The sequence below is a fragment of the Petaurus breviceps genome, unplaced genomic scaffold (assembly GCF_028583685.1).
Source record: "Petaurus breviceps papuanus isolate PSGF00001 unplaced genomic scaffold, PetGlider_PUasm1.0 90897, whole genome shotgun sequence".
Lineage (NCBI taxonomy): Eukaryota > Metazoa > Chordata > Mammalia > Diprotodontia > Petauridae > Petaurus > Petaurus breviceps.
Genome location: NW_027187374.1, coordinates 5,276,728 through 5,348,816, shown reverse-complemented (window position 1 = coordinate 5,348,816; position 72,089 = coordinate 5,276,728). Strand labels below are relative to the sequence as shown.

At 36.2% G+C, this 72,089-nt stretch overlaps 1 protein-coding gene and 2 long non-coding RNA genes across 7 annotated transcripts in view; 1 reads left to right on the top strand and 2 right to left on the bottom strand.

Annotated features, from left to right (window-relative positions):
* Positions 1-1,746, top strand: part of LOC138151327 (kxDL motif-containing protein 1-like) — a 2,695-nt gene extending 949 nt beyond the window's left edge. The window contains exon 1 of one of the 2 annotated variants that reach the window (XM_069074796.1): positions 1-1,746. This exon is cut by the window's left edge and continues 949 nt beyond it. Coding sequence is in view for 1 of the 2 variants with exons in the window: in XM_069074795.1 (XP_068930896.1) it covers positions 421-431 (11 nt within the window). In the remaining variant the exon portion in view is untranslated. The other variant, XM_069074795.1, reaches the window with a different exon arrangement.
* The window catches only part of LOC138151428 (uncharacterized), a 160,524-nt gene extending 129,010 nt beyond the window's left edge, over positions 1-31,514 (bottom strand). For all 4 annotated transcript variants that reach the window (XR_011165819.1, XR_011165818.1, XR_011165816.1 and 1 more), the window contains exon 1: positions 31,328-31,514. This is a non-coding gene — a long non-coding RNA (uncharacterized lncRNA). The remainder of the gene's footprint in view (positions 1-31,327) is intronic.
* A 15,713-nt stretch (positions 31,515-47,227) lies between these two features.
* LOC138151431 (uncharacterized) lies at positions 47,228-69,144 on the bottom strand. The gene is made up of 3 exons (XR_011165824.1): positions 69,027-69,144; positions 52,603-52,632; positions 47,228-49,052 (listed from the first exon to the last, which is right to left on the bottom strand). It is a non-coding gene; the product is annotated as an uncharacterized lncRNA (long non-coding RNA).
* Positions 69,145-72,089: the final 2,945 nt, after the last annotated feature.

Genomic DNA, 72,089 nt, shown 5'->3' with positions numbered 1-72,089 from the left:
CATATAAGTCAAGCCTGGGCTTTTCCAGACCTATGTCTTGGGGTTTTGGCATCCCCATAGGTTTGTTCCAGATCCTGTGTGAGGAAGGAGGCTCATGGACTTGAATGGGCAATGTCCCATGCCCCTTTCCAGCCCTGGCCTGCAACCTGGTTCTCAGTAATTCTGTGAAGTAGGAAACCCAGAGCCAGTCCTGACTCTGAGAGGCCCAGTAACTGTGCTTACACGAAACCTCCCTCAGCAGCACATCCACACATATGTGCACATACCCATCTATCCATACACACATAGTCACCCCCATGCACATAGAACACATTTTATTGGGCACATGCATAGATGCCTATATGTGTATTCATGCTCACACAGGCACAAACACTTAACAAAGATTAAGCAGCAAGTATTTTCTTCTGTTGGTACCCTTAGGGCTTTTTTGAAACAAGTAACATTTCTGAGATGAAAATTGGAAGGAAGTTGTTTACTCTCATGGACAGTGTTTGAGCATAGAGCAGCCACTATAGAGTTCCCTGTTGAGAGAGGAGAAGGTACCACCAAGCTGCTGCTTCCTTCGCCTTCACCCCCCATTCAGGGCCCTCAGCCCAGTGGGTAGGGACATCTTTGGAAATAAAAGTTGAATTGACTATTTTTTGTACCCCAAGTTTACACATACTATGGGGGAAATAAATAAAATTCTCTGTTGCTATGAGAAAAAAAAAAGACCAATAATACCAGCACACAGGAGGGCTGCTAGCTCAGGTTCTTTGATCTGTTTTTCTAAAGGAAAGCAACTCAAAAGGGGCTAACAATCTTACTTTAATCAAACAAATATATCATTACTTAGTTCAAGGGAAAAAGTCAACACCCTAAACTTCAGAGAAAACACAAATAGCAATTACAAGCAGAAATAACAGCATAAATACCAACAGACAAAGCTTCTAACCGACTGACCAAATAATGCATACATCACAGATCAACAGACAGATTCAATGGTCTGACCATTACACACATATATAGTTACCAGAGAGAGAAGCACCAACACCTGGGTTTTCAAAACCAGGAGTCTCCTTAATAGCTACCCAGAGTCTCATCTGGTTACATCACTCAAACACTCTTCCCATGAGTAAGCCCCAAAGCAAAATCCTAACTTCAGAGTACATATACACTTCTTCAGTTTCAGAGGGCATCACAATCCTCAAGACCCACTGCCTAATTACAAAGTGACAGAAAGTGAGAGTCTTCCTGAAAAACAAGCCTCCCCTAATCAAGCTTCTCTTGTTGGGCTCCAGGTGAGGCCTATTAATGGGCAGGGAAGATCTTCAACTCCCATTAACATTACAAATGAATAAAGATCAAGAAGAAAATATTGTTAAGTGCTTGTTATGTGCTGAGCACTGTGCCTTAAAAACAATTTTCCTTTTCACATGTTTGGTAGATGCCCAGTAACCTAGGCTCAGACAGCATGTATAGAGAAAAATGAAGGGCCATAGTCACCCCAGGAAAATGTAACAAGAGTGTAGAAGTTAAAGAGAGATGACTTGGAATAATAAGGGGTCAAGAAAGAGAAAAGATTGTTGCCATCACAGGGTTAATGGCCTGGGAAAGGACATTGTATCCAAGAAAATGGAGTTAATGGTGAGGATCAAGAATAGGGTCAAAAGCTGTAAAGTATAGAGAAATGTGGAATTTTAAAAGATTAATATCTGATAAAAAAAGTTTCAAAGTTTGCGAACAAGGAAGTAGAATACTTATGTATAATGATATGTCCATCTCTGTGTTGTTGAGGCAAATGGAGGAGTGGGTCATGGGAAGTAAGTACATTGGAGAACTAGAATTTTTGAGTTGAAATCCCCTAATGGGAGAGTAGGGGAAGGCAGGAAAATGTCATTAAGGTCAATAAATAACAGCTGCCAAGATCCAAATTGAATAATAAATTTTGTCATGTGAACCTCAGAGGAGAAGAAGTTGTTTATTCAAGGCAATAGAGAGTCTGGAAATGGTAATGGGGAGCCAGGGATATTCTGTCTCTGTAGTAAAGAGGTGTGCTGGTAAATGTTTAAAAGAATCAGCTCTCAAAAGAACGTAGCCACAACATACTTTTAAGTTTAATTTGCATTAACATTTTCTCTTTCTTTTTTTTTTAATTTTTCTTTTTGCTTTTCTTTGGAGGGAGGAAGGCAGGGCAATTGGGGTTAAGTGACTTGCCCAAGGTCACACAGCTAGTAAGTGTTAAGTGCCTGAGGCCAGATTTGAATTCAGGTCCTCCTGACTCCTCGGCTGGTTCTCCATTCACTGTGCCACCTAGCCAGTCTCCATCACTTTCTTAATTCTTGACAATCAACAAAACAACAAATCAGTCTATGATTTGTAACATGAATTTCTGAGGTATAGAAAATAGAAAATTTGAGCCAGTGTGAGTCAGCTCCAAAACAGTTCTTAGAGAAAGTTTAGCCACTCTAATTACTTTATTTGTTTTATGGTTCATTTGAAATTCTTCCTTACTTTGTTCTTTTTTTTTTGCTTTTTTTTTTTTGGAGGAGGGAGGGCAGGGCAATTGGGGTTAAGTGACTTGCCCAAAATCACACAGCTAGTAAGTGTTAAGAATCTGAGGTTGGATTTGAACTCAGGTCCTCTTGATTCCAGGGCTGGTACTCTATTCACTGAACCACCTATCCGCCCCTACTTTGTTCTTTTAAAAATTATTTTTCTTAACTTCTTCATCTTCCCTTTAATAACACATGATGTCTAACATTGTTGTTATTTATATGAGCATTTAAAAATATGTTTATATGATATGCATATGTGTGCATATATTGACATATATGTATTAGTTTGGGGTTTCTTCTCTTTTTCCATTTTCTCTTAGTACTTTCTTTTTATTTATGGAGTAAAGCAAGCATTTCCATAGTATACTAAAAAGATGATTTCACATGAAACTTCACATTCACTATGTATAATTTGCTATTGCTTTTAAAAGCACAGCAAAGTTATCGTGTAAATTTCCTTCCCCCTGCCCCTTTTTTTCTTCCCTTTCCCCCACTTCAGAGATGGCTACCATTAGACACAAATAGGTGAGTGTGTGTATACATATGCATATATAGTAAGATTATTCTATACATACTTCTATTTATCAGTTCTTTCTCTGGATGCAGGTAGAGTCCTTCTTCAGGTGTCCTTTATAGTTAATCTGAGTATTTATAATATTCAAAATTACTTATTCACTCAAAGTCATTCTTAAAACAGTGTTGCTGTTCTTATATATGATGTTCTCTTGGTTTTGCTCATTTCGCTCTTCATTATTTTATGCAGGTCCTTCCATTTTTTTCTAAAATCATCATTTCTTATAGCACAGTAGCATTCTATTACAATCATATACCACAATTTGTTCAGCCATTCCCCAACTGATAAGCATCCCCACAATTTCCAGTTCAAAAAGATCTGCTATAAACATTTTAGAACATATAGATTCTTTTTTCATTTTCCCTAATCATCTTTGGATATAAACCTAGTACTGGTTTTGTTGGGTCAAAGGGTATAGGCAGTTTAATAACTGTTAGGGTGTAATTCCAGATTGCTCTCCAAAACAGCTGTATAAACTCACAATTTCTCCAGCAACAAATTAGTGTCCCAATTTCTCCACATCCCCTCCAATATTTGTCATTTTTACCTTCAGTCATTTAGCCAATCTGATAGGATAAAATGATATCTCAAGGTTGTTTTAATTTGTATTTTTCCAACCAACAATGATTTAAAGAAATTCATTAAGAAATTATAAATAAATATAATAATCTTGTATTTGACAAGCATAAAGACTTACAATTTTGAGATAAGAATTCATTATTTGGTAAAAAAAAAAAGTTGTTGGGAAAATGGGAAAGCAGTATGGCAGAAACTGGGAACAGACCAGTATCTTACACCACTTACCAAGATATGATCAAAATGGATACATGATCTAGATATAAAGAGTAATTTTATAAGAAAATTAGAAGAACATGGAACATAATACTTATATAGATATCTATACTACAAGTAAATTGGACAGTCACATTAAAGAAAGATCATTGAATTTGGAGTTCAAAGGGTTTAAGTCACAATTTTCTCACTAAATGTATGACATTGGGCAAGTCACTTTATCTCTGTTGTTCAAGTCCATTGATCCTGGGGCCATTCTATAAATTCAATGTTCACTTTCCTGTCCATGAGCCTTTGTTAATGCTGTTACGTTTTCTTGAATGCCCTTCTGCAATCTCTCCATCTCTGCCTGTCAAAATGCTGCCCAGAAATTGTCACATCTCAGTTAACACTTCCCTCAGGAAGTCTTTCTTTATCTCCTTGAAATGTATAATTTTCCTTCTTTGACATGACATTTCATTCCTATCTTCATGCCAACCTTACATACCATATGCCACTGTTATTTATGTATTTGAAATATCTGTCCTATTAGATACTCTGAGTGCAGTCTTACCAATACTTATATTTGATGTAGCACTTAACATGGTGCTTAAAATATAGTCAAAACTCAAATAAATATTTGTTCAATCAGACTAAATAAACTGCCCCATTTTCTTGTTCATCAATATCGGTGTTGCTGACCTATTTTTATCACCTTCTATTGCCTCTTGAAGCAAGTTACAATAAATATCATCTAAAATTTCTTCTTGGGATAGCTAGATGGAGCAGAGAATGGAGCACCAGCCCTGAAGTCTGGAAGACCTGAGTTCAAATGTGACCTCAGACATTTGACACACTTACTAGTTGTGTGACCTTGGGTGAGTCACTTAACCCCAAATTTCCTTGCCTTCTCCCCTCCAAAAAAAAGTGTACATAAAATTTCTTCCTTTTGTGATGAACTAAAACATTGTTAAATAAGAATATTTTAGTGTACAAAGAAAAATAGGAATGAATATGAAACTATGAACGCTTTTATATAGTGGCTGTTGTAGTCCAGGACCCAAGAGGTCTGAATTTACACTCCACCCCACCGCCACCTTTACTCTCACACCTCTGACAGGATTGTTGCAAGCAAGGCAGATATGGTACAAACCTGGGAGAACTGGGGTTAACTCTGCAGTTAGGTGGGTAGACTTGGGACCAAGTTGTGAGCTCTTTGTCAAGAGGAGGGAGCAAGTAGTTTTTGAGTCTTTCAGTGAGAGCTCCCGATACCCAGAAACCTTACTGACTGACTGTATTTTTTAAAGTATTTTTGCAAGCAGCTTTAATTTGTTTTTATTCACTGGACTGTTTTCAAAATGCCTTGAGAATTGCTTCTTGCTGAGGGTATTGGAATATTATTTTATAAAAGAACTGTTTGTTTAAACTCCCTAGCTCTGAGTAATCCATTGTAGCAGATGAAGTATAATGACTTTAACATTGTTGACAACTTGTGTTTCTTCTTTTAAAAATAGCCTGTAAATATCTTTTTATCATTTATCTTTAGAGAAAGCATCTCTTTTTCTTATATATTTGTACCTACTCCATATGTATTCTGAATATCAGAGCTTTAGGAGAAAAATTTGCTGCAGAGATTTTTTCAAGTTCCCTTTCTAATTCTTACTTTTATGTGTGCAAATTTATTTCATCAAAATTATCAAGATGATCTCATATAATCCTCTCGATTCCTTCTTCATTTAAGAATCCCCCCCCCCACCATAGTTATGAGCGGTATGTTCTCCCCTTTTCTTCTGATTTGTTTATAATATGATATTTTATATTTAGTCACAATAATTGGGAACTTAATGTTATACATGCTAGGAAGTTGTGGTCTACATCTAATTTTTACCAGGTTGCTTTCTACTTATTCCAATAACCAACCCAAAATTTTCAGATAGGAAATTTTACCCAAGTAGCTGGTGTCCTTCAACTTAATAAATGCTGTACTACTCTACTGAACTGCTTCTGGATCTTATTTTCCTTATTGGTTCTATTGATAAGATTTTTGATTTTTTTAACCAATATGAAATAGAAAAATCAATACAAATGATTTCTTTAACCAAAATGAAATGATTGTTGCTTTGTATCATTGTTTGACAATACTATGCTACCTTCCCATCGGTTTTTGTTGTTTTCCTAGAGACCCTTGAACACTTGTTTTTCTTGACTTTTTCCCCTCTTCTCTTTTGTAATTGTTGTGTTTATTTCTATAGAGTAATCCCCGGGTAGTTTGGCATCATATCTATAAATTAATTTAAATACCATTTGTATTAGCATGTCCCAGTTATGAGCAATTTTTCTCTCTCCAATGTTTTGTCTTTATTTCTGTAAAGAATTTTGTAGTTATTACATAATTCATTTTTGTGACTTAATAGGTAGACTCCCATATATTTTATATATCCTATGGTTACTTTGACTTTAATTTGTTTTCTCTCTCTTCTTGGTAGGTTGTTTTGTTGGTAAAATATAGAAAAGTTTTTCCTGTGAGTCTATTTTATACCTTGTTACTTTGTTAAGTTTTTATTTCAATTTTAGTTGAATATCTAAGGTTCTTTTAAAAATATAATTTTAAAGAGTGAAAAATGTTTTTATTCTTTGCCTATATTTATTCCCTCTATTCATTTCTCTTGTCTTGTTGCAATTGGTAGCATTTCTAGAACTATGTGAAATAATAATGGTGATAATGAATGCCTTTTGGTTTTAGATAGAAAATATTGACCATATTAGGAAAAATTGATTTATTCCTATTCTTTTAAAAGTGATTTTAGCATAAGAAGCATGTTTTGTCAAAAGCTTTTTTCTGCAATTTTAATTATTAAATGTATTATATGTAAATATTAACTGCATTAATACATTTTTTCATTATTACTGTCAATACCAACTTTGTTTATAGTTTTCCTAATATTGAACCAAACCTGCACATTTGATATGAATAAAATCTGATCATAATGTTAATATTCTAAATTACTGCTATTGAATCTTTGCTAATATTTTGTTCAATATTTCATATTATTGTCTGTAAAAGATAATGGTCTTTTTCTTTCTATGCTTTATCTCTCAGGAACATATTTGTTTCACAGTAGGAGTTTGACTTGATATATTTTTCTTTATTTTTGTAAGCAATTTACTTAGCAATAGACTAAATTGTTCTTTGTTGTATGGAACTCACTTATGAACCAATCTGGGACTGAGGGTGGGTAATTTATTTAGGAATTCATTTATTTCATTTAATGTCTTTTTTTGAGATTGGGCTATTTAAATATCTATTTCTTCTATTCCTCTGATTATGTTTTTGTGAATATTGTTATCAGTTTTATTGGCAAATTATTGGGTAAAAGAATTTCTAATTTTCTTTATTTGTTCTTCATCTGTTATGAATTCTCTTTTCTTTCGTTTTTGATAATCACAACTTGGTTTTCTATCTTTATCACATTAGGTAATTTTGGCTATTTTTATTAGTTTTTTTAAACTTTAACACTTATTAATCCCTTGTATTTTTTGTTCATTTCTTTAGTACAATAATATTCTATCAAAATCATAGACCACAGCTTGCTTAGCCATTCCCTCATTGGCAAGCATCCCTTTGATTTCCAATTCATAGTCACCACGAAAAGAGCTGCTATAAACATTTTTATACAAATAGGCCCATCTCCCCCCTATTTCTCCCTGATTTCTTTGGAATCTAGACCTAGTGGAGGTATTGCTGGAACAAATGATGCCCACAGTTTTATAGTTCTTTGGGAATAGTTCCAAATTGTTCTCCAGAATGTTTGTATAAATTCATGGCTCCAACAACAGTGCATGTGTCCCAGTTTTCCCACATCCTTTCCAACATTTATAATTTTCCTTTTTTGTCATATGAGCCAATCTAATAGGAGTTAGGTGGTACCTCAGAGTTAGTTTAATATGCATTTCTGTAATCAAAGTGATTTAGAGCATTTTTTCATATGACTACTCATAGCTTTGATTCCTTTGTCTGAAAACTACCTGTTTATATCCTTTGATCATTTATCAATTGGAGAACGACTTGTATTCTTAAAAATTTGACTCAGTTCTCTATATAGTTAAGAAATGAGGCCTTTATCAGAGGTTCTTGTAAAAAAATTACCAGTTTTCTACCTTTTAACTTTGGTTACATTGGTTTTCTTTGTGCAAAAACTTTTTAATTTTATATAATCAAATTATCTATTTTACATATTGTAACATTCTCTATATATTTTTTTGGTCCTAAATTCTTCCCTTATTCATAGATTTGACAAATAAACTATTCCATGCTCTCCTTATTTGCTTATGGTATCACCCTTTATGTCTAAACCACATACCCATTTTGGCTTTAACTTGATGTAGAGCATAAGATGTTAGTCTATAACTAGCTTCTGCCATACTTTTTTCTGGTTTTCCCAGCACTTTTTGTCAAATAATGAGTTTTTGTTCCAAAAGCTTGAATCTTTGGGCTTATCATATACTAGATTACTATGGTCATTTGCTATGATGTAATGTGTACTTAATCTATTCCACTGATCCACCACTCTGTTTCTTAGTCAGTACCAGATTGTTTTAATAATTACTATTTTATAATACAGTCTGAGATCTGGTAAAGCTAGACCACCTTCCTTCACATTTTTTTTTTGATTCCCTTTATATCCTTAGAATCATTAGTTTCTACTGCACATTCACTTCAAGAGGTCTTTAAGGCAGTTGGAGATGTGATGTTGATGGTCAGCAGAGAGACTGAGGCAGGAAAGGAAAGTTTGAAAATCATCAGCATAGAGATAGTAATTAAATCCATGGAAACCGACATCAGCAAGTAAAGTAGTATAGAGGGATAAGAGTACCCAAGACTTAACCCTGTGGGGCATTTGCAATTTGAGAGTATAATCTGGAGGTAGATCCAGCAAAGGAGACAGAGAAGGAGTGGACAAATAGGTGGGAGGAAAACCAGGAGAGAGTAGTGTCCTGAAACCCTAGGAAGGAGAAAGCATCAAGGAAGAAAGAATGATCACTAATGTCAAAGGTTGCAGAGACATCAATAAGGATTGAGAAAAGACTGTTGGGTTTGGCAACTAAGAAGTCATTAGTAATTTTTGAGGTAGCAGTTTTGGTGGAATGATAAGGTCAAAAGCCAGTTTGCAAGGGGTAAAAGAAGAGAATGAGAGGAGGAAAAGTGGAGATGCCTATTGTAGATAGAATTTTTGAGGAGTTTAACTTCAAAGGGCAGAAGAGAAATAGGATGATAACAGGCAAAAAAGCATCAAGTGAGGGTTTTTTTTTCCAGGAAAGGGGAGATATGGTCCTATTTCTAGTCAGTAGGACCCGTTTTTTGTTTTATTTGTTAGTTTCTTTTTTTCTTGGCTTTTATCTGGTTGTATAACTCTTATTCTCTTCTTTTTTCCTTTCAGTAAGTCAAGTAGATTCCCCCTTCCTATACTTCCCTTCAGCTAGTACTATTGATTTTTGTGCCCCTTTCCAAGAACTTCTCTCACTCCCTTCAATATCTGTCCTTTCTTTCTATCTACTCCAGACTCTCTTTCTGATTATGATGCCTACAATTATGTGGTCTCTCTATTTTCTCTGTATTTTTTGTGCGATCAAAGCTTCAAAGATATCCATTAAAGGCTCTACCCTTTAGGTGCTTTCTGCCACTGCTTTGCAGAACTTGCCCCATGGAATGTCCTTTTCCACTATTCCTCACTCCCAGAGCAATGTCAATTATTGCAGGTGTCAGAGAGGACACTGCCTAATGGTAGGGCCTGTGCCCACTTATGTCCATGACTGTGCAAGCTATACCCTTTCCTGGGTACTATTCTTCCCACATTTACCTCAAAATGTCCTCCCTGTGTCCATGCTCTCCCCATGCCTATTATCCCATGGAGGTCCAACTACTCCCTTCTCAAAATAAGATGAGTGGCTTCTAATCTCCCATGCTACACCCAGTTTAGACAGACCCCCATCTTTTTTTTCACAAGCCATTCCTCTTCATCCATTGGACCATTCATTGCTGCAACCCCTTCCTACCATCATAGTAAGGCTTCATTTCTTTCATCCCACCCCTTTCAATGCTCCTCTTTTACTTTCCATACACTCCACAATAGTTTTTCTTTTTCTGAGACTGCAGAGGTCACCTTCCAATTGTTGTTAGCCCTTCTTTTGACCCAAGCATGGGTCACTCATGCTTGCTTCTCCCCTTTCTATTTTAATATGCCTTCGTATTTTGTAATGTAGTCCCACACACAAAAAAGAGAAAAGCATTGATTCACCTGTATGCAAAAATAGGTTTTAAATTTTTTTTTCATTTTTCAAATGCTTTATTAACTTCTGATTTACATCATTCATTTCCACCAGATTTTGAGTTACACATTTTCTCCCCGTTTTTCCCCTACCCACCACCCCAACATAGCAGTTCCACAGGATATCCAGTCCTCCAATCTGCTCTCTCCCATATTTTCTCCCATGCCCCTTTCAACTTTTCCAGTAGATCTCTATGCCCCAGTGCCTGTATATCTTATTTCCCAATTACATGTCAATAGTATTAATAATAGTATATATACATACATACATACATATATATGTATATATACATACAAATACATATACATATACATAAACGTTTGATTTTAAAACTTTGAATTTCAGATTCATTCCCTTCCTCCCTTGTCACCCACCCTTACTGGGAAGATAAGCAGTTCAGTATAGGTTGTACATGTGTGGCTAATACAAAACATTATCATAGTAGATATATTGTAAAAGACTGACTACATTTCCTTCCCTCCTATCCCACATCCCACTTGTTCTATTCTCTACTTTTATCCTGTCCCTTTTCAAAAGTGGGTGCTTCCAACTTCCCTCAGCCTGCCCTCCATTCCATCATCCTGTCTTTCATCCCCTTCCCCCCCTACTCTCCTGCAGGGTGAGATACCCTATTTAGTGTGTATTTCATTCCCTCCTCAAGACAAATTCAATGGGAATAAGGTTGACCAATTCCCGTTTGCCTTCCTATTCTTGCCCTCCATTGTAACCATTTTCCCTTGCCTCTTCTATATGAGATAGTTTACCCCATTCTGTCTCTCCCCATATCCTCTCATTATATTCCTCTCTCACCTCTTAATTTCAACTTGTATCATCCCTTCCTGTTAAATTGGTGTTGTGCCCTCTATCTATGTATACCATGTATACACACATTCACATATGTATTCATATGCCCATATACCCTCATATATAAACATATATATATATTTCTATTCCCTTCAGCTACTGAGAAAAGTTTCATAAGTTACAATTATTGTTTTTCCATGTAGGAATGTAATATTTCAACTTTGATAAGTTTCTTATGATTTCTTTTCCCTATTTACCTTCTCATGCTTCTTGTATCTGAATGTCAAATTTTCTATTCAACTCTGGTTTTATCAACAAGAATGCTTGAATGTCCTCTATTCCAACTGAATGACCATATTTTCCCTGGAACATGATACTCAGTTTTACTGGGTAGGTGACTCTTGGTTTTAATCCCAGCTCTTTTGCCCTCTGGAATATCATATTCAAAGTCCTTTGATCCCTTAGTGTAGAAGATGCCAGATCCTGGGTTATCCTGATTGTGTTTCCACAATATTCAAATTGTTCCTTCCTGGCTGCTCATAATATTCTCTCCTTAATCTGGGAATTCTGGAACCTGGCTATAATATTCCTAGGAGTTTTCTTTTTGGGATCTTTTTCAGGAGGTTATTGGTGGATTCTTTCAACCTCTATTTTGCCCTCTGGTTCTAAAACATCATGGCAGTCTTCTTTGAGAACTTCCTGGAGGATGATTTCTAGGTTCTTACTTTGATCATGGCTTTCAGGTAGTCCAATAATTTTTAAATTATCTCTCCTGGATCTATTTTCCAGGTCAGTGGTTTTTCCCATGAGATATGTCACATTGCCTTCTATTCTTTCATTTGTTTGGATCTGTTTAACAGCATCATGATTTCTCATAAAGTCATTAGCTTCTGTTTGCTCCAATCTAATTCTGAAGGAATGATTCTTCTCAGTAATCTTTTGAGATTCTTTTTCCATCTGGCAAATTCAGCTTTTTAAGGCATTTTTCTCCTCATTGCCTTTTTGAGCCTCTTTTGCCATTTGAGTTAGTCTATTTTTTTAAGGTTTGATTTTCCTCAGTCAGGCTGTTGACTCTCATTTCATAATTTTCTTGCATTGTTCTCATTCTCTTCCCAATTTTTCCTCCACTTCTCTTATCTGCTTCTTAAGGTCCTCTATGGCCTGTAATCAGCTCGTATTTTCCTTTGAAGCTTTTGTTGCAGGAGTTCTGACTTCACTGTCTTCCTCCTGTTCCATGCTTTGCTCCTTTTTGTCTCTAAAATAGGAGTCTAATGTTGGAATCTTCTGTCTGCTTTGTTTCCTTTGCCTGGTCATGTCAACCATAAGTCACTTGACCCCTGTACTTTTTGCCACAGAAGGACTCTGCCACCAGACAGGGGGGATTTCATCCCCAAACCCTGGGGTTTTCTTAGCTGCCAGAGGTATTAGATGGGTGCCCTCTCAAGCTGGACACACACCCCAGGACCTCCACTCTAGACTGTAAACCAGATCTAAGCAGGTTAAAGCAAGAGCAAATACCCCTCAGACTGGTTGCTTGGTCCCCCTATACTATGCAGGCCAGAAGCTGAAGCTGCCACGTAGTGCTGGCTGGCTGTGCCAAAGTCTCAGCTGCTTCTCGCCCTGGGGGCAAAAGCCAAGCACTCCCATGCACTCCACTGGGTCCCAAAGTCCAGACTGCATTGACCTCTCATTTCGTCCTTCACATCTATGTGTTGATAAATCTGGAAAGGGCCACAGCTGCTGCTGATCTGGATTCCCTCTGGTCTGCAGCTGGTCAGATCTGCCCTGGGGCTAAAACCTGGATGTGGGGCTGGGCTCGGCTCCCAGAGCACTGGGCTGGCCTATTCCTGCTGTCCTGCTGGGCTGTCCTCAGTGGGAGGTTAGCTTGTCTGTGTCATTTTGTGGGTTCTGCAGCTCCAAAGTTTGTTTAGAGTCCCCTTTTTACATGGATTGGGGAAGGTGGAAGCTGGAGCTGTGGGGAGGTCCTGCTTCTATTCCACCATCTTGACTCTGCTCCCCTGCAAAAATATTTTTTACCTGTGTGTTGAGCTCAAATTTTCAGGGTAGATCACTCTGGGCTCAAACATACTTTTTATCAAGTGTAGAAGCTTCGACCTGCTTTATTTCCAGTCTGGAACTATATATCCCTCAGGTATCATAGTGTTCTTCCCCTTCCCCACTTGTGGGGCTCACCATTTTGGTGCCAGACTTAGTGTGTACACCCAATCAACTTTAGCCTTTCTGAAGCTCAGAATTCCCTAATTCAAGTGATCTACAAGCCTCAGCTTTCCTAGGACTAGGGACTACAGGTAAATGCCAGAATGCCTGGCTTACCTTCCCATTTTTTTAATGAATATTAAATTGTTTTGATGATTACTGCTCTACAACATGATTTGCTATGTAGAAGTTTTATTCCCCCTTCATGCCTGCTTTTACTTTTCATTATTCCCTCTGAGATTCTAGGCATTTTGTTTTCACAAATGGCCTTTTTTATTATTTTGTTTACCTCTTTGCAGCGTATGTCCCTTTGGTAGTTTAGCATGGCACTTTAAATGTGTAAATTTAAATAATCATTTTTATTACATTGGCATTTCCATGAATACCACATATATCTCTAGTTCTTTAAGCCATTATTTTTCCACAGAGAATTTTGTAATTGAATCTATACAGGTACTGAGTGTTCTTTGATAGACTGAATTCCAAATATTTTATGAATTGTATAATTTGATTGAATGAGACTTCCCTTTCTGTTATCCCCTCCTGGATTTTATTAAAACTACAGAGAAATACTATTGATTTTTGTGAATTTACTTTGCACCATGCTAGTTTACTAGGGTAACACGCTTAATCATTATTATCTTTTTTGTTGTCGCTGATTCCCCAGGACTTTCAAAGTAAATTTCCATGTCAGTAGCAAACAGAGATAGTTTTGACTCTTTTTTTCTTGTCTTTGTGTCACTCATTCCTTTCTCTTGTATAATTTCTATGACTAATATTACACTCTCTCTGGTCTATCCCTTTTATTTTTATTCACATCCATCATTTGCATATCCACTGGGTTCTTGCTACCTCAGGTTCTAGGTGTAACATTAGGATTTCACTCCTAACAAGAATCCTTACCATTTCACTTCCCATGAATTATTTAGCAGTAAACAGAATTAGCTCTTAGCAAAGCATTTACTCAAATGGCATCATAAAAACAGTAGTCACTGGGACAGCTAGGTGGCACCATGAATAGAGCACCTGCCCTGGAGTCAGGAGGACCTGAGTTCAAATGCAGCCTCAAACATTTAAAACAAAAACTAGCCATGTGACCTTGGGTGAGTCACTTAACCCCAATTGCCCTCCAAAAAGCAAAAACAAAAACAAAAAAAACAGTAGTTACAAAATATTCCTACCATAAACCTACGGAACATTATCCTCTAGAATTCATGTGGAGTAGGGTCAAACTTAGGGTATGTGAAACACAAGTATGGGATGTGTACTCAAAGGGAATTCAACTCCTGATACTGTAGGGTCTGGAAGTTCTTTTTCTCTTCATAGAGTACTCATACTGTGTTTCCAAAGTCAACCTCTTTTCACAACCTCACTTTCACTGGCCTGATCATGCTTCTTAAAGCTGTTTCCTCCATTGGATGTCTGACTTAACCATGGTGTGTATCTCTGCTCTCCATTGAATACAGTGGTCCAGTATCTTCCTGTGGCTGATGGGGAGGAAGAAAAGAAAGAAATGCTTTCTGTTCCCCCCTGAAAGAGTCTCACTCCAGAATTACCTTCTATATTGACTGACTCATGTTGCTTTTCTTGAATTACTCAAGGTTTAGCTATTTAAAGACTCTAGATGCACAACTAATTTGTTTTCTCAGGTAATTGTACATGCTCCTTTTTTAAATTTAATCAGAGAGGTATCCATACCTGATAATAATATCAAGCCAATGATATATGTCTATAATACATACATATGCATATGTATGTGTATATGTATGTGTACATGCACACAAACATATTGGGAGTTTAAGACTTCATTAACACTTTATGATTACATTCTGGGACTAAATAAACTTAGGTAGAAGGTGGGAGGTAAAGTTGTCTCAATGTCACTAGAAATTCCAAACATTTCTCAGACAACAGAGGAGAAAGGAGGTATACTTATTTTACTTCTGCATTTATTAGGGAGAATTTATAAGATTTGTCCATTACAGGCATACCTTGAAAATATTGTGAGTTTAATTCCAGACCACTGCAATAAAGCAAATATCACAATAAAGTGAGTCACACAAATTTTTTGGTTTCCCAGTACATAAAAGGTTATGTGTACACTATACTGCAGTCTCTTAAGTACTATATCTAAAAAACTAAATTTGTATATTTAATTAAAATACTTTATTGGGGCAACCAGGTGGCACAGTGAATAGAGTACTGGCCCTGGAGTCATGAGGACCTGAGTTCAAATAACACTTACAAGCTGTATGACCTTGGGCAAGTCACTTAACCCCAATTGCCCTACCTTTCCTCCTCCAAAAAAGCAGTAAAAAAAATAAAAATACTTTATTGTTTAAAAAGTGATAAGCAAATTTAATTTTTTGGAATTTTATTTTGTGCTTATCATTTCTAGTACCTTCTGACTTTCTTCATGAAGAAAGTATTCATGATATATATTTATATATTATATATCATATATGTTATATATACATGGATACCTGTATGCACCTATTTTCTGTATTCCTTTTGCCTCCCTAATTTCTTGCTCCTCAACCATGTTTTCCAATGTAATTTTCAGTGTCCCAAATTACACCAGCCTTCCCATCAAAATATAGTGTATGTTAATTTAATTCAGAGGGTCTCATTGTGTTCTACTTTTTCTACTTCCTCATCCTCTGCCATAGATATTGGTGCACAAGCAACAATTTTTTTCTTCACAGTCTTTTTGAAAATATTTATAAGAACTGGAATATAAACAGAACAAATAACCCATCAGATAGTGTTCATTGCTGCCTTTACTTTTACAGTAAAATGACTGCTGCCAAAACTTTTATTGGTTTCTCAAAGTAGAACCTGTGAGCAACTTTTCTATTTAGATACACTTTTTATTATCTTCTGGTTTCATGCCAAGATGACTCTAACTCAAATCCTCCAGTAGTATATGAATTCATTAGCCACTAAGCAAGGATTCCACATACAGAGTAATATAACCTAAATGAATGTTTACAGAGATACATACTGGACCTGAGATTTCATTGGTATAGGGAATTTGTGGATGAGGAAATTCCCTATAGCAATGTAGGTCAACACGTTTTCTACTAATTATAGTCTTAAAGAGTTCTCTAAAGCACTGAGAGGTTATGTGACCTGCTTAGGTTTATATGCACCCCATTGTGCAGCTTCTCTATTGATCTGTTTTTAACAGGTGTAAAAACTTCTGATTCTTAGCAATCTCCTCCTTTTCTGCTAATCTTCCACCATCACTACAGAAATTTAAAAAAAGAGCTTGGGCAATCATGGTGGGAAAACATGACCAAATGACCAACTCTTTGGATGATGAGCTCTTCCATATTTAGCTAAAGTGGATTTCAATGAACATAGTCTGTCATTGGAACCATACTCAAAGTCGTTCTAACATGGTAGAACTTGCTAGAGATTGCATAGTCCTGGCAGAGCTTTTGAGAATCTAGTAGCCATACCCCAGTGAGGCATCAGAATAGAATTGGGTGGAGGTTCCCACAATCAAAGCAAAGGAAAAATTCCTTTGTCCTTTGAAAATATATGACAAGCTAATAAGAAAAAAATACATTTTCAAAATATGCCATTTTTATTCACACTATTCTAGGTTCTAGAGTGTGTGGTACTGTACTAGTTTTATGAGTTTTAAACTTCTCCAGAAAGAAAATGAAACTGTTTTCAGAAATCTGAAAATGATTTTTTTAAAATAAAGAACAGAGTAGAACTGTTATTGTTAGACTATTTAGAATTTGGCAGTCATCTGTTGGCAGTTTCAGGGAGAAAGCAAACTTCTAAAGTGAGACTATTCTTTACTGAGGATTTCTTCAGTATTTAAGGTGGGGATGAGATTAGTTTTGTGTTCCTAGAGATCAACATGTTAGTCATGAAATTTTGATACTTCTAACAAGTTGTTGGTCCTACATGATACATTAATGTATGAGCTTCACTGTCCTAAAATCATAGGCATCTCACAAATTTTAACCTCCAAAAAATGTCATTGGAAAATGTCATCATGAATGCAAAAGAAGGAAAGAAATGCTTAATGGATTCAGAAGGTGAAAGTAAATGTTTTGATTACTGTTTAAAATATAATGTTATATTATGACATATAAAATAGCCAATATTAATTAGCCACATTCAACACTCTTCTAAGCACTATAGGATATATAGATAAAATATTTCATAGTCCCTGCCTTTAAGGAACTGAAATTAACACATATGGAAAATAGTGCATAAAATAGAACAGACATTAATGCCACTGTAAACTATGTATTACAAACTCTAAATGTTATAGTGATTGATTGTAGAGAGAGAGAATGATGATGGAAAGCTTTGTGGAGAAGATGGGACTTGAGATGCTTTGAAAGACACGTAGGCTTCATATAAGCTAATATAAAAGGAGAAGGCATTCGATATGAGAAGAGTAATAAAAAGAAAGCAATATCTGACTATAGTAGTTAACACATGCTAAATGAAAGTACATTATGGAGAGGCATTTAAAAGCCATGTGAAGTCCAGATTTGACACAACTGAAACACAGAGTCATTAAAGCATTTTGATTGAGGGAGTGTTCTCTCTGTCTCTGTCTGCCTTTTACTCTCCTTGTGTGTGTGTTTGTGTGTATGTGTAAGTATGGATGTAGGTTATGATGACTGTAGTGTGCTTAAGGGATTTGGAGTCAAGGAGACCAGCCAAGAATTTGTTACAGTAAATTATCTAGCACTTTGAATACCCAGCTCTCAAAATGGGACCTCCAGAATAGGTGTACCACTTACAAGGTACACAGAGGGATGATATCCACTCAAAATAACAGTTATTAAATAATGTTGATATATAATGAACAACATTAATAAATACTGTTAATATAATAAATAATAATTTAAAGTAATATTTACATAATAATATTAAATAAAACTTCTTTTTCTTTTTCTTTTTTTTTTGCTTTTTGGAGGGGGGAAGGTAAGACAATTGGGGTTAAGGGCCCAAGGTCACATGGCTAGTTTTTTGTGTTAAGTGTCTGAGGCCGGATTTGAACTCAGGTCATCCTGACTCCAGGGCCAGTGCTCTATTCACTGTGCTACCTAGTAGCCCCTCAAGATAGCTGCTTAGGTGGTCCATCCATATGTTTTTCTTTACTTTTTTTTTTGAAAACTTCTTTTTCTTATCAACCAGAATATGTAGTTAGTGCAAAGTGAAATAATTTAATAAAATAGCAGAGCAGAAGATATGCAATATGAAATTCTCACAGTAAACTTAGGGCTTGCACACACACACACACACACACACATCTTTTGGGGAAAGGAATATTTATTGGGATCAGACATTAGACACCTACACATGGGGAAGTCCTGTGGAGAAAGGTAACTCCTACCTCTAATAGGATAGATCACCAGTGTCTTCTTGTGGTGTCATCATGCTGGTCCTGTGGTCTCTGATAAGTTGTTCCAGTGGTAACTACTGTGCAGGTCATTTCTCTGGTCATTATTCTGCTGGTTTCCTCCTGTCTTAGATACATTGTTTTGTATTTCTCAGTCTCAGATGAGTACTGCTCTGGTAGCAGTTAGGAGTATGATCTATAATGAGCATTGATTACTACTACGGTCTTCTGGACTCATCTCTTTATAGGACCACTCAAGCCATCTAAGGCAGAACTGGAACTGAGGACTTCCTAACTTCAAGAATGGTTCAATAACCAATAGAGTACTTAACTTAATCACTCATCAGGGCCCCAGGGCCCACAGCCCAATTTGTAAAAGGATCCTTACACAGCCACAAGGTGATCTTGAGGGCAAGAGATGGATATACTGGGCACAGAATTTTCCAATAACGCCTGTTCAGTTGCTACCAGGGTCATAGTTAAGTTATAACTGGGACCCAATGCCAGACACAGAAAGCAAAATGTTGGACACTTATAGAGTGAGTTGAGGGTTTACAGTAGGGAAATTGTGGACTTTAATGGTTGAAAGGTAGATCCAGTTGCATTGGAGACAAAGCATAGGATAGATTATGGGGAAAGTAGAATGTGATCACCTTCCTATCCTATGATTGATTGATCACACATTCCCTGGGGTGAGTCTACAAACCTTCAGGAATTTGTAACCCAGGTATAGATACACTGGGAGCTCTAGTCACAATCCTGCATACAATTGGCCCAGAGCATAGGTTGGTCTTCTCAATGGACTGAAGTAGTAGAGGGATTTGGCAACCTCCTGGTGTCTGAGCATTCTTTTAAAAAAAAAATATTTTTAGTTTACATCATTCAGTTCCACAAGCCTTTGAGTTTTAAATTTTCTCTGCCTCCCTCCTTTCCACCCAGAATGGAATCTGATGTAAGTTCTACATGTACATTCATATGAAATATATTGTTTACATTAGACATGTTGTAAAGGAGAATTATAACCAATGGAATTAACCGTGAGCAAGAAGAAACAAAACACAACAAAGAAGAGAGAGCAAATACTATGCTTTGATCTGCTTTCTGATTCTGTAATTCTTTCTCAGGATGTGGATAGCATTTTCCATAATGAGCCTTTTGGAGGTTTCTTAGAACTTTGTATTGGTGAGAAAAGGCAAATATATCAAAGTTAGTCATCACACAATGTATCTGTAACTGTGTACAATGTTCTCATGGTTTTGCTTCCCTCACTCAGCATCACTTCATATAAGTTTTTCCAGGATTTTCTGAAGTCTGCCTGTTGAGCATCCTTTTTGAAGGACTGCTTTGCTCACCTCCTGGTGCAGGAGTGGGGAACCTGTGGCCTTGAGGCCACATGTAGCCTTCTACATCCTCAAGTGTGGCCTTTTGACTGAATCAAAACTTCACAGAATAAATCCTCTTAATAAAAGGATTTATTCTGTAAAACTTCTGCACGATAAAAAAGCTGCACCCAAGGACCTAGAAGACCACATGTGGCCTCAAGGCCTCAGGTCCCTACCCCTTCCCTGTTGTGAGGAAGTTCCTAGAAAATGTGTACTGAAAATTGTCTGCTTCACCCAACCTTCACCCACTGATCCTACATGATGCATTAGTGTATGAGTCTTATTCCACAGGCAAAATGCAAAAAAAAAGTGTAAAAATTTTTGCAAAGATGATTCCACTAACTATTGGTACATGGAATGTGTGTACACTTGTGGATGACATGAAATACAGTAGACCTAAACAATTAACAGTTCTTGTTGCAAGAGAACTCAGCACATATCACATCCAAATAGTAGCCCCGAATGAAGCAAGGCTATCAAATAAAGGCCAGCTTACCAAAGTTGAAACTTGATATACAATTTTCTGGAATGGCCACAGTAAAAGGGAACACCTTGAAGCTGGCATAGGTTTTGCAATCAAAATTAATTTAGTCAAAACAAGTTTTTATCCTTACTAAAAGGAGTGAATGACAAGCTCATAACAATGCAATTGCCACTTGGAGGAAAGCACCTTTCCACCATCATCAGTGTACATGCTCTCAACATAATGAACTCTAATAGATCAAAGAAAAAAATTATGAAGACCTTAAGATTCTCATCATCAAGGTACTGACAGAGGACAAGCTTGTAATACTGAATGACTTTAATGAAAGAGTAGGCACCGACTACCAGACATGGTGGGGAGTTCTTGGGAGGAATAGAGTTGGAAACAGCAACAGTGATGGTCACTTGTTACTGAAGACTTGTGTATCTCATGACCTTCTCATCACCACTGTCTTCCATTTACCTTAATGGAATAAAACTTCACCCTCTCAACAAACATTAACATTTAATAGATTTTGTCATTGTAAGGAGAAGAGGCCGACAGGATGTGAGAGTGATGATGGCAATATGTGGTGCAGAGTGCTAGACATATATAGACATGCTAGATCATAGACATATCTTCTCTGAGTTAAACATTGCATTTAACAAAAGCAGTAGCCCCAAGTCAAGATGCCTATCAGAGGACTTAGAGCCAACAGATTAGAGCAATTCTCTGAACTGGAACAGTTTGTTGTTGACTTGGAGGGAAAACTGAGCCAAAACATGCTTGGCAACAGTGGAGCAGAACAGGAATGACCACCTTTCAGAGAATTGGTATACAACACTGCATTTACTTATCTGGGTCAGAACACTCACAAACATCAATACTGGTTTGGCAAAAATGATGGGGAAATTCATAAACTGCTAAGTAAAAAATGAGAACCCCTGGTTCACCAACAGGGTAGTCTATAAGAAGATAGCATTTAACTACATCAGAAGTAATATATAAGCAAAGCTTAGTGAGACTCTTGGCTTAGTAAGAAGGCAGATGAAATTTAGTTTTACACTTATAGTGACAATCCAAAGGGCTACTATGATACCCTGAAGGCTATTTATGGGCCAAAGACCTATGGTACACCTCAGCTTCTTAGTGCTGATGGAGTCACATTGATTAGTGATGTAGATATGAATCTGAAGAGATGGGCTGAACATTTTCACAGTTTTATCAACAGACCTTCTCCAACCAATGTTGAAGCCTTTGACTGTAAACTTCGGATTGAAGTCAATCCCTCTCTAGTTGAACTTCTAACTTAAGAAGAGGTTTTAAATGTCATTTTAGTTCCTCTCATGTAGCAAAGTGCTTGTTGCTGATTCTATTACAACTGAGATTTACAAGGCAAGAGGTCTACTGTTCATACAAAAGCTGACTGAAATTCCAGTCTGGGAATATGGCCCAAGCAGCTATGCTACACTTTCTTTCAAGTTCTCACCCTTGAATTCCTTTTCAGGGGAAGGATTTCATTGAACTTTCCTGGGGTGAAGAAAAGGACAGAAGGTGCCTTAGATCTGGGAAAGTCACTCTGGCTCTATCTTTGCTTTCTCAACGTGAACTGCTTTAGGCACTGGTTGTGCCTAGTTTTACTTGGTTCTAATTCATAAGATCTTTTCTTCTACTCTTGGAGAGTTACAAAATATGGATATAAAATACATCTTTTCATTTACCCATGAGACTGGTTCCATATTTCTTCTAGGAAGCATCATTCAGCTTCAACCACATCTAATCTCTCTCTAGGTACCCACTGCACACTTGCCTACCTCTCCCCACGGCATTTAATCCCATGGGCACACACACAAGCTATCAGTGTATTAAACAGACACATTACATTGGAGAAACTTATTTCTTTCACAGAACATGGCAAAAAACAAGAAAACAAATCAGCCATATTCTCTAAGAGCAAAGGCTAGAAATAGAGTTCAGTGCTCTCCCAAAGAAAAATTTTAGATGTCACTAGTGTGGTTGTTGGAAAATGGGGAAGTCTGCAGCTGCTTAACAGTTACACCATAGTCTAGCTACTATCTCATCTCATCACTCTGTGCTTCAAGGTCACTGGGGTGGGGAGTACAGGATTTGGGGAGAAGGTAGTAGCACCAGTTAACCAAATTTTTCAGAGCCTCTCAGAGGAGCTCTTTACCTTTCAATCTCTTAAGAATGAGGAAGTTGTAAGCCCTCTCATGTTCAGCAGATAAGCATAAGACCCTCATCTCCAGTGTCCTATTACATATATATATATACATATAAATCTTACATTTACTTTTTTGTACATCAAATCAAATCAATAAATATCTATTAAGCATCTAACACATGCTATCCATTGTGCTAAACACTGGAGATTACAGAGAAAGGAAAAAAAAATCCCTGCTCTCAAGAGACTCACGGGCTAAAACTGGGAGACAACATGCAAACAACTATATACAAACAAGATATATTCAAGACAAATTGGAGATAATCTCAGAGACAAGGCTCTAAGATTAAAGAATATTGGGAAAGGCTTCCTGCCAAAAGTGGGACTTTAGTTGACACTTGAAGGAAGCCAAGGAATCCAGGAGACAAAGATAAGGAGGCAGAGTCTTCTGGGCATGGATGATACCCAATGAAAATACTCAAGTCAGGGGGAAATGTCTTGTTCAAGGAATAGCAAAGAGGCCAGTTTCATTGGATCACAGAGTAAGAAGTAGAAAGTAAGGTAGGAAAGGTTCAGGTCATGAAGGCTTACAAAGGTCAAACAGGATTTTTATATTTGAACATAGAGGTAATAGGGAGTCATTGGAATTGATAAAATGGAGTAGGGGGTGATATGTCAAACTTTTGCTTTAGGAAGATCAATTTGAGAGCTGAGTAGAGGGTGGAGTAATTAGAGACAACAACCAGCAGGTTATTGCCATAATCTATAGATAGGAGGTTATTAGGGCCTGCACCAGGGTGGTGGCAGTGTCAGAGGAGAGGAGAGAGAATATCTGAGACATGGTGAGATGATAGAACGGGAGTTGACAGTTGAATGGATATAGGATGGGATGAGAGACAGTGAGGAATCAAGAAGCAAAAAGTTTCTCCCAAAGCTTCCATTCAAAGAGGTCTCCCAAGTTAGCCAAGTCTTCCTTTCCCCCTCAGTTGCTCTCCTTGACCCCATCATACCCCATGCCAGGTGCTTTTTGTACCCCTCTCCCCTTTACAGCTTTGGTGAGAGCAAAGACTGTGTTTCTTTTTCATATCTGTATCTCCAATGATTAGTATGGTGCTTGGGACATAGTAGATGCTTGAAAAATGTTTATTGATTAAATGACTGAAGATGACAACTAGGCTGTGAGCCTATGTGACTGGGAGGAAGGTGGTGCCCAGGATAATAAGTAGGAAGTTATGAAAAGGGGATTTTTTTTGGAGGGGGAGATAATTCCATTTTGGACATGTTGAATTTGAGATATCTATGGTATTTCTAGTTCAAGACGTCGAATATACACTTTGAGATGCACGACTGGAAATCAGGAAAGAGATTAGGGCTAGATATATAACTCATAGCTATGATAAAAGAAGAATAGTGGTATAAATACCCAGAAGTTCATGGGAGACAACATCCAAGAAGAAATGCAATAGTAGAAGCAGTGGTCTCAAGTGTCTATCAACAAAGCAGAGAGAGCTAAGTGGTACAGTGGACATAGGATTGGACCTGGAGTCAAGAAGACCTGAGTTCAAATGTGATGTCAGCCACTTACTAGATATATGACTCAGGATAAATCAGTTAACCTCTGTTTGCCTCAGTTTTCTCAGCTGCAAAATAGGGATAATAATAACACCTACCTCCCAGAGTTATTCTAAAGATCAAAAATAACATTTTTAAAACAGTGCAATGCCTAGCAAATAGTAGGGGCTTAACAAATGCTCTTTTGTTTCCTTTCTTCCCAAAATTTAGGAAAGAAGAAAGTTGAACCATTGGTTCTAAGCCAAGTAAGTAATTTTGATTTCACAAGTATCACTGAGACGCATATTGGGCTAAAATCTATGACTGGAATATGATTCAAAATGGTTATACATTATTCAAAAAATGTGAGATGGGCAAGTGTGACCCTGGGCAAATCCTTTAACCACTCAGCCCTTTTAGGAAATGATAAAATTGTAAGTTGCAGAACAGTTTTCACTTTGTTTTGGTGAAGGGGGTTTCCTCAATTGCAGTCCCTTCTAGCAATGAAATAAAAGATCCAGGTCCTGTGGAGAAGATGAGAGCAAAGGAAGGTAACAAAGGATTACTTATAAAAGGATGGCATGGAATAGAGCATCGGCCCTGGAGTCAGGAGGACCTGAGTTCAAATCCGGCCTCAGACACTTAACACAAAAACTAGCCATGCGACCTTGGGCAAGTCACTTAACCCCAATTGCCCTCCAAAAAACAACAAAAAAAAAGGACTGCATGGGCTTTAAAGAAAAATGTCTGTAGGGCTAAGACTCAGAATTAATTGAGACTAGCAAGTAAAAATAGCAAGTTGGAGGTGGGAAAGAGAGTTTGTTTTGTTTTGTTTCAGTTATGTTTGGGAAAGGGAAGCTAAGTGGCACAGTGGATAGAGTGCCCGGCTTGGAGTCAGGAAAGCCTGCATTCAAATTTGGCCTCAGACACTCACTAGTTGTGTCACCCCAGGCAAGTCATTTAACTGTGTTTGTCTTACTCATCGGTAAAATGAGCTGAAGAAGACAATGGCAAACCACTCCAGTATCTTTGCCAAGAAACCCCCCCCCCCCTCCAAAAGGTCACAAAGAGTTGGGCATGAATGAAAACAACTAAATAACAGCAATACTTGGGAAAGAGGAAGGATCAAAAAAGAGATAGGACTCCTTGTGTTGGATGAGATGGTAGTAAGTCATCAGAGAAATACGAGACTGCTCAGTTATTTTACATCTGTTTTCTCTACCAAGGAAAGTGGACTTTGGGCTAGAAATAACAAATAAAAAGACTGCTAGGGAAGTAATACCCAATAAAAATAAAAAGATAGTAGGAGTGCACCCAATTGCCCTTGGTGAATTCTAGCCACTTGACCTAAAACCCTTAAGTACTGCAAGAACTGATGGATATGATTGCTGACCACTGTTAGGGATATTTTGAAAGCTTTGGGAGGACAGAAGAAGTAATACAAGACAGGAGTGGGATAAAAATTTTACCAATTTTCAAAAAACAAAGAGGAGATAATATTCACATTCTATGCCAATGATCTTGAATTCAAAATGTTGAAAAATTTTAGAAGGTATAATTTAAGAGATGATTATTGGACATTTGGAAGAGAAATCAGTGCTTTTTTTAAACAATCCAGTATGGCTTCAATAAGAACGGATGACTTCCAACTTAGTCTACTTCTTACTTTGATGGGGTTACCAAACTGTCAAATAGAGCAGTGCCATATATATAATTTATCTATATTTTGGTAAAACATTTGATAAAGTATGTCATTTTATTCTTGCAAAAAAAGTTGAAAAAATATAAGCTAGTTGATAGGTGGATTTCTAACTGGTTACATGTCTAGATTAGAATCATTGTCAGTGATTCAAAACTAAAGTTTTAAAAGGGAAAATTTGGAATAAATTTTAAAATTTAGAGGTCTAAATAACTGCAGATAAAAAAATTGAGTAAAATTTTGAGAAAGCAGCAATATCAGATGAATATATATAATTTTAAAAGTTTTAAGAAATCTGCTTTCTGTGGAATTTTTAAATATTTAGCTCTGGATTTTTCAACTGGTATTTAAATTTCTTACATATATCAATGTAACAGTTTACTAACTAGCATCATAGAAAGCTAAATCATACTGGAATCAATGCAAACTTAGAAAGGTACTCAGCCCAACTTACACATCTACTTTGGTAAATACAAGATCTTTAACAAGGAGGGATTTTTTGAGTCAATTTCTTATAGATCCTTTCTTAAGATTCTTCATTTAGCTTGTTGTTAGTTGTGTTTATGTCAGGCACAGAGTTTGGATAAAGCTAGAAACAACAAGGGGTATTTAAGAACTGAAATTCTCTGAAATTTTAAGTGAAGTATGGGTTCCTAGTTCAATGTTATCAGAACCATAAGGTTAAGATAGTTTTTTACTACATGAACTGGTTATTAGGTGAGTAAAATTTTAAGAGGTTTTACTAAATTGGATTGAGAACTGTTTTGTAAAGAATGTAATAAGACAGGGCAGCTAGGTGATGCAGTGAATAAAGTACCAACGCTGGAGTCAGGAGGACCCAAGTTCAAATGTGGCCTCAGGCACTTGACACACTTACTAGCTGTGTGACCTTGGGCAAGTCTCTTACTCCTAATTGCCCTGCCTTCCACCCTCCAAAAAAAAAAAAAAGAATGTAGTAAGAACATTCAAGTTATATGGAACCAAAGAAGCAAACCTGCTGAAGAAGAGTGAATGAGATCACCTATTCCAGAATGTCCAAGAGAAGATACTTACTCCCAGATCAGATGGCTATGTAGGATATCTGAGATTCAAGGTGATTAAATGGATGTGGGGGGGGAGGGGGCAGGTCACTCCCAACCAATGACCCTTGGTGAAAGATCTGTCTTTTGGTATTTCTGTCTTAGAGGTTTCTTTCCCTGGCAAAGTTGAATCTGATCTTTCCCATCCTTGGGGGATTGATGACCTTTTTAGTTGGTTCCTTTGGGGTATTGGCAATGTTACCCACCCTCTCTTCAGGGACTCCTCGCTCTTCTTGTATTTGCCTTGTTCCTCTTTCGGGGACTCACATATTGCCTTCAGGTGTGTCTTCTCATATTGAGATCCACATGACTAACACTGTGTTGGTTCAGCTGTACCTGGAAGTAACCTAAAACCTCATTGGTCTAGGGTGAAATCCTCGTCCACTCTGACAAAAAGGGTGGAATGTTAACCCCCAGGAAACTTTAGGCCAATACCCTGCTCTGACCAGTAGTTTCTGACTGACCCTGTTCCCCGACAGGGATAGTTACAAGGACATTTCAGCCACCTTGTTCTTGTAATCCCTCAACACCTTCAACACCCCCTTCCTACAGTTCAGCTGTTCTGTGTGTTTGGACTAGAAATCCTCCTGCTGCTTCCCACAACTATGCCCTATAAGAAGCCCCGTTTCCCCTCCTCACCTGCATCCTTGTCTAAATAAGACTGTGCATCGTCCTGAATTGCAGTTCCTTGAAGCTGAATACATGCCTTATTTATTTACTGGTCACCTAGTTGACCTGCGGTTTTTTTTCAGACAGACAATAGCAACACTGAAATTCATCATAAGGCATTTGAGGTGTCTTCTGCAATAAAGGAATATATTTGAGGAGGGAGAAGTAGGACAGCGTTATAACAATAACTTATGTTAAGTCTAGGTCTGTAAGTTCTAAGTCAGGAAGGACAGATATATCCTTCCCTCATGTATCTTCTGCCCCTTCCCCTGAGGACCCCTTCACCAGTGATGAGGTCCTTCCAGAAGCTCCATTTTGAGGAGGGGAACCAGCCATCTTTCATTCTTTGGACTATACCATCATGCTTCCATACAAGTACCTGATTCCTTTTATTTGTCTTCCTCTATTAGAATGTAAGTTCCTGGCTGGCAGACTCTTTTTCTTTTTTACTTGTATGTCTAACACTCAGCACAGTGTCTGGCATACTGAAAGTGCTTAGTAAAGTGTTTGTTGATTTGACTTGACTTAAAAGTTTGAGATAAGCTGTAGATATGCAGAGATAAATTTTCCTTAAACTCTGACCCAAGATAACAGATCAGCAATACTTTTAGATAGCCAGTTTATGACTTCACATTATTCAAGGGGTATAATACCTAACATATCATATGACAGGTGGAAAATTGTACCATTAAAAAGGGATAAGCAAGTAGGGGAGGCTAGGTGGGTGCAGTGAATAGAGCAATGGCCCTGGAGCCAGGAGGACCTGAGTTCAAATCCGACGTTGGACACTTAACACACAAGAAAAACTAGCTGTGTGACCTTGGGCAAGTCACTTAACCCTAATTGCCCTACTTTCTTCCCTCCAAAAAAGCAAAAAAAAAAAGGGGGGGGGGATAAACAAAACAACTGGATTAATAGGTCAGAGTGATACTGTCACTGCAATTGTAAGGTTGTCACTTCAATTTTCCCATCAATCTGCATCTACTTTGAATAGATTCTTAACATGTACAATTTATATTTTTATAGACACATGTTTAAAATGATAAAGTGAACTTTTTGTCAAACAGAAAACATGCCTTTTTCTCATTAAAACTAATTCAAAGAAGAATGTATACATAATTACTTGGTAAAAAAATTTTTTTTAATGGATTGACTAAATTGAACAACAGAATTAAGGAGTTAACCAACTTCTTTGAGAGCAAGAACAATGAAAGTCAACAAAAGGCAACAAAAATAGATGCATTTTTCTCCTATTCTGAGACTAGCTGCAAATATGAAAATTCTTTATGCCTGTTTTGAAAATCTAAAATTAGATCAACATGAAATTTCATATGTAAACCAACTAAATGCTTTCCAGGTTTTGGGTTTTTTTTTTTTTTTTTGCAAATTCATTTTCAGAAGATCATTTCTAGTTTGTGGGTTAAATAAATATGGGTTTAAATAAGTAAATATGGGTTTATTTGATGGGTCATATTTTTACTCAGTTTAACTTCTTTAAAACAAGAAACTCAGAAGTGGGAGGGATTTTCCCTTTTGATTATCTCTTTTTTTTTCCTTTACTTGCTCTGGTATGGCCTGGATGGCTTTTTCTGAGAGGAGGAAAAAAAAAAGTGCTGACAACTGACCTCAATTCCTTTTTCATGAACACTCTCATTCCTTCTAAAATTAACTATAGCCAAATTAAAAGCTTTTTACGTTCTCACTGAACTAAGCTTATTATACATGACTAGACACAGGTAAACAATGGAAGAAAACTTCTATGAGCATACACAATCACACAGAAACATAGCTTTGTTGAGATTCATGCCATATTTATAGATAGACTATCCCTTTTCTACCATCCCCGAATTCTGGAAAGCACTTTGGCCTACATTAGGATTGTTTGGAGTTTTCTCTTGGGTGGATAGGAGGGAGAGTTAGAATCCATTTCAAAGTGCCTAGAAAGTGTTTTCTTTTTTTCTTCAGTGATGCAGCTGACATTTAAGTCTAACTTCCTCTGGCGTGTTAGAAAGAAAGGTATTTGCATTAATTTGATGGAATGGTCAATTTCATACATTCATTTTTCAACTGCATTTTTTTCCCCTTTGCAAGAAGAGAGTTTCTCTGCTAAGATGTGCGGACTACAGAAAGTTTCTATTTCTATCTGTTGCTAATAAGGACATAGTACTGTCCATGAAAAAGAGTTCTGTCAATGTGAAAGTCTCTCTCAGACTATATAGTTATTCTTTTCAGAAATCAACCAGTATAAAACAAAAGAAAAAACATAAAGATTCTCTCTGCCAAATCAGAAACACAAGCAAGATTGTCAATGATCTTGGCAGGCAAGATCCATATTTTATCCTTACTGAATGTTTTGGCATTGCCCACCTAGTATACCATAAATCATCATGGTAAAAGGACCACAGTTTGTATTTAATTTAGACAATAGAGAAGCTTTATTGTTATTCTGAGATGTGTCAGAAAGAGATCAAATGATTGACAATATTCCTATGCTGTCAGAGTTCAGCTTAATGAAATCTAATATAAATAATGGAGAGAGAGAGAGAGAGAGAGAGAGAGAGAGAGAGAGAGAGAGAGAGAGAGAGAGATTCACATATCTGTAAACAACAATAAAAAAGTCTGAATATAAGCTGACTTTAGAGGTGAAGCAGAGGCTTACCTAATAATTGAGGAATAGATTAACTTTGTTTTGCTTTATATTCTTAATATGTCCAATTTATATTTTTATAGATACATCATTAAAATGATAAAGTGAACATTTTTCCAAACAAAAACCATGGCCTTTCCCCATTAAAGCTACTTCAAAGAAGAATGTGTAGATGATTACTCTGTAAATTTTTTTAATGGATTGACTCAGTTGGACAACAGAATTAAGGAGTTAGCTTAGTAGGTTTGAGATCATAGGAGCTGGGAAAAGGAAAGAATTACCAGAGGTTAGATGTTAGATTCATAGCTTAAAAATGATGTCACTCATTCTTCTCTTTTTGCCTCCCCAACAGAAAAACGGAGTTTAGAGAAGGAGTAGGTGGGTGGGTAGGATAAGAAAGAGTTCTGTTTTGGACATGGTGAGTTTGAGTTGCTGTGAGACACCAGTTTAAAATTCCCAAAGGCCAATTGGTGTTAAGGGACTGGAGCTCAAGACAGAACATAAAGTGGTATTTGTTGATATGTAGATATTATTCCTAACTTTCAAGAGAACAGTTTCTGATGAACAATGAAGCTGCAAAACTGATTGGAAAGGGTTGAGAAGTGAGTGAGGGGTAAAGAAATGGAGATTGAGCATGAACAACTACATCTCAGAATTTGGTTATGAAAAGGAAAAGAGGTGTGGGATAATGACTTAAGAGGATAGTTGTATCAAGAGAGGATCTTTTTTTAGTCTGAGGAGCCTCAATACTTTAGTATTCATCAAAGAAATAATCAGGAGGGAGATAAAAAATCAGAGAAATAAATGGTTGTGGTGGCTATATGCCAGAGAAGACAGGAAAGAATGGAATAAAGGGCAAATTTAGAGAAGTTGGTGAACAGGATTCCTTCTATTTTATTTCAAATTGGTTGTTTTATGTTGAGCAAAAAATCAATTTTCTCTCCCTTCCACTCCATTATTGGGAAAAGGGGGGGAAACCCATTATTTTAAAATATACAAATCAAGCAAAACAAATTCCCAAACTGATTATGTTCAAAAAACATACCTGGTATCCTGCACTCTGAGTTCATTGAAGCTTTGTAAAGAGGTGAAAACATGCTTCATCAGTTCTCTGGAATCCTAGCTGGTCATTGGATTGATCAGAGTTCTTAAGTTTTTTGGAGTTGTTTTTTACAGGGATCCTGCTACTGTATAAGTTGTTCTTCTACTTACTTCACTCTGTACTAGTTTATGCAAGTTTTTCTAGTTTTCATTAAAACAGTATCATTCATCATTTCTTAAGACACACTAGCATTCCATTCCATTAATGTGCATGATTTGCTCAACTGTTAACAACTTGATGGTTACCCATTAGTTTTCAGTTTTTCACTATAACAAAAAGAGCTGCCATAAATATATTTATACTTTTGACTCCTTTTCCTTTTTATTTGATGTTGTGTTTGGTATAGATCTAGAAATGGAATTGCTGGGTCAAATTTAATGATTCTTTGATCATAGTTCCAAATTGCTTTCCAGAATAACTACACCAATACACAGTTCTACCAAAAATACATTAATGATCCAGTTTTCCTGTAACCACTCTAATGTTTGTTATTTTCCTTTTTTTAGTCAAGTCTGACAATCTGACAGGTATCCAGTTACACATTTTGTTAAGTGTAGTGGGTTGGGGAGGAGAGTGGGGGTTTGGGTGGGAGAAGATATAAAGACATAAAAAGAAAGATAATCCCTGACCTCAAAAAGCCTACAATCTAATGGAGGAAAACCTCAAAAGAAAGCTAAAAAGTGGGGGGGGGAGGGGTGAAGGGGGCAATGAGGGGAGGAAGGCTGTGGAAGGCACCTAATTGGAAAACTCAGAGAAGTCCCAAAGTAGTGCAGCCAGATGAGAAATGAGGAGAGATTCTGAACCAAGCTCCCTCCTTAAATGGAAATTTTAGAGTTTGTGGCACCACCCATCAATCAAAGGTGGTAAAGACTTGGAGTACCAAAGCTGATGAGATCTTCCTGGGTGGGGAGGTTTCTGAATAATGAGCTTCCTGGGGTATAGTGGTAAAGTCAGAGAAATCCCAAAGTAGTGCAGCAAAAGTAAAAAATGAGGGGATGTAGAGGTAAGGGAAGCTGACATAGTGAGAGGTAGAAATTTGGCCTTATCTCCTCTAAAACTTCTTTCATAATGACCCAGAAAGTGCACCAAACTGAATTCTGATTATGAAAACCAACAAAAAGTCAAAAGTGAGTCATTTTTTCCAGAACAGGGAAGATTAAGGGGCTAGTTTCTACAAGATTTTCTCCCCCAGTTTTTCCCAGTTTATTAAATGGTGAGTTTTTACCCTGATATATAAGCTCTATTGGTTTATGAAACACCAGTCTACTGTGTTCATTAGTTTCTGTGTGTTCTGTACTTAATCCATCCCACTTATTTCTTAACCAATACAAAATTATTTTGATGATTGCTGCTTTGTAGTATAATTTGAGATCTGATACTGCTAGGCTCCCTTCTTTCCCATTTAAAAAATTAATTCCCAGGAAATTTTTTTCTCTTCTATTCCTTGGGATAAATTTCTTTTATTTTTTTCTAAATTCACAAAATAATACTTTTGTAGGTTCATTTGTATGGCATTGAATTAATAAGTCAATTTAAGTAGTATTGTCATTTTTATTATATTGGCTCAGCCTAACCATGGACTATTGATATTTCTCTGATTAGGTTTTCTATTTATGTTCACATAGTTCTGCGTATTTTTGATGGGTAGACTTTCAAATATTTTATAGAGCTTATAGTTATTTTAAATGAAATTTCTCATTCTATCTCTTTCTATTGGGTTTTGCTTTTATAGAAATGAGGATTAGGGTGGATTTATTTTATATCTTTCAACTTTTCTGAAGTTAGTTTCAATTAAATTTTAGGTTACTCTCAAGAGTTCTCTAAGTACATCATATTATTATCTGCAAAAAGTGACTAATATTCTTTACATATGCTTATTCTCTTTATTTTTCTTATATTGTTGCTATAACTAGGACTATGTCAGATAGCAGGGGTTAACATGGACATCCTTTCAACACTTCATCTTATTGCAAAGGCCTCTACCTGTCCCCATAACACATAATACTGGCTCTTGGTTATAGAGAGTTATTACTGACCATGTTGAGGAATGATAAATTCATTCATTCATGTTTTCTAAGATTAAATTATATATATAGTGGCTCTATTTTGTTACAAGTTTTTCTGCATCTGTTAATATAATCATATAATTTTATTGTTCTCATTATAATAGTCATTTATGTTTATACTTTTCTTGATATTGATTTGGCCCTGCATTCCAGGTATAAATCATCTTGCTCATAGCATATAATCATTGTAGTATTTTGTTATACCCTTTTCTCTAAAGTTTTATTGATAATTTTTGCTTCTATTTTAATTAGAGATATTGATCTCTAGTTTTCTCATCTGATTCAACTGTTCCTCATTGAGGTATCAAGTCACAGAAAAAATAGTATATCATCTTTTTCTAATTATATAATATTTAAATATAATATTGTGATTACTTTTTCTTTGAAGGTTTGATAGAATCTGCTTGTAAATCCATTTGATCCCAGAATTTTGTTCTTCAGATTGTTTTATTCTTATTGTTCATGTCTCTCCTAAGATTCAGCTGTTTAAACTTTCTTTTTCTATTCATTAGATAGTTAATATTTATGTTTGTGTGTATATCCATGTATCAGCAATGCAATATTAACAATGCTTATGGAAATTACAGATATGCTGATGTAATTATCCATCACAAAATATATCAGGCTTGCTATATGGGGGAATAAGCTAGAAAATGTATTAAAATACCAAAAGACTGAGTCCCAAAACCAGAAAGTGAAAGCCATCAGAGTAGTTATGACATTGGCACAGGTAGATAAAGTAGAAAGCACCCACATTCTCAAGCCTTTAAAACCGAACAGGCTACCTCAGGCAAAGGTGCTCTTCTCCCCACTCACAGCAACCACCCAGTGTCCAGGAAGCGTGCTCCCAGCAGCTCCAGCCCCTGGCAGTCCTCAGCAGGAGTCCTTAGCAGAAATTCTGGCTGATTCAAAAAGGGCTCCGTGCTGCCGCTGCCTCTGCTGCTTCAGCTGCCGCCACCGCCACTGCTAGCCACTGCAGGAACTCTAGCTTGGCTTCTGCTTACTCTTGCCCCGCCCTTTCCTGCTACGTCAGCAAGTCCAATGGGGCATGGAAGATCTTTAAATCCCATAACCCTTACAATCCACATCATTTAAGTGGTTATATTTTGTTAGTATATAGTTGAGAAAAGTTGTTTCTGATAAAAGCTTTTGTTTCTTCTTCAATTTGTTGTGAATTATTTTTTTAATACTGGTAATTTGATTTTTTTATTTCTTTTTTAAATCAAAGTAGATAAATTATCCTTCTTATTGTCATTTTAAGAAATCTATCTTTTCTATTATTGTTCTCTGACTCATAAATTCTTTAGAATTAAATTACTTAATTTTTAACTTTACCCTTTCTTCAGTGACTCATTGTTAAATATATATATATATATATATGTATATGTGCATATATATGTATGTATGTTGTATGTGTCTTTGTGTGTATAAGCATATGTAGTCTGGTCAGTCAAGGATGTGTTTAATGTTTTTGATTTTTTGTATTTTTGAGGTTTTTTTTTTTTTTTTAAAGCAATTGGGGTTAAGTAACTTGCTCAAGGTTACACGGCCAGTTATTATTTCTGGGTGTGGTGCTGAGTATCTGAGCCCGGATTTGATCCAGGTCATCCCGACACTGGAGCCGGTGCTCTTACTCACTGAGCCACCTGGCCACCCCTAAGCAACTGGGGTTAAGTAACTTGCTCAAGGTTACATGGCCAGGTGTTTCTGGGTGGGTGCTAAGTGTTTGAGCCTGGGATTCGATCTCCAGGTCTTCTCAACACTGGAGCCGGTGCTCTTACTCGCTGTGCTACCTGGCTGCCCCATTTTTGAGGTTTTTAATGTCTTAATATATGATCAATTTTTGTAAAATTGTCACGTAACTGACAATATGCATACCCTTTCTATTCCTATTCAGTAGATGCCAGCGCTACATCATAATGATCTTCTAAAATATTCTATTGAAGTCTTAAATTTTTTTTGTTATATTTGTTTAAATTTGAAGAAGGGTACATTGATGTTCTTTAATGTAATAGTTTTGTTATCTATTTCTCCCTTTAATTTCTTTAGCCTTTTTTCTAATTTAGATGTTCTGTCATTTGGTGTCATTTAGTATTAAAGCAAATTCACTGTCCATGGTACATTTAGTCAAAATATAGTCTGAGATCATTGTTGCTATCTCTTCCTCTTTAAAAAAAAATGAGCTGAAACATAGTATATTTTGCTCCAGAAAACCTTGTCATTATGTTTCAAAATGAACTTCTTGAAAACAATATTCTTCTGTATTCTCTGGTTTATGGATGACTTCATCCCATCCCATTCACAGTTTTGATTGTTAATTAATTTATTTATCTTCATTTTAATTTCTACTACATTGTCTTCTCTCTGTTCCATGGTCCCTCTTTACATAGAAGAGGAGAGTAGCATAAATGCTCTATGCTAGATATAATGAGCTTCTACTTCCTGATCTCTCTTCAATTCCCTTCACCCAGAGACCAGTCACAGATTCTTGTCTTTTCTTACTTGTTAACTTCCTCTTCAAAATCACACATCACAATTCCTCAAAGTATCTTTGTTTATTATTGATTTGTCCCTAAATCCACCTTCCCTTTTCTTTCTCCCTATCCCTTCTGTATGTTTCATCTTGTCTTCCATTGAGTTTATTGTATTTCCATACCAAACTTTTTGTGTATATGTGTATGGTTTATGGGTTATGCCTTTCTATGAGCATTTCTTTTTTTGTTTTGTTTTGTTTTGTTTTTTGGAGGGGAATTGGGGTTAAGTAACTTGCCCAAGGTCACATGGCTAGCTGTGTGTGTGTGTGTGTGTATGTGTGTGTGTGTGTGTGTGTGTGTGTGTTAAGTGTCTGAGGCCGGATCCAAACTCAGGTCCTCCCGACTCCGGGGCTGGTGCTCTACTCACTGCACCACCTAGCCACCCCTCTATGAAAATTTCTTAAGAGAGTAAGTTTCAAGTAACACCTGTTCCACCCAATATTTGAAATATGTCAACCACCATCCTAATTCCTGCCCTTTCATTCTTTTGTGTATTCTTTCACCTTCCCTTTAATTTTTAAGATCATCAAAACATGAGAAAACCACTCCCAGATTCTCAATCTTATTTGACTCGGTCTATTATCCCTGATGACTTTAGAGTTCTGAAGTGATACATGTATCATGCCTCTCCCCATTAGAGTGAAAATACTTCATCTTTATGAAATCTCTTCTGATTATTCACTTTATTTACCTTTTAATTTTTCTCTTTACTTCTGTGTTGTTATAATTCAAAATTTTTACTTATCTCTAATCTTTTTATTAGCAATAATTGGAAGTCATCCATTTGAATAAATGTGCTTTTCCCCACATAAAATTATAGTCAATTCAGCTAGATAAATTATTCTTGATTGTATGTCTATATCATTTTTTCTTCCATACTCTCCACTTCTTTATGGTAGTGGCCACTAAATTTTGTGTGATGCTGGCTGCAGTTCTTGGCAACTTTTATCTCTTTAAGACCATTTTCACATAGAGCAATTTAGTGATAAAAGCACAAAAATTGTCTTTTGCATAAATGAAGAGATTTATGTTGGTTGTCAAACGAGGTAGCTTGTTCTTTTTTGAATGAACATTTTGGTATCTAATTTGAGAAAAAAAACTCCATTTTAATATACTGCTAGGATATGTTTGAAGAAATAAAGTTTTCAGATGAGATTTAGATTTGGAGAGAAAATAATTGGTGGTATAGATTTGAAGACTCAGATCAGTTTTTCAACAAGGTGTAGGAGCAAGCACCCTAGCCTACCCAGGATGGCTGCTAGCACAGGTTCTTTGATCTGCTTTTCTAAAGGAAAGCAACTCAAAAAAGGGTTAACAATCTTACTTTAATCAATCAAACATATATCATTTACCTAGTTCTGGGGGAAAAGTCAGCACCCTGAACTTCAGAGAATACAAACAGAAGTTACAAGAGAAAAATAACACAATTCAGCAGAAAGGGCTTCTAGCTCTCCGACCATTACATCCACACCTAGTTAGTCACCAGAGAGAGAAGCACCAATATCTGGATTTTCAAAGTCGGGGGGCTCAATAGCTGCCCAGAGTCTCATCTGGTCAAATGACACAATTTTTCCCAAAGTGAGCCCCAAAGTAAAACCTCACCTCAGAGGCCTATATAGCCTTCTACAGGGTCAGAAAACATCACAACCCTCAGGACCCACTTGACTACAAAGTAACAAAAGTTGTGCTTTCCTGAAAAACAAGCCTCCCACCACAGGCTCCAGGTGAGCACATGCAGCCTATTAGGGAGCAGAGAATGTTTTCAAATCAGGAAAGGTCTTCAAATTAAACTTAGACTTATTAAGGGGTAAGATCTTCAAATTTCTATCACCATTACACAAGATGGAGTTATAATTGATTTATGAGGGAAGAATTTAATGTTATAAAAAGGGACCAAGAGATTTTTATTTATCAAAATCTAGAAAAACATGATTGCAAAGAAATCATTTCAAGAATACCAAAGAGACACTTACTTGTTGTAAACTTCAGAGCTGAGACATAATGAGAGCCTAATTACCTATATATATATATATATATATATATATATATATATATATATTTTAATGACTACAGTGTGAAACTAAGAAAATGAGGAATCATATAAGCATTGGAAGACTCAGATGTAATTAGAAAAGGACTAATAATTTGACAGGAAATTCTCTTTTTAAGTGATACTAGAATCATTGACAATAAGGGGATTCTCATTTAAGCTATTGCAATGTCAAAAGGCATCACAGAAGGCAGTTGCCAGAGATTGAGAAAAACATGAGAAGAGTTGAAGGACACAGCAGAAAGACTGAGATCCTCTGTTAAAGATGGACCATTAGATGTCAGTTTAGAGAAGGCTTCAGATGTATGTGGATGATGGAAAGGAGTGAGAACTGATTTTACTGGCCCAGATTTCCAGTAAACTATTGCCCTTCAGAGCCACATATAGGTAGAAAGAGATAAAGCTTTTCCTGAGGAATTGTTGCAATCTGCCACCACTTCTGGCTTGGAAAAAAAAATGAAGAGCAAGAAGAGTATTGCAAGTGGTGTGGCATCCTGCTTACCTGGCTTAAAGATTGGATTCGAACTGTGTTGCTCTGAGCTTCGTTCTGAATGGACAGAGCAACTTCCTGGTGGTTGAATAACTGGTTCCGCTGGGCTCAGATATAGCCCAGAGATAGTAGGTTTGATGAGCTTTACAGTTGTCTGGCTTGAATAAAACTGCAATTCGTATGAAGAACTACATTTTTTTTAAATGAAATTTTATTTATACATTTCTCCATCACTAAAATTTCTTACAGTATTATTCCCCTGATTTTTCCCTTCCCAAAAAGATTGCCCATAAAACAAACAATATTTTAATAGAAAAAGAGAGAAAATTTAGCAAAATAGATAAATGTTTTTTAAAAGTCCAAAAATATTCACAACATTCCATATCTGTGGAAATCCCAACTTTGCAAAGGATTGGGGAGGTGGGTCATCTTCTCATATCTCTTCTTTGGAATCACATTTTGTAATTTTGCAATATTCCTTTTTTATTGTTCTGTGGTGGTTATTCTTTCCCTTTATATTGTTGCAGTCAATGTGCATATTGTTTTTCTGTCTTTGCTTCACTCTTTTTCAGTTCACATAAGTATTGTTATGTTCCTCTGTATTCATTATATTAATCATTTCTTATTGTGTAGTAATATTCCATTACATTCATATACCACAATTTGTTTAGTTATTACCCTGTTGATGGATATCTCTTTTGTTTCTAGATCTTTACTATCACAAAAAGTGCTACTACAGATAGTTTGATGTAAATAAGAAGCTTTTTCTTATCAATATGTATAATAGTGATCTCTGGGTCAAAGAATGTGGGCATTTTAGTTACATTATTTGCATTAGTCTAAATTGCTCTTCAATATGATTATACTGAATCAGCTCCACCAACAATATACTAATGATCCTATCATCTCACAACCCCTTTAACATTAACTATTCCCATCATTTGTCACCTTTTATAATCTGTATTATGTGAGGTGAAATTTCAGGGTCATGTTGATTTGCACTTGAATTGGTGATTTGGATCATTCTTTCACATAGTAGCTAATAATTTGGTATTTTCTTGTGAGAACTCCATATCCTTTGAATACTTATCTATGCAGATATTCATGTTCATCACAGTGCTAGAAATGTCATAAATAAATCCCTTATAAACCAACAAATCAACAAAAATAGTAATTATTTCAGAGAAACAAACCAAAGACATATTGGGCAGAAACAGGGAAAGAGTTTATAAAATAGTAATAACATTATAAAAATAGTAACAACAATGTTAAGTTAAAACAATTTTGAAAGAATTAGAAATTGTGCTCAAGATGATGACCAAGTACAAATCCAAAGGACTAATGATAAAACATGCTAAATACTTCCATATACAAAGTTGATTTGCTCAGAATACAGACTGAAGGATTTTTTTTCTTTTTTCTATCTTTTTTTTCTGGTATGGTCAATGCAAGAATTTTTTTTGTTTACCTATGCATATTTGTAATAGATTTTGTTTTTCTTGCCTTTTCAATATGGAGAGGGAGGTAAAATGGAGTGAATTTAGAACTAAAAAATAATAAAAATTGAATTTAAACAATATCTCTCTATTTAAACTTCATGGGGTTTTTAGTATAAATAAGTGTTGTACTTTGTCAAAAGCTTTTTTCGTATCTACTGAGAGAATAATATGAATTTGGATTTTGAAATTTTTACATGTGCAATGATGTTGGTTATTTTCCTAATGTTGAATCATCCTTGCATCCTTGATCTAAAATCCATTACGTCATAATGAATTATTTCTTGAGTGAGTCACTCTACTCTATTTGATAGAATTTTATTTAAAATTTTTGAATAAATGTTTATAAATGATTTGGGGTAATAGTTTGCTTTTTTTCTTTGCTTTTTCCTACCATGGTTTAGGTATTAGGACTATTCTTGTCTCCTAATAGGACTCTGGTAAGCTGTTTTAGTTCTTGGTTTTTTAGAATAATTTGTACAATATTCATACTATTTTTTTAAAGTTTAACACATATTCCTGTGCACCTTTCCCCTGGCACTTTATTTACTAGTTCTTTTTCCTTTTTTTCAGTATGGATTATTTAAAATCTTGATTTGCTCTTCTTTTTGTGCTTTTGAAAGGTATTCAATTTCTTTTATATTCTTGGTTTTATATATTTTTTTGGTTTTATTTTTATTTTAACTCCTCGGAAAGGCATCTTCAATTGATGCCTCTATTTTTGCTCCTCTCACTTTCTTATTAATTGCTTCTGATACTACCATTCTACCAAAGCTACTCTCACCAGTTACCATTGGTTGCCAAATTAGTTGGCATCTCATTAGGTGCCCAATCCAATGGCCTTTTTTCAATTCTCATTTTTCTTGACTTCTTTGCATCCTTTGATACTGTTGTTTACTCTTTCCTCCTTGATATTCTCTCTAGGTTTTGGGGACACCATGCTCTCCTGCTTCTCCTCATACTTCTCTGAATCCCTTTCTATCTCCTTTGCTGATTTCCCATCTAAATCATACCCTCTAACCATACATGTTTTATGGGGTTCTGTCCTTGGTCATTTTTTCTTATCTCTCTGGTAAGGAGTAGTATACTTCACTTGATTAAATCATTAGCTCTGGGCAGAGTCAAGATGGAGGAGTAGAAATGGGACTTCTGCTAGGCTCCAGCTTCCACCTCCCCCAATTCTTATAAAAGGGGACTCTGAACAAACTTTGGAGCTACAGAATCCACAAAATGACACAGAGAAGCTAACCTCCTGCTGAGGACTGGCAGGCCGGCAGCAAGCAGCCAGCGCAGCCCTCCGGGAGCCAACCCCAGGGCAGGCCTGACTGACCACCAGCTGGAGAGACTCCAGATCACCAGCAGCTGTGGTGGTTTGCAGAATTATAAACACATAGATGCAAAGGACAAAGTGAGAGGTCAGTGCAGTGTGGACTTTGGGATCCAGTAGTTGGGAGTACATTGGCCTTTCCCCCTAGGGTGAGAAGCCACTGAGGCCCTATGGCCGTGCAGGGCTGCCACATGGCAGCTTCAGTTCCTGGCCTGCAGATTGTAGGGGGACCAAGCAAACAGCCTGAGGGGAAATTGCTTTTGCTTTAACCTGCTTGGATCTGGATTACAGTCTAGAGGTCCTGGGGTGTGCAACCAGCTTGCCAGAGCATGTGGAGGCTTCAGAGAGGGCACACAACTAATACCTTTGGCAGTTGAGAAAACCCCAGCATTTGGGACAAAGCTCACCTGTCTGGTGGCAAAGTCCTATTGTGGCAAAAAGCCCAGGGGTCAAGTGACTGAGTGGCGACATGACCAGGCAAAGGAAGCAAAATAAACAGAGCACCTCAACTTTACATTCCTATTTTGGTGACAAAAAGGATGAAAGCATGGAACAGGAGGAAGACAGTGAAGTCAGAACTCCTGCACCAAAAGATTCAAAGAAAAATATGACCTGGTTACAGGCCATAGAGGACCTTAAGAAGCAAATAAGAGAAGTGGGGGAAAAATTGGGAAGAGAAATAAGAATGATGCAAGAAAATTATGAAATGAGAGTCAACAGTCTGACTGAGGAAAATAGCACCTTAAAAAACAGACTAACTCAAATGGCAAAAGAGGCTCAAAAAGGCAACGAGGAGAAGAATTCCTTAAAAAGTTGAATTTGCCAGAAGGAAAAAGCATCTCAAAAGTTCACTGAGGAGAATCATTGCTTCAGAATTAGATTGGAGCAAATGGAAGCTAGTGACTTTATGAGAAATCAAGATGCTTTTAAACAGATCCAAACAAATGAAAGAATAGAAGGCAATGTGAAATATCTCATGGGAAAAACCACTGACCTGGAAAATAGATCCAAGAGAGATAATTTAAAAATTATTGGACTACCTTAAAGCCATGATCAAAGAAAGGACCTAGAAAACATCCTCCAAGAAATTCTCAAGGAAAACTTTCCTTATGTTTTAGAACCAGAGGGCAAAATAGAGGTTGAAAGAATCCACCGATCACCTGCTGGAAAAGATCCCAAAAAGAAAACTCCTAGGAATATTATAGCCAGGTTCTGAAATTCCCAGATCAAGGAGAGAATATTACAACATCCAGGAAGAAACAATTTGAATATTGTGGAAACACAATCAGGATAACTCAAGATCTGGCAGCTTCTCTATTGAGGGATCGAAGGGCTTGGAATATGATATTCTGGAGGTCAAAGGAGGGGATTAAAACCAAGAATCACCTACCCAGCAAAACTGAGTATCATATTTCAAGGGAAAATATTGTCATTTAGTGGAATAAAGGACTTTTAAGCATTCTTGATGAAAAAGCCAGAGTTGAATAGAAAATTTGACATTCAGATATGAGAAGCAAAAGAAGCATGAGAAGGTAAACAGGGAAAGGAAATCATAAGGAACTTATCAAAGTTGAACTATTAACATTCCTACATGGAAAAATGATAATTGTAACTGATGAAACTTTTCTCAGTATGAAAATAGTTGAAGGTAATAGAAAAAAAAAATATATATATGTCTGTATCAGAGGGTATATGGGCATATAAATACATATGTGAATGTGTGTATATATGTTTACAGGTATACCTAGATAGAGGGCACAGGACCAATTTAATAGGAAGGGATAATACTTAAAAGGTGAAATTAAGAGGTGAGAGAGGAATATAATAAGGGCAGATGGGGAGAGGCAGAATGGGGTAAACTATCTCATATAGAAGAGGCAAGGGAAAATGATTACAATGGAGGGGAAGAACAGCAAGGCAAAAGGGAATGGGTCAACCTTATTCTCATTGAATTTGTCTCAGGGAGGGAATGACATACACCCTAAATAGGGTATCTCACCCTACAGGTGAGTAGGGGGGAAGGGGATGAGAAGGTGGATGATGGAAGGGAGTACAGCCTGAGGGGGGAGGGAAGTTGGAAGCACCCACTTTTGAAAAGGGATGGGATCAAAGTAGAGAATAGAACAAGTGGGAGGTGGGATAGGAGGGAGGGAAATATAGTCAGTTTTTTACAATATATCTACTATGTTATTGTTTTGCATTAGCTACACGTGAACAACCTATACTGAACTGCTTATCTTCCCAGTAAGGGTGGGTGACAAGGGAGGAAGGGAATGAATCTGGAATTCAAATTTTTAATATCAAATGTTTGAAAACACACACACGTATATATATATACACACACTATTAATACTATTTTACATGTAATTGGGAAATAAGATATACAGGCACTGGGGCATAGAGATCCACCATGCCCTGCTGGAAAAGTAGAAGAGCGTACGGGAGAAGACATGGGAGAGAGCAGATGGGAGGAAGGGATATCCTGTGGGACTGCTATTTTGGGTGGTGAGTAGGAGAAAAACTGGGGAAAAAAATTTGTAACTCAAAATCTGGTGAAAATGAATGATGTAAACCAGAATTTAATAAAGCATTTAGGGAAAAAAAATCATTAGCTCCCATGTATTTAATTGCCACATCTATACTGACAATTCTCAGATCTATGTTTCTTGCACTAATGTCTCTGTTGACCTCCAATCTCACATTTCCAACTGTTTTAATACATCTAGAACTGAAGTCAACATACCGAGAATGAAATCTACTGTTTTTCTTCCTAAACTCACACTTTCTTACCTTCTTTATTACTGCAGAGGGCAATATCATCCTCCTAGTCCCTCAGGCCTACAGCCTAGATGTCATCCTCAACTCTTCACTGTCTCTCACCTCCCATATCCAATCTGTGGCCAGGGTTTGTTGAGTTCACCTTTGTACCATCTCTCAAATACATTCCTTTCTCTACTCATTCATTGCTACCACTCTGATGCAAGCCCTCATCATCTCATTACTGGGCTATTGCAATAGCCTGCTATTGGTTCAGCCTACCTGAAATCTCTCCTCACTCAAGCCACTCATTCAGACACCAAAGTGATTTTCCTAAAGCACATATCACCCCCTACTCAATAAACTCCAGTGTCTCCTCATTTCTTCCAAGATCAAATACAAAATTTTCTGTTTGGCCCTTAAAGACCTTTATAACCTAATCCCCTCTTACTTTTCCAGTCTTCTTACACCTGCCACATATTCTTTGATCCAGTGACATTGGTTTTTTTGCTTCTACACAAACAGGGTACTCCATCTCTGGTCTTCAGGTATGTTTTCTCACTGTCCTCCGTGTCTGGAATGCACTCCCTCCTCATCTCTATCTATTGAATTTTCTGGCTTTATTTAAGGGCTATGATCCTATTTTTTTTTTTGGTAAGCTTTCCCAATCCTCTTAATTCTAGTGCCTTTCCTCTGTTAATTATTTCTACTTATCCTGTTGCTTGTTTGTATATGTTTGCTGTCTCCCCATTAAAGTGTCAGCTCCTTGAGGGTAGGGGCTGTCTTTTGCTTCTTTTGCCCCAGCACTTAGAACAGTGCCTGACATTCAATAAATATTTATTGGTTTCCCGAGGTATATTCATATATATAAAACATATGTTTTAGTTATATGGTTTTTACCCTGAGCATTGCTTTATTTACATTCCAGAAATGTATCATCATCATTTTTTCATATATTTATTTGTTTCTGTGATTTGTTGTTTGACTCTCACATTATTTAATATTTTATTGTTTATTCTCCATTTGTGTCTTTATCTTTTTTATGTATTTCCTGAATTAATTATTGTTTTTATTGCCTTCTGGTCTGCAAGAGATGCTTTTGCTATTTCTGCCTGTTACATTTGTTGGCAATATCTTACTGTCTTAATACATGCTCAATTTTTGCTAAAATTCCACATAGTGTTGAAAAATACATATACAGTCCTCCCTCAACATCTGTGAGGTTAGAGGCACAGGATCCCTGGTAAATGTGAAAAGCCACTTTAGGCCCCACTCAAAACTTTTATTTTTCATAATTATCATATTTATTTAATACACAAAGCAAGTAAAAACAACACACTGTACCCATAAGTAACTTGCAGTTTCTATGCAAGAGAGATTAGCATGTATCACACAATGTAGAATCTTCATAGTTGCAAGTATAGCTGCAGCAACTGCTTCACATATTTCCTTCTATGAAAAGTGCACAATACAAAGATCAATGGGGGTAGCAAATCATGTGACTGAGGCTGGATGGCAGATAGACAAAGAGGAGGCATTCTCAAAGAGAGGAAGTAGCCTGTAGTTTTTTAGTGCATTGAAACTTTTAGCAACATGTAACTATTCATAATAAATATATGTATGTAAACTTATGGCAGTAAATTATAAAATAAATTGATAATATACAGTATTTAGGCATTTATTACTTACTAATTTTTTTTTTAGTTTTCTTGATATACACACTTTATCTGTGATTTTCTGCAGCATACTGGAAATCTCCAAAACTTCCCATTTAATAATCAATGGTCAGTCCATGAATAACCAAAACTATGAATGCAGAACCCATCAGTTTCAAGGAATAACTATATTCTTTCTCAGTCCCATTGAAAAAATGACATAAATCAATTATAGTTCCTTCAACAATTTGTTCAACCCTATATTTTGATTTTATTTATCATTCTCTTAGACTTACCCAAACTTGAGAGAATGACATTGAAAACACCTGCCACCATTGTGTTGCTGTCTATGTCTTCTTGTAGTTTTCTTAATGTTTCCATTATGTATGTGGATGCTAATCCATTTGGAGCATATAAGTTTAATATTGATACCTGTTTGTTGCCCATGGTTCCTTTCAGAATAATGTAGTTTCGTTGTTCATCTATCTTTATCTTTTTATGTTTGTTTTTGCTTTGTCTGACATAGATTGCAAATATTTTAAAAATTTCCTTGATGCATAAAAATTTTTCCCAGCCACTAATTGTTCTTTTTATATTTCTTTGTTTTTAATGAGTTTCTCCTAACCAACAGATTATGAAGTTTTATTTTCTTATCCACTATTTTGCTTTTTTTTTCATTTAATGAGATTATTTAATCCATTCACATTTAGAGTTGTGAAAGTTATTCTGCTCCATTTGTCTCTAATATTGGCCTTTTCAAATTAGGCTCTCCCTGCCCTCCCCAGTGCAATTGCTATGTCTTTTCAGCCATCAGCTTAATCTATTTTAAAGCATCCTTATTGCAACAGACTTTTCCACTCATCCTCAACCCTTCCTCCTTCCCATTTGTTATTCCTTTCTCTAATTTGAGAGTTTTCCTTGTTATTTTCTCTTATTTTATATTGTTATTTAATTCTTTCTTTTTTTGTATTAGCTATGCAAATAAGTAAAATCTTCATTCCTCCCCTCTTGAACTTATTTTGTTAATTTGTTTTTAAAAATTCATTTTCTGTGTCTTTTCTTTAAAAAAATATTTTCCTCAAACTCTTCATTGTTTAACTTTCCTATCTGTCTAAGCTAAAATTTTATTTTTTTGATTTGTGGCCCTTATACTCATTTTATCCTTTAGTCTCTGAATTCCTCATGGAAGTAAAATTTCTTAGTTATCAATTTTGGGTTCCTTCGGAGAGGGGAAGCAGTTTCCATATTATTACATGTAAATATTATTTCCCAGTCTTTTTTTTTTTCTTGTGCCTCACTCTTAGAAATACCTATTCCTACTGGAAATACAATGGATAAAAGTCGGAATTTTAGGAATTCCTGGTAAGAATTTTCCTATGTGATTGTGTTGTTGATTATTGATCCTTGGCCCCCATAGTCTCCCCCCCCCCCCCCCATTAGCCTTGAAATCTCCTTTATGGTTCCATGCCCTCCCCTCTCTGGTTGTCAATTGCCCTCAAGAGCTCTGATTCCCATTCTTCTGAAACAGGATGAATGGTCTTTCTAAGCAAAAAACCCCTGAAAACTATACACATTGTGAGGTCCCAATTTCAATTTATTTCCACATCTATTCTCCTGTTTGCTTTCTTTTTTCTGAGTACAGAATTATTTTCCCTTCATTTTTAGCCTTTAACTTCATTAGGGTACATCAAATCTTCCCTCTCTCTTTTTCCTCCCATCTCTCTTTTTATTGCTCTCCCATTCTTTAATTTAGTACTGAAACATACATTCATTTCTATCTGGGTTGAGTGTTGCGAGGTTTAATTTATGTTTCGAGATTTTTCTCCATCATCACTACTATTTTGTTTCTGATTTTATGCATATTATTTTTTGTGCATTTACCCCAAAAAAGCCTCTTAATGGTCTCTGAGTTGTTATATTGTTTTGTTCATACTCAGTTTCTGTATTTTTTCCCTTGTGTTTCTCTTTTCTTGGTTGTTTGGAAAGCAAATAATTTCTACAGGTCTGCTTTCTAGGAATGTTTTAAATGTCTCTTTTTATTGTATTTCTATCCATTTTCATTAATGGTTAAGCTTGGAATTTCAGAGCAGTTTCCTTAGATTGCTTATTGAGGTCTTTTGTTCTTCGGAACATATTATTCGATTTCCTCCCACAGTCTCTGATAGGTACAAAATAGTTCTGTGTTATTAAATTTTCCTTTCCTTTGTGTCTTTCTTGGGGTTATTTGCTGAATTTGTTGTCAATGAAATTCTTAGATATAAATACAATGCATCTTGAAATTTGCAGCAATTAATTTCTTTTTCCTTTTCCTTCCTCTGTATGCAATCTGTGAGTTCTTTCCATTGGCACCGTATTTTTTTGCTTTCAGAAATCCTATAAGTTCTTTGGTATTATTTCTTGCATTGTGCCAGTCAGATTTTTTTTTCACTTGTCCTTAAATTTTTCTGCACATTGTATCTTTAAATCCAGTTTTTTTTTTGCTTGTACAAGATTTTCTTTCAGTGTTACTGTTTTTTTGCTTCTCTTCTTCCAAATTGTCCTTCACATACACATATTTGCATTTGCAAACAATTATTCTGTCTTTTGTTTCTCTGGTGAGATTTGCCATCATGGATTCAAGTATTTCTATTCTGATAATTATTTCTGCTCTGCAAGCAATAAATTCTGCTTTCACAGTTCTTATTTCTCTTTTAAGCCATTTAGGAACATTTTGCTGTGGCTCAGTGCTTTCTTGGGAATCCATATTTCCTTTGTCTTGCAATCTTTATTCCCAGATATCTGAACTCTTTTGCATGATCTGGAGACCATATTCCTTTCTGTTATGACTATCTTCCCAGATGGCTCATCTGCTTATATTCAAAGTCATTAATTGACTTTTCTTCCTTCTGATAGCTTTGGTAATTTTGTTTTTTCCCCTTATTTCTCTTTACTGCTTACTTTCTTACTCCTTCACTTTTAATGGCTATTTCCCAGAGACTGGACCACAAAGCCTTTTCATCCTGCTCTCATGCCAGGCAATTCACAGTTCATATGTATCAGTCTCTGTACCAAATAATTTCTGGCAAAACAGAATAGACCCTAACTAGATGTTGGGTCTTTTCCCTCAGGCATTACACACAGCCATGCATAATCTTCCTTTTGCAGGTCCCTTTGTTCTCCAGTTCTCTGGATGTACTTTGTTGCAACATCTAGCATTGGAAAAGCTGCTGTCCTAGACTGAGAAGGTTTTTGCTGTTTGGATTTCTTTGACACCAGGAAGGTTGGAGTCACTTAATCTCTCTGAGTTTCCTCATCTTTAAAATAAAAATAAATAAAATAAGGGTAATAATACTTGTTTGTCATGAGGCTTAGAGAGATAATGTATATAAAGTGTTTTGTAGTCTTTATAGTGTTAGAAAAATAAAAGCTGTTAAACTAAGCATAAAGTGGCATAGTGGTTGTCAACTGTTCATAGTCCATTAGAAATCACTTACCTGCCATTCTTGAATGCATTCCATGAACAAATTTTATGTTATTTTGTCATATGTTATCATATTTCATAATTCATAAGCAATGAATTCTAATTATGGTTATATACCATGGCAAGAAAAATTTTATGTTTTTTTAAAGGTTATTTGATATTACATGGCATCTAAATTATCAAGTAAAAATGTGAATGAAAATTCTTATTTCTGGACTTTCCAGTGCCAAGATGGTAGAGTGAGTCAGGAACTCCCTGAATCCTCCCAAATTCCCCTCCAAACAACTTAAAAGCTGCCTCAGAATTGATTTAAGAGCAGGGAAGCTGCTTACAAGAACAACATAAAAGATTGGTCTGGGGGGTGAGGGGGGATCCATGGGGGTGGGGGTAGTACAAGGTTGGGGAGGGCAAGGTACTAGGGTAGCACCAGCAGGCATCACAGCAGAGGGGAAGAGTTGTAGCAAGACTCCAAGCCCTGGGGCAATGCAATCTGCCAGCAACACTCTACCCTCCTACAAGCCAGCAACCCCAAAGCAATCCAGCAGACTGTGCAGGAAAACAAAGCTCCACCCATTGGCTCCATCCCGACCGCCCCGCCACAAACAACCCCCCCCCCCCCCCCCCCCCCCCCCCCCCCCCCCCCCCCCCACGGGCCACTAGCAAAGCTTTGGCCCCATTGCCAACCAGTGGTGAGGCCATACCTCTGAGGCCAACTAGCAGCAAGACCCCAAACCTTGGGCTAGCCAACAGAGAGATCCAGCCCCTAGGGCCAGACAAATGAAAGGCCCTGTCTCCATAACAGTACAGAAGTAAGGCCCTGTCCCTGGGGCACATAGGCAGTGAAACCTTACACCTACAACAGGGCCAACAGGGAGGGAACCAGGACCCTGTTGGCTGTGGGCACTTGCAGGAGAGCAGAATCCCTGGTTTCAGTTATGGGGCAGAGAGTACAGCTGTAGTTTGCAGCCACCAGAGAGACCACAAGGACCAAGATTGTTTGTGGGACAGTGGGTCTAGGTACCATAATGGTGGCTTAGGAGTGGAGAGTCCAAGGTTGGGCCCTGAGACAGATGTCAGAAAATAACAATGAGAAATACCTGAGGCCTGAGGCATCATTCTCTATACCTTGGGACTAAAATTAGGCTATGCTAATAGCTGAAAAAATTAAATTAAATTAAAAATAAATTTAAAATGAGTAAGCTAAGGAAAAAGAACCCAACCATCAATAGTTACTATGGGGATGGAGAAGATCTGGGCTCATATTGAGAGGAAGAAAATGGAGCTAAAAAATAGCTAAAAGAAAAGTCACTCTTTTTTCAAATAGAAATTTTAAATGATCCCAAGTACAAAGAGAGTTCTTGGAAGAACTTAAAAAAAGACTTTTAAAATCAAATAAGAGAAATTGAGGAAATATTAGGGGAAAATAAGAGTAATCCAAGAAAATCAAGAAAATTATGAAAAGGAGCATCAAACTGGAACTAGAGAATCAAAAATTTAAGGGAGAAAATAATTCCTTGAAAACTAGAATTGGGTAAGGGGAAGTTAATGATTTTCTAAGACACCAAGAAATCATAAAACAAAATCAAAAGAATGAAAAATAATAGTAGATAAAGTGAAACATTTCATCAGAAAAACACCTAATCTGATGAACAGATCAAGGAGAAATGATATAAGAATAGTTGGACTATCTGAAAATTATGATGAAAAAAAGAAACTTGATACAACATTACAGGAAATTATTAAAAATTGCCCTTAAGTTCTAGAACAAGAAGGCAAAGTAGAAATAGAAAAAATCCATCAATCACCACTTGAAAGAGATACCAGGAGGAAAACTTACAGGAATATCATGGTCAAGTTGCAAAGCTCCCAGGTTAAGAAGGAAATATTAGAAGTATCAAGAAAAAAAACCCCAATTTAAATATAATGGAGCAACAATAAGGATTATACAAGACCAAGCAGCTACTAACTTGAAGGACCATAGGTCTTGGAATACTATATTCCATAGAGCAAAAGAGATGGGGTTACAAACAAGGATAACCTACCCAGCAAAGTTAAGTATAATCCTGAATGGGGAGAAAATGGATATTTAATGAACTCAAGGCTTTCAGGTATTTGTGATAAAAACAGCAGAACTTAAGGGGAAATTTGACACATAACATCCAGGAGAACTATATAGTAAACATTAAAGACCTGTTATAAGAGACTCAATAAGGTCAAATGGTTTACTTTGTATATGTGAAAATATCAGTACTTTTGTAATTGTCATCATTATTTAGGTAGTTTGAAAGAAAGGCATGATCTCTGCTTAGTATGATGGAGTGATTCTAAAAAAATAAAACTGTATGGCAAGATACAAAAGAGTAACTATCTTACACAAATGAAGCATGAAAGAAAAAATTGGTATAGAAGAAGCTAGTAGGGTGAGGGTGGGTAGTGCTAGATAGAACCTTACTTTCATCAGGAATGGGTTGAAAAGGGAACAACATTATATTTATATATATATATATATATGTATGTATGTATGTGTATATATATATGTATGTATATATATATATATACACACATATACATATATCTGGAAGGGTATAAAAGTCTTCTAAATTCAGAAAGAAATAAGAGGGCAATGGGATGGGGGGAGGATAAGGGAGGAACTCTTAGAGGGGTGGGTAGTTTAAGGAATAAGAGTAAAAGGTAGCAAGGAGAAATAAAGCAGAGGAGTGAGAAGGGATAGGGCAAATAGGGTGAAAAGGATAGTGAGGAAAAATAGGGAGGCAAATATACAATAAGTAATTGTAGCTTACAATGTGAATACACATACACATATATCTAATTGTAGTCGGCATTAGGTGGTGGGGGAGTGGAGGGAAAGGAAAAAATAAAGTTAAAAGTACACAGGAGTGAACAAAAGAAAACCAACAAAGAAGCAAAGAGGCATAGACCAATATTTTACACCATATACCAAAATAAAGTCAAAATGGGTTCACGATTAAAATATAAAGGTTGATAATATAAGCAATCTGGGAGAGCAAGGGATAGTTTACCTGTCAAGGGTATGGAGAAGGGAAGAATTTATGACCAAACAAGAGATAAAGAGTACTATGAAATGCAAAAATAGATAATTTTGATTATATTAAATTGAAAAGTTTTTTACAAAGCTAATGTAACAAAGGATAGGAGTGAAGCAGAAAATGGGGGAAAAAGTTACAACCAGGCCAGCTAGATGGAGCAGTGAATAGAACACTGGCCCTGGAGTTAGGAAGACCTAAGTTCAAATCCAGCCTCAGACACTTAACACTTACTAGCCATGTGACCTTGGGCAAGTCACTTAACCCCAATTGCCCTGCCTTTCCCCCTCCCAAAAGCAAAAAAAGAAAGAAAAATACAACTAGTGTTCTTTGAAAAAGGCCTCATTTCTAAAACATAAAAAGAAATGAGTAAAATTCATAAGAATACAAGTCATTCCCCAATTGATAAATGTAGCTTACATTTGAATAAATGAACAGGCAGTTTTCAGAAGAAGAAGTTAAAGTTATCTATAATCATATGAAAAATTCTCTAAATCACTATTGATTAGAGAAATGCAAATCAAAACAACTCTGACGTACCACATCTCAGCAGTACATGACAAAACAGGAAAATGATAAATGCTGAAGAAGATGTGGGAAAATTGGAACACTTATACATTGTTGGTGGAGTTGTGGACTGATCCAACCATTCTGGAGAGCAATTTGGAGCTACGCCCAAAGGGCTATAGAAATGTGCATACTCTTTGACCCAGCAATACCACTTCTATACAAATGAGAAAAGGACCCATAGGTACAAAAATATTTATAGCAACTTTTTTTTTTGTGGTGGAAAGGAATTGGAAATCAAGGATATACCCTTCAATTGGTGAATGGCTAAACAAGTTGTGGGTGTATGACTGTAATGGAATACTAATATGCTATAAGAAATGAGGAGCAGGGTGGCTAGGTGGTACAGTGAATAAAGCGCCAGCCCTGGAGCCAGGAGGACCCAAGTTCGGTTCTGGCCTCAGACACTTAACACCCACACACACAAAAAAAAAGACAAAAAAAGAAAAAGAAATGAGGAGCAGACAGACTTCATAATAACCTGGAGAATCTTATGTAAACTGATGCTGAGCGAGGGGAGCAGAACCAGGAGAACATTCTACACAATATCATATCTGTGATCACTAACTTTGGTAGACTGGGCTCCTCTCAGCAATGCAAGGTTATAAGATAACTCCAAAGGACTCATGATGGAAAACATTATTCATATCCAGAGAAAGAATTATGGAGTCTGAATGCAGACTAAAGCAAACTACTTGCTCTCTCTCTCTTTTCATTTTGTTTTGTTTTGGTTCTTCTTCCCCATGGTTCATTCCATTAGTTATAATTATTCTTTACAACTTGACTAGTGTTTAATATGAAAGTATATGTAAAACCTATATCAGATTGTATGCCACCATGGGAGGCAGGGGGAAGGAAGGGGAGGAGGAGAAAATTTGGAATGCAAAAACTTTGGAACTGAGTGTTGTAAGCTAAAAGTAAATATTTTAAAAAAACAAGAAAGCAAAGAAAAGCTGGACAGCTTTGAAAACAATGTATGGTATTTATTATATAGGTTTACTTGAAATGGAAATTTATTGTTTTATGTTGAATTCTCTCCTATGGTCTTCTGTGTATATGGCAATTTTTTTCTTTCTTCATTTTGTATTTTTAACATTTTAAAATTTACCAAAAAAAAAGATATATAAAAACTCACCAAATAAAACAACTCCTTTAGAAACCAAATTGGTCAAATGGAAAAATAGATACAAAAACTCACTGAGGAAAATGATTTCTTAATAATTAGAATTGGGCAAGCAGAAGTTCCAGGAGATATCAAGTTACAATAAAAGAAAATCAAAGAATGAAAAAAAAATTTTAAATGTGAATTCTTGCAATGAGAAAACAAGTGACCTGGAAAATAGATCCAAAAGAGATACTTTTAAAATTATTAGGCTACCTGAAAGCCATGATTAAAAAAAAAGCCTGGACAGCATCTTTCAGGAAATCACTAAGGAATATTGCCCTGATATCCTAGAACCAGAAGGCAAAATAAAATTTAAAAGAATTCACTAGTTGTCAACTGAAAGACCCCAAAACAAAGCTCTTAGGAGTATCATAACCAAATTCCAGAGCTCCAAGGTCAAGGAGTAAATATGGCAAGCAACAGAAAGAAACAATTCAAATACTGTAGAATTACAATAAGGATTACACATTATTTAACAGCTTCCACATTAAAGAACCAGAGGGCTTGGAATAAGATATTCCAGAAGTTAAAGGATTTAAGATTGCAACCAAGGATCACCTACCCAAGAAAAACTGAGTATAATCCTTTAAGGAAAAAAAATGAATATTTAATGAAATAGAGGGATTTTAAACATTCCTAATTAAAAGATCAGAGCTGAATAAAAACATTGATCTTTGAATACAAAACCCAAGGGAAACATAAAAAGAAAGAAACAAAGAAAGAGAAAGAAAGAAAGGAAGGAAGAAACAAACAAACAAGAAATAGAAAACATTAAAGTTTCAATAAGGTTAAAGTGTTTATATTTCTATATAACAACTGCTGTTTGTCCTTCATTCTCAAAGAGGACCATGACATCAGGGAGGTGATGCCAGGAAGTATAAGTGAATTGGATTTTTTTCTTGTTTTTTTTTTTTCTGTCAAAGAAAAGTCTTAACTCCAAATCTCTCTGGTCCCTACCTGGTCAATATTTGGACCCTAATTGGTTCAGAATGAATGTAAATAACAACTGTTTCTGTTTTTGCTGGAAACACTGAAGGTCTTCCCCTCCCAGCTCTATTTTTTTTAAGAGGTCATTCTTTGCCTCATTTTATTAAGCCTTAATCACTGAATGGAAACTGCCTCAGCCAAACTCAGACCTGTTAAAGACCTTAGTTTGAAAAGGCCAAGGTTTCTCACTGCATCCTGTGCCATCTCTAGATGTCCTGATCCATATCTGGCCACTAGACTCAGATGGTTCCAGAAGAGAAAGTGAGGCTGGTGACTTTGTGCAGCCCTTCTTCTATATAGCAAGATAATATTTGAAACTCTTAAAAACTTTATTACTCTGGGGCGGCCAGGTAGCACAGCAAGTAAAAGCACTGGCCCCAGAGTTGGGATAATCTGGGATTGAATCTGGGCTCAGACACTTAGCACCCACCCAGAAACACCTGGCTGTGTAACCTTGAGCAAGTTACTTAACCCCAATTGCTTAGGGGCAGCCAGGTGGTGCAGTGAGTAAGAGCACCGGCCCGAGTTGGGATGACCTGGGATTGAATCTGTGCTCTGATACTTAGTACCACACCCAGAAATAACTGGTCATGTAACCTTTAGCAAGTTACTTAACCCCAATTGCTTAAAAAAAAACTTTATTACTCTAAGGGCAATTAGGAGGAGACAGGGGTGTGGAAATAAGACAACTTTGATGGGATGATACTCTCTCCAAAAAATAAAATAAAATAAATAGGTGAGCAAGAAGATTGCACTGGGAGAAGGAGGGGGCAGATAGAAAAGGATAAATTATCTCACATAAAGAGAAAGGAAAGAGATATTATAATGGAAGGGGTGTGGCTGGCAAAGTTTGTACCTTACTCTCATAAAATTGGCTCAGAGAGGGAATAACACACACACTCACAGAAACTGATCTTACCCTAAGGGAAGTAAAGAGGGATGGAAATAAGAGAAATGGAGAGGGGAATGATAAAAGGAAGGGCAAATTGGGGAGGTGGTGATCAAAAGGAAAATGATAAATGTTGTAGGGGATGTGGGAAAACTGGGACACTAATGCACTGTTTGTGGATTTGTGAACTGATTCAAAAATTCTAGAGAGCATTTTGGAACTATGCCCAAACTGTAATAAAACTATACATACCCTTTGATCCAGCAATACCACTGCTAGGTCTATATCCCAAAGAGATAAAAAAAAAATGCATGGGGGAAGAGCAGGAGGGTGGGAAAGACCTATATGTACAAAAAATATTTATAGTAGTTCTTTTGTGGTGGCTAAGAATTCTAAATTGAGGGGATGCCTGTCAATTGGGGAATGGCTGAACAAGTTGTGATATGTGATTGTGATGGAATTTTATTGTGTTATAAGAGATGAAAAGCAGGATGATTTTGGAAAAAGCTGGAAAAATTCATATGAAGTAATATAAAGTGAAGTGAACAGAACCAGGACAATGCTGTACACAGTAACAGCAATATTATACAATGAAAGATTGTAAATGTCTTAACTATTCTCAGCAATATGATGATCCAAGAAAATCCCAAAGGATTCATGATGAATAATACTATCCACCTTCATAGAAAAAAAAACTGCTACTATCTGAAAATAGACTAAAGCATACAATTTTTTACTTTCTTTTTTTCTTTTTTCTTTTATTTGAGTCTTCTTGTACTAAATTACTAATATGGAAATGTTTTACATGATTGTAAATGTATAACCTATATCAGATTTCTTACTGTCTCAGGGAGGAGGGGGGGAGTGATGGAGGAAGGAAGGAATAGAATTTGGACCTCAAAACTCTAAAAAAAATATTATTAAAAATTGCTTTAGCAGGTAATTTGGGGAAAATGAAATATTATTTAAAAAGAAAATTCTTTCTTCTTAGTAAATCCATTCATTTTATTTTCACTAGAAATTATTGTGATTATGAGTCTTAAAGAGAATGGTGACAGTCCCATTTTCTCTGTACTATAGATCAAGGAACAGCCTCTTTAAGCAAGTTATGCATATGCTTACTGTATTTTAATGTTTTCTTTAGACTGTAGATAACCTGTAATTTTAATGGTTTTGTTTGTTTCAGCAAAAGAAAACAGTGTACCTCTCAAATTTTTCAAACTTTCAAAACTTGAACACCAGATATGTATAAGAATTACAAGAGGATTGAGTGGAAGGGTTCCATATGGTTGAAAAATAATTTTTCTCCTCTCAGGAATCTGTTCTGATAAAGATTGCAGCAATAATGTATCTCTACCATTGCTAGTGGATGTTGTGTACATAATTGAGGACAAAATCAGAAAATAATAAATGCAAGCAAAAAAGAGCCCAGAGATTTTAAATCATAGATTGAAAGGATAAAAAAATACCTAGGGGATATTGGAATATCCTAATGGGGAAAGAAGAGAGAAGGAATGTGCCTTTAACTCAGAAAACTTGCATTACATTATCTTTTCATCTGAGACCCATTTAATTATGTTATGAAATAAAATTGTAGAGTAGGAATGTTCAATCTTTTAATTGCCACTTGTAGTAGAGAGGATTTTTTTTTAATACCAGAAGTCATAGTTTGTTGTATAAATAAGACAAGCATTTCTAGACTCAGATTAATCTGTGATGACTTCAATTTCCACAACATCATTGTATTAGGCAGCACAATTCCATCTCTGGTTGATGGGCAGAAAGAGTGGGCTGCTTGCCAGGTAGATATTTTCATGACTCCCAGCCCCCAAAGGTGATATATTTTTTAGCTAATTCAATGAGGAATGGGTTAAACTTTGCATCTAAATTAGACAATAGCTGCCTTTGCAGTGTCAGCAGAATGGTTTATGGGAATGAACTCCACAATTGGCAGAGAAACATGTGACCTTACAGTTGAGATTTTGTTATCCTGCCAATTGAGACTTGGAAAGCAGGACCTGTTCAGACGTTTTCCCTTTTCCCTTACATGGCATAGAAAATTCTTGACTTTAGCCAGACTCAGCAAGCTATTGAGCTTGGAAACACAACTTTTTTTTTTTTATTCTGGCTCTTTTTTTTTGGAGACCACAAAACGTTGGCCCTTTCAGGTCTGATAAATTCTGTTGTTTAAAAAAGGAAAATATAAACAGAATATTTAGAGATAATAAGTGAATCAAGGGGAAAAACATTTCTTTTTTTCTTTTTAAAATTCCTTATTTTAAAAATCCTTGGAATAACTTATAAACCAGTTGGTTTTTCCCCCCTGGCATTTAATGAAGCCATTTGAATATGTGCTCATTGCAGTAAGAAGTACTGAAAGTATATCCTGCCCTTTTACCTCTTTGCTTCACAGATATGCACAATCCCCATTTATAAAGTCAACAGGCTGGATGAATTTCCTGAATTCTCCAGTCTTTTACCCCTGAGATTCTGCTTGTGTAAAGGCTTGGTGTAGCTTTTGCATAATGTTCTTTTGCCTGGAATTCTGAGGATAATAAAAGGAAACAAGCATACTTGCCTTTTTTCTTAGAAATAACGGGCTCCCTAGAAGAAACAAAGCAGTTTGTGCCACATGCAAGAGTTCTGAAGAAAGAAGGAAAAAAGCCTCTCTTGATCTCACCCAAAACAAAACAATTTTTTAAAAATCTACTTAATTTCAGAGACCTGTGATATAATTTTTTTCAAAAGCAACATAACTATATGAGCCTTATGAATTTTTTGGCTTTAAAAAATTCTTGCATAAATAAACAATACTTTGCCTTAGTTGAAACACACCTTTAGTGCCATGTATAACCAATATAAAATAATTTATTTCTTTTTTCACCTGTTTTTATAAAAGGGGATCTTTTAATATGTATTTAGATGTAATATCTAAATAGCTACTCAATTTTCTCTTACTTTTATTTTTTGCTCATTTTTTCTAATCCTAATTAACAATAGAACTATAGGTAAAACTAAAAATAAATGCACAAAGAGCAGGAACACCTTTTTGGCTTTATTAAACACTAAGTTTTGCAGAGACATTGAAAAATGGTTGTACTTTCTCATTCAGTATTAATTTCAGATACCTAAGAAAAAGTGAATATTTAGGAATTTTTTGTTAAGGAAATTAATTTTTATTTATTCAAAATGAAATAAGAAAAAATATTTCTGAGCTGAATAGCAAAAAGCTTGATTTTATATAGAGTACAATATATATAATAAAAAGGGGGGTGAGTTGTAGTAAATTTGTAGATCTTATATCATTCATTTATAAAGAATTCAGCATCATTTAAAAAGGAATAAAAGGTAAACTTTTTACAAAAAACAGTTCAGGGGGGCAAATTTCAATTCCAAATAGTATCATACTCTTTAAAAAAAAGACTTTCAATAAACAAACCATAGAATAATTACAATATTTTATTCACTAAGTATTTTAGAGAAAAGTAATTATAATTTTCTCATAAGTTTAAAGCAAAGTACTATCTAAGTAGATAAATTGCTATTTAATTTTTTTCCTATCCTATTGGAATTTATTTGAATAAAAATTACTTTTTGTGCAAAATGCCTATATTTTTTTAAATAAAATAAATTATCATGATATAGATTTGGACTGTAAGACTATTTGGACTGTAAGACATCAACAGTAGTTTTAATAACTCATTTTACAGTACTGTGTATTTCCAATGTGTATTTACATAAATTACAGATTTTAGCATTAACTGAACTAGGCAAATAGACCTATTTAGTGTTCTATGCTGTCAATAAATTCTTAATAAGTTTCTCCCAAGTTCGTAAGTGGGCCAGTTCTTAAAATATTTGTCTTGAGCACAATCTACTTCTCATTTTTATGCGGTAGTTTTCATTTAAACTTATTTTTTTCTTGTAATTTTGTGAACAATATTCCTGTTTCTTATATACATCTTACTAGATTTGTGTTTACCATTTCTTTTCTCCCTTTTAAAACTATTGATTAACATGACCAAACTTTTATTACCTTTTAAATAGAAACATTCTATGCAAATATTTACTTTATATGTATACATATACATGTGTGTATGATGTATCTACACACATATACATTTATATTCACATACTCCTTTATATTGGAAAAAAATGCAGTTGAACTGCACAAACTGTACACATGAGTAGTGTCATTTGAAATGTGTATTCTTGGACTAATTTTAGGTTATCATAGGTTTTATAAAAAAAGTTTAATTTGACAAGTCATGTAATTCTTTGACTACAATAATTTTATCAAGTATTTATAATGAATTCTATGCTAAGAGTTGGTAAGATATTGCCAACTGGTACAAACCCGTAGATCCGATCTTGTGGTGAAACTGATTTCACAAGCTCGCCTCTTTGGGTCTGTGTCAGTGTGGTAATCTGAAAAATGCTACATTTATCATCTTTCTAATGATATTTGGAGAAAAATATCATTAAACCTGTGATCCTCTTAATATAAGGAAGAGCATTTATTCTAAAAAATTATTCCTTTTGATTTTGTTGTCAATCATATTAAAAGTCTAAAAGTATATATGTTAGGACTTAGTTTTCAAGCATTTGGAAAATCTGTCTGAATTCTAATACTATATCTGCTCAATTGACAAAAATACTAAACATTTTAAAAGCAATGAATAGGAAATATACCAGCAAAACATATCTGTATATATGAGTGCCAATAACTGTAATAATCACAGACTTCAGTATATATTTTTAAACTATAACTGAATTTATGAGATTGCCAATAGTTTTTTTTCCCCTTCAACTCAGGGTGATGTTGACTTGAACTCTAATAATTTGTCTTCAAATTGCAGGAGGAATAATATCATAAGACAGTATAATACACTGGCTGTATTTCATAAATAAGTGACTTTTCTAGCCAATGGACCAGTCTATTTATTGGTAAAATGCTGGGTTAACATAGTATTTTACCTTTTGCCACCTATATCAATATTCATTGACCTTGGATATAATACCAGCTATATTTGAAGGAGTTATCTGAAGATACAATGAAGAAATCACATCATCTCTGGAAGTTGTGTGCATCCAGGTAGAGGTAGTAGGTTGTATGGTTTAGAGTTACATCCTGGGAGTTAACCATACAACCTTCTAGCTTTCCTTGGAGCACACTTGAACCATCAGGAAGTCTTCATCATTTTAACTTTCTGTCAAACTCTATGCAAAAAGGTATTATTTTAGTAGTTTAAAGAATGATAACTCCAATACTTTATTGGATTGAAACAATTCCAACTGTACTGACTATTTAATTGCTTCATTCACTTTACTATTCAGTCAAACAACGTGAGCAAAGGCAACATGAGTTCAGTACCTGGTTCACAATCATTCTCTTGCCTCTCCTGCCTTCATACTAGGAGACTTCAACATATATATTTATACCACTTCAATCATGCACATTCATAACAGGTCCTCAATATAACAATAATAATAATAATCGCCATTTATATAGTGCTTACTATGTGTCAGACACTTTTACAATTATTATCTCATTTCATCCTCAAACAATTCTAGGAGATAGGTGCTATTATTTCCCCATTTTTCAGATGAGGAAACTGAGGCAAACAAAGGTTAAGTGACTTACCCAGGGTTGCACAGCTAGTAAGTGTTTGAGCCCATATTTGAATTTGGGTTTTCTAACCCTCTACTTACTTCCCATGAACTACTCTACATTAACCACAAATATGATCTTGCCATAACCCACAAATGTTCTGTTTCTATGTTCATGAACTCTATAATCCTTCTATCTGATTATGTGCTTTTTTATCTTTTCATCTTTCCCTATGTCTTATGACCTCTAAAGCTAATGTTTTTCTTCATCTTCATCATGACCAGAATTTCTCAGGTCTTTCTCAGCCCACTAGCTCTTGTACTGGCTATACTCTCCTCCCTTTTCTCTATCAACTTTTTGTTCAACCAACTTAACTCTACACAATCCTACACCTTTTACTCCCTTGCCTTCTTGTCCTAACAAAGATCACGCCTTTCCAAGGTCCCACACTTGGATTATATCAACCTTCTTCACTTCCCCTCCTCAATAAGATGGTCCTAGATCCTTCATATCATCAGCCCTTTCAACACGCTCTCCAACCTGCTTCAACTCCACACCAGTTTCCTTGCCTTCATAAGAGTAGCAGTGCCCCACTCTATAGCTCCATATAAGATGCCTAACATCCTAAGAGGACTCCAACCTCAGGCCAGCTCTATGATTACTGAGTCCTTCCTTGGAACTTCTACATCCTGAGAAGGCCCTACTATGCTGTTCACTCTTTAATATTGTTCATTTTTCATTCTCAAAGAGGGCCATGCCATCAGGAAGGTGATGCCATGACTTACAAGTGAATTGGATTCAAGCAAGGCAGACCTGTACAAAGTCACCAGCCTTACTCTCTCCTCCAGAGCCATCTGGGGCCATTGGCAAGATGTAGATCAGGATCTTTACTAATGTATCTGGCCTGCCTTCATTCATACTGCTTGGCCCTCTGGAGAAAATAATTTGCCTAAACTCATTCTTCAATGATTAATAGTTAGGAAATATTTATTATTATTATTATTTTTAGGTCTTTTTCTGTTTACTTCACCTTGCATCAGTTCATTTGAATCTTCCCAGGTTTCTTTGAAACCATCCCCATCATTATTTCTTAGAGTATACCAGTACTCCATCACATTTACATATTATGATTTATTCAGCTACTCACCAATTGATGGGCACCTCTCATCCCTCACTGCATTTCCAATTCTTTGCCATGGCAAAAAGAGATGCTATAAATATTTTTTTCATCCTTATTTAGAGTTTGTTTTATTGAAGACTAATTCCTCACTTAATATGTCCTCCCTCTAGTTGCCCTTCCTTTCTCCTTTTTTCTCCAGTTTCCTTCTTGAGTGAAATATATTTATGTATCTTACTGTATGTATATACATATGTTTATATGCATTCTTCCCTCCTTTGTTCCATTCAGATAAGAGTGAAATTAAAGAGTCACCTAATCCTCCCACTCTGTTGTTTATATAAAGTCTTACTTGAATCCTAAAATCCCCAAGCATGTTTCTCCCCTACCCCCTTCCTCCACTGTATTCCTCATCCCCTCCTTTTCCATTTTTTCATATAATCAGCAGAACACTCCTAGGTTCTCTAATTAGATTCTATAACCCTTGATGATGATAAGGCTCTGGGGGATCATATATCATCCCCTATATCATTCCCTATATTCGAATATAAGCAGTTTATTCTTGTTTAGTTTTCTATGATTGCTTATGTTTACTTTTCATGCTTCTAATTACTCTTGTGTTTGCACTCCACAATAACCTTTCATCTGGAATGCCTGGAAGTACTCTGCTTCATTAAAGGTACATTTTCCCCCTGTAGTCCATTTGTTTTTGCTGTGATATAACTTTTATTTTCTTTTTTTCAGTCTTCTGAATTTGCTTTTAATGTAAATCATTGCCTCATGTAAACATTGGCTTTTATTTGCTCCATTTTTGTTTTTAGTGATATTTGTTGTTTGGACAAGGATTTGTCCCTATTGTGACAAGCTATTAATTCCCTTTCCATTTCTCCTATATTTCTCATTTCTTTACCATTTTTTCCTTCAGTGTTCCCATTCCATTTATAAATATATTTTTAGCTCTTTTTAAACAACTCTTTCTTCATCTCTTTTAGGATTTCTAGTGGAGTATTTTTCTCTCAAGTTTTGCTTATAGGTATTCTAAAGACATTCTCTTTTTTTGGATTGAGATTCCCTATAACCGTAATGACTTTTTATAGTGGGATTCTCCTTTTGTTTGCCCATTGTCGCAGCCTGCTTCTTGACTTCAGACGTAATATTGGGGATGGGCTCTGATCCATTTCTTGAGGGAATATCTGAGCTGTCTTATTGGGGATTTCTTGGGGGTAGTGATGATTTTATTCAGGGTCTCAGGAACAGGCTAGAGAACTGCAAGCTTTTAGTACTCTTGAAGTATTCTGATCTGAGGAAATATTTGATTGCTACCCCTCCTGATCTGAGTTCTGCAAGTTCCTGATATGGTTTTCAGTTTGAGCAGCAGCTGATGGTCCTAGATTCAGTACCTATCAACCAGCTGGAAAAGTCTGTTGACTCAAAGTGGCAGAATTTTAAATTGCACTATGGTTTGGGATTCCTGCCCTGATTATTCCTCTGACAATTGGGCTAGATGTCAGAACTGAGACCCATATCTATTCCTGGGGCCCTAACTACAACATTGCTGCTTGCTACTGAACTTGCTGCCATCTAGGTACACTGTCCAGGCCTCCTATACCAGGAAATACTACTCCTGCGTGCAGGTCCCCTTCTAAATCTGCTCTGGATCGGAGATCCAGAAATGGGTAGTGAAAGATAAAGCCTCCAGTTGGCACCTGTCACCATCTTGGTATAGGTCTGGTAGAGGCCTGGTATGGGTCTGGGACAGCCTCTTGCCCAATTGCACAGCCTCTCTCTGGGTGCTAGTGTTCAGCATAGCACACTGCTGGCCTGATCTGTCCTTTGTGTCTAAAGACCTCTTTCTGTCTTCTTATACTAAGCTAGGTTGGAAAAAAATTATCAATTTTGACATTATTGGCTTTTCCCCATCAGGATTTAGTCTGATATATTTTCTAGATCTGTTTGGAATTTTGTAATGGGGAACTCTATTGTACTGCCTCCTATGATTCTGCCAGTTTGGCTCTGCCTCCTTCTCCATTACTGTTAAATGCACCAAAATCAAATATAAAATGCTCTGACTTTTAAAGCCCTTTATAACCTGGCTCCTTCCTAGATTTTCAGTCTTCATACAATTTCCTCCCCTCCACATACACTATGATCTAGTGACACTGACTGGCCTCTTTGCTTTTCTTGTACAAGACACTCCATCTCCCTTCTCAGTGCATTTTCTTTTCTTTTTAAAAAAATTCTTATGAGGGGGGGAGACAAGTCAATTAGGGTTAAGTGACTTTCCCAAGGTCACACAACTTGTAAGTGTCAAGGGTCATATCCTCCTGATTCCAGAGCTGGTGCTGTAACCACTGTGCCTCTGTGCATTTTACACTCTTTCCCCTCCGTGCTTGTAATGTTCTTCTGCCTCATCTCCTCCTCCTGGATTTCTTGTTTATTTTTTGTGTTGGCTAAAATCCTCCCTTCTGCAAAAAGCCTTTCTTCATGTTAGTAGTGTCTTCCCTCTGAGATTAACTCCAGTTTACCTTTTTTATATCTTTTTTGTGCAATGTTGTTTGAATGTTGTCTTTCCCATTAGATTGTGAGCATCTTGAGAACAGGTCTTCTGTTTACCAATAAAACGTCTTTGTAATCTGTTACCTTCCTACCTTTCACAATGTAACTTTGCCTTTCCTTGTATTCCCAACACTTAGCATGTACATTGCACATAGTAGGTACTTATTACATCCATGTTCACTTGACTTGACTATGACCCTGCCTCATACCTCATCACAAAAATATAACAATAATAAATTACATTATCCATTGGGAGGTCTCTTTACTCCCCTTCTCCTCATCTTACATTATTTGAGAATTTCTTCCTCTATCTCCCCCTTCAAACTGGTCTCAGATGAAAAGATAACCTTTTTTCGAAAGATAAGTCATGCTTTTTTTTCCCAACAAATTGACCAACTATGCTCCTCACTTTCCCATATCTCATTCTCTGTCTACTGGCTGCTTCCTCGATGACTATAATCATGCCCATCTCTCCTCAGCTCTCTTAATCCTACAATTTTTGCTAGGGATTGTCCGATATTTCTCCTCCCTTTCATGACTAAACTCCTTGAAAAAGTCATCAAAAAAGCATGATCCCTATTCCTTTCTTTTTACTCTTTTGAAAACCCTCCCTAATTTCTGACTTCCCTGTGCAATTGAAACTGCCTCTCCAAAATTACCAGTGATCTTGTGACTCTCAAGCTCTTCTCTTGGTCCTGCTCTTCCTTAACATCACTGAAGCATTTGTCCTGTTATTTGGCTTCTTCTCCTGATTATTTTCTTTCCTGTAGGTTTCCATAACACTGTTCTATCCTGGTTTTCCTCATATCTATCCAATCATTCCTGATCCTCTTTTCCTTCTTCATCCATATTATGTCCACTAACCAGAGGTATCATCCAAGGTCTTGTGCTCCCTTCTCTTTTCACTCTATAATATCTCGTAAGGTAATTTTTATCAGCTTCAATAAATTCAATCATAATGCCAATTATTCTCATATATACATTGTGCATTTGTATGTTTGTATTTGTGAATATATGTACACATATTCGTGTATATGTGTATACATATGAATATGTCATATATTTATTATGAGCATGTGTACATATATGTATGCCTGTGTATATATCTACTCCTAAGTCTTGTTCCTGATCTTTAGTCACACATCTTAATATCTCAAGCTAAATATCCTGTTGACATCTTAAACTTAACATGTCCAAAACAGAACTCATTTTCTTTTCTTATAAAGTCTTCCCACATTCTAAACTTCCCTCTTACAATCAGGAGTACCACAATTATCCCAGTTGCCTCAGTCAGCAACCACAATGTCATCCTTGCTTTCTCACTCTTACTAACCCCACATATACAATCCATTGCTAAATCTTGTACTGTATACCTTGACTACATAACTCCAATACATGCCTTCCTCTCTACTGATAGAGCTAACCATAATTCAGCCCCTCTTTTCCCTCTAGTGCATACTACAGCAATAAGCTAATTATTTTGCCCATCTCAAGCCTCTCCCTACTCCAACATATCCTCCAATAGGTGGCCTCAGTGCCAATTTTTCTAAAGCTTCATCTGAAGATGTCACCATCCTGCACCCCCAAATGAGTGTCAGTGGCACCTAATTACATATAGTATCAAATACAGCTTTCTGTTAGTCAATTAAAAGCCTTCTGTAAGTAAGGAAAATTTTGTTATTCTTTTTAGAGTTTAGTTTCTCAGAATCCATGACCATGGCAATGTCTAGTTTCCAGGTATTAGATAACAACTCCCAGAATAACCCCAAGGATCCTAAATAGTAGTTCCTAGAATCATAGTGATAAACAATCCTACTAAGAGTGCACAGTGAGATAAGGGGTGATATAAATGTGGTATTCACCTGAGCCAAAAGACAATATTGCTTAACCTGTGAGGCTATTGCTGGCAATGTGCCTTCTTTGTCTGTTGCCCTATAAAGCAAGTGGGCACTGGTCAGTGAGTGGGGAACCCATGTGGGATTTGGGTAATGCATTGTAGAATGTATGTACCTGCCTCAACAGGCCCACATTGAGGCTTGAGCAGATTCAGGAGAATGCACAAGCTGTGCCTGTCTCTATTGACTCCATTGAGACATTGGGTAATTGCACATCCCCCCTCACCAACCCCTGAGAGAAGAATGATTAAGGAATGTTGTAGGAGTTGGTGTTCCTACTATCAGCAACCTCTTCTGAGACTAGACTAGAATAAATTAAAATTATTAACCCCTCTGAAGCTATCTTCCTGTCCTTCCTGTCTGACCAGATTAAGAGTGAACTTGTTAGAACCTGGAGTCCAAATACTCCAGTGCCTCCCATGTGTTACCTGTGAAACACCTTCATAATTTGATTCCTTTATTCAAGGTTTCTTATCACCTACTTGCCTCTACAATCCAACTATACTGGATGCTTCCAGTTCCTTAAGCATGATGCTCCCTCTCTGCCTTCATGTAAAGCTGTCCATTAGGCCTGAAATCTTTGGTCCCTTCTTCTCCACTATTTAGTCTTCTCAGCTTCCTCCAAACCTCAGCTTAAATCCCACCTTATACCAAAATCCCCCTTCTAGCTGCTAATGCCAACCCTTTCAGATGACCTTTGTCTCCTTGATATATATCTTGAATGTACATAGTTGTTTTGTTTTGCCCATTACTTTTTGCTGCTTTTCCCCCCATTGCTTTCTTTGTATCCCTTGTCGCACTTGGCAGAATGCCTAGAATATAGTAAGTGCCTAATAAATGACTGAATAGCTGATTGGGATATTGTAAAGTGGATTTGTATTTCATATGGAATGTGAACTAGATGGTGTACAAAAGACACATAACTCTAATATGCCAAGATTTTAGTTTGTAATCATCACCATTTTCCAATCCAGAAAAACTAAAAATTTTGATGATTGGTAACAAGCTGTAAAATTAGTGAGACAGCATTTTTAGGCTCTTCACTTCCAGATTTAACTCAGAAGTGCAGGCTAAAATGTAAAAGTCTACTAGTGACTAAAAGATATTTTTGTTTGATCATTATAATATTTGTGCTCCAGTGAAAGACTTCACATTAAACATCAAATTAGATAAAATCTAATGAAATTTAAGTTTAGAAAATAAAGATGCCACAAACAAGCATGAGAACATCAAGGATAAAGGTAAACATTGTCACTTGTGTGATGTAGTCAAATCATGATTATTCATCTTGAAATGAGAAACATCAAGATAATCTATGTAAACTTGGAATGCATTTTTCTGACTAGATTTTTAATATTGTTGTGTTTAGTGTTCTGAGGATATTCAATTCTTTAAACACAAGGATAATACCATCAAAGTAGTAACTCAAGGAGAAACCCAGGAAAGCTAATACTAAATTCCTCATTTTACTTTGCTTCTCAGGATATCATTCTTTTAAAAACAATATTAAGGGAAGGAGTAAAATCACTGGCAGCATAATTTTCGAGGGATATGTTCAACTCCTTCTATCACATTGGGAATAAATTGAATTACTTTTCAGACTATAAAAAAAATCAACTTCAAAAAGAATTGGAGACTTCCAGTACCAAGATGGTGCAGTGAGGAAGACCTCCCAAGTTCTCCTCCAAACAATTAGAACACTTTCTCAGAATTACTCTAGGAACAGGAAAGCTTCCTCCCAGTCTGACAGAAAAGGTCTGCCTCACATGTGAAGTCTGAAAGCAACAGCAGCAGCAGCTGCCAGTCGCACAGCAGGGAGCCTAGGGCTTGGGGTAATCAAGCAATGAAGCCCTGTTACTGCAAATCAGCAAGCCCCCCCCCCCGAAAAATGAGCAGTCTGTACAGCACAGCAAGGCCCCACTTCAGCAATACCACCACTAGCACAAGCCACTCACCAGCCATTGACTCCATTGCAGACTAGTAATGAAACTCTAACCTGGAACTGGCCAAGAGTGAGACCCTGCCCCCGAAGCTTGCCAGCAGACAGTCCCTGTTCCACAGCAACCCAGCAGCAGGGCCCCACCCCTGCGGCAGGCCAGAAGCTAAACTCCACACCCAAGGGAGCCAATGGTGAGGTTCCATCCCCCAGTACAAGCCAGAAGGGTAAGTTACCATTCAGTGAAAGCAAGCAGCTAAGCCATGAAAGTCAGAAAGCTAAGCCAGTCAAAGTCAGCAGAAAGACCCTGAGACCCAGCACAAAAAGCTTATGATAGGGCAGGATGAGAGCCCAACTCTCACATCAAAACACCAAGTCACAAAAAAGGCAGGAAAATGAGCAAAAGAAAAAAGAAAGAACTTGACTATAGAAAGATACTATGGTAAAAGAGAAGATCAAGAAGGAAGGAGAATAGTGTCAAAATAGCTACAAAATGTAATTTGGTTTCAATCCCCCCAAAAAAATTCCTGGAAGAACTTAAAAAGGAATTTAAAAAGCAAATTAGAAAGGTAGAAGAAAATTGGGGGAAGAAACTAGAGTAGTGCCAGAGAAACATGAAAGAGTCACTAGTATGCAAAAAGATATACAAAAATTTACTGACGAAAATAACTACCTAAAAAATAGAATTGGTCAAATAGAAAAAGAGGTATAAAAGCTCACTGAAGAAAACAATTTCTTAAAAATTAAAAATGAGAAAGTGGAAGCTAATGGCTACATGAGACATCAAGATATGATACAACAAAATCAAAAAAGTAAAAATAAAAAATATGAAATTTCTCATTGGAAAAAAAACTAGACATAGAAAATAGATCCTAGGGCAGCTAGGTGGTGCAGTGAATAGAACATGGGCCCTGGAATCAGGAGGACCTGAGTTCAAGTCCAACCTCAGACACTTAACACTTACTGTGTGACCTTGGGCAAGTCACTTAAACCCAATTGCCCTGACTTCCCCCCTCCAAAAAGACAAAAAAGAAAAGGAAATAGATCCTGGATAGATAACATTTGAATTATTGGATTACCTGAAAGCCATGATTAAAAAAAAAAGGCTTGGACAAAATCTTTCAGGAAATTATCAAAGAAAACTGCCCTGATATATTAGGACCAGAGGGCAAAATAGAAATTGAAAGAACTCACCAATCACTAACTGAAAAAGATCCCAAAATGAAAACTCCTAAGAACATCATAAACATATTCCAGAGCTCACAGATCAAAAAGAAAGTACTGCAATCAGCCAAAAACAAACAATTTGTGGAACTGCAGTTAGGATTACACAGGATTTGGTACCTTCCACATTAATCAGATGGAGAGCTTGGAATATGATATACTGAAAAGTAAAGGAGTTACGATTACAACAAAGAATCACCTACCCAGCAAAAGTGAGTAGAATCTTTCAAGGGAAAAAATAGATATTTAATGAAATAGAGGACTTTCAAGAATTCCTAATTAAATGACCAGAGCTAAATAAAAATTTGGCCTCTAAATAAGAGACTCAAGAAAAACATATAAAGGTAATAAAAGAAATAAAAAAGAGAAAAAATAAGAAATTCTATAAGGTTAAAACATTTATATTTCTATAAGGCAAGATAATATTTGTAACTTAAGAACTTTGTTACTATAAAAGCAATTAGAAGGAGTATATGTATAGACAGAGGGTATGGAGATAAGGTGACTCTGATGGAATGACACCCCCCCCCCCCCAAATAAATAAATAAATAAAAGGGTGAGAAAGAAAATTGCACTGGAAGAAGGAGGAGGAAAATTGAATAGAGAAAATTATTCCACATAAAAATCCATAAAAGAGATTTTATAATGAAGGAGAAGATGGGGCAAAGAGGGGGAGGCTTAAACCTTACTCTCATCAAAATTCACTCAAAGAGGGAATAACATATACATTAAGTTGTATACAGAAATCTATATTACCCTGTAATAAAGCAAAAAGGGACAGGGATAATAGAAGGGAGCAGGGGGTAGATTGGGGAAGGTGGTGAGCAGAAGTAAAACACTTGTGAGGCAAAAGGGCAGGGGGGAGGGGAAGAGAGGGAAATAAGCAAAGGTAAAATACCATGGAAGAAAATATACAGTTAATAATCATAACTATAAATGTGAATGCGATGAACTCACCCACAAAATGGAAACAGATAGCAGAATGGATCAAAACCAGAATCCTACAATATGTGGTTTACAGGAAGCAGAGAGATACATGCAGGGTAAAGGTAAGGGCCTGGAGCCCAATTTATTATGCTACAGCTCAAGCAAAAAAAGCAGGATATCAGACAAAACAAAAGAAAAAATAGATCTAATTAAAAGATGTAAGGAAGGAAACTATATCTTGCTTAAAGGTACCATAGACAATGAAGTCATATCAATATTAAACATATATTTGCCGAGTGGTATAGCTTCTGTATTTTCGAAGTAGAAGTTGAATGAGTTACAGGAGGAAATAGACAGTAAAACTACACTAGTGGGGGAACTCAATTTTACCCTCTCAGAACCAGATAAATCTAACCAAAAGTTAAACAAGAAAGAAGTTAAGTAGGTGAATAAAATTCTGGAAAAGTTAGATATGATAGATCTCTGGAGAAAACTGAATGGGAATGGAATGAATATACCTTTTTATCAACAGTACATGACACTTACACAAAAATTGACCATGTATTAGGACATAAACACCACACAACCAAATGCAGAAAAGCAGAAATATTAAATCTATCCTTTTCAAATCATAATGCAATAAAAATTACATTCAACAAGAAGCAGCAGAAAGATTGAAATTTAATTGGAAATTAATCTAATTCTGAAAAATAAGTGTGTTGAAGAACAAATCAAAGGAATAATTGATAACTTTATTACAGAGAATGACAGCAATGACAGAACATACAAAATTTATGGGATGCTGCCAAAGCAGTACTTAGGGAAAATTTTCAATCTTTAATTGCTAACATCAATAAAATAGAGAAAAATGAAATCAATTAATTGGTCATGGAATAATAAAAACTAGGAAAAGTACACATTGAAAATCCCC